Source organism: Phascolarctos cinereus, unplaced genomic scaffold (genome assembly GCF_003287225.1).
Source record: "Phascolarctos cinereus isolate Bilbo 61053 unplaced genomic scaffold, phaCin_HiC Scaffold_8;HRSCAF=390, whole genome shotgun sequence".
Classification (NCBI taxonomy): Eukaryota; Metazoa; Chordata; class Mammalia; order Diprotodontia; family Phascolarctidae; genus Phascolarctos; species Phascolarctos cinereus.
This window is the reverse complement of record NW_027556291.1, coordinates 74,334,493-74,404,753: the sequence shown is the minus strand read 5'-3', so window position 1 is coordinate 74,404,753 and position 70,261 is coordinate 74,334,493. Positions and strand designations below refer to the sequence as shown.

General features: G+C 43.2%; 3 protein-coding genes across 9 annotated transcripts; all 3 read left to right on the top strand.

Moving 5' to 3' along the window:
* Positions 1-24,075: 24,075 nt before the first annotated feature.
* On the top strand, positions 24,076-39,920 carry ATP6AP1 (ATPase H+ transporting accessory protein 1). The gene is made up of 10 exons (XM_020975633.2): positions 24,076-24,297; positions 24,657-24,783; positions 26,802-26,876; positions 27,309-27,502; positions 28,523-28,563; positions 29,163-29,248; positions 30,012-30,259; positions 37,450-37,497; positions 37,576-37,807; positions 39,125-39,920. Exons 1-10 carry the CDS (start codon positions 24,131-24,133, stop codon positions 39,332-39,334), a joined length of 1,428 nt encoding a protein of 475 aa, XP_020831292.1. The 5' UTR covers positions 24,076-24,130; the 3' UTR covers positions 39,335-39,920.
* Positions 39,921-42,183: 2,263 nt separating this feature from the next.
* GDI1 (GDP dissociation inhibitor 1) lies at positions 42,184-49,873 on the top strand. 2 transcript variants are annotated; one of them, XM_020975613.2, is made up of 12 exons: positions 42,184-42,329; positions 43,698-43,805; positions 43,956-44,055; positions 44,171-44,305; positions 45,498-45,696; positions 45,854-45,985; positions 46,693-46,792; positions 47,487-47,658; positions 48,129-48,273; positions 48,372-48,426; positions 48,582-48,743; positions 49,493-49,873. In XM_020975613.2, the coding sequence occupies exons 1-11, from the start codon at positions 42,285-42,287 to the stop codon at positions 48,732-48,734; spliced, it is 1,344 nt and encodes a 447-aa protein (XP_020831272.1). In that variant the 5' UTR covers positions 42,184-42,284; the 3' UTR covers positions 48,735-48,743; positions 49,493-49,873. The 2 variants fall into 2 exon arrangements, with proteins under 2 accessions (XP_020831272.1, XP_020831271.1); XM_020975612.2 differs by having other exon boundaries at positions 48,582-49,873.
* A 131-nt stretch (positions 49,874-50,004) lies between these two features.
* On the top strand, positions 50,005-69,479 carry FAM50A (family with sequence similarity 50 member A). Of its 6 annotated transcripts, XM_078147915.1 has the most exons (14): positions 50,005-50,225; positions 63,397-63,481; positions 63,569-63,668; positions 64,350-64,543; positions 65,084-65,152; positions 65,304-65,380; positions 65,725-65,791; positions 66,095-66,156; positions 66,623-66,699; positions 67,088-67,142; positions 68,030-68,078; positions 68,290-68,360; positions 68,523-68,633; positions 69,102-69,479. In XM_078147915.1, exons 1-14 carry the CDS (start codon positions 50,115-50,117, stop codon positions 69,108-69,110), a joined length of 1,137 nt encoding a protein of 378 aa, XP_078004041.1. In that variant the 5' UTR covers positions 50,005-50,114; the 3' UTR covers positions 69,111-69,479. The 6 variants fall into 6 exon arrangements, with proteins under 6 accessions (XP_078004041.1, XP_020831273.1, XP_078004040.1 ...); XM_020975614.2 differs by having other exon boundaries at positions 64,350-64,492; positions 68,523-69,479; XM_078147914.1 differs by having other exon boundaries at positions 68,523-69,479.
* Positions 69,480-70,261: the final 782 nt, after the last annotated feature.

Genomic DNA, 70,261 nt, shown 5'->3' with positions numbered 1-70,261 from the left:
AGCCATTTGAACCTATGCGCAAAGGGCTATAAAACTGTGCATACCCTTTGACCCAGCAATGGCACTTCTAGGGATATATCCCAAAGAGATCATAAAAATAGGAAAAGGACCCACATGCACAAAAATATTTATAGCAGCTCTTTCTATGGTGGCAAAGAATTGGAAATTGAGGGGATGCCCATCAATTGGAATGGCTGAACAAGTTGTGGTATATGAATGTAATGGAAATATTATTGGCTATAAGAAATGATGAGCAAGAGGACTTCAGAAAAACCTGGAAAGGCTTATATGGACTGATACTGAGTGAAGTGAGCAGAAACAGGGAAACGTTGTACATGGTAACAGCCACGTTGTTCGATGACTAGCTTTGATAGACTTAGCTCTTCTCAGCAATACAAGGATCTAAGACATCTCCAAAAGTCTTATGATGGAAAATGTTACCCACATCCAGAGAAAAAACTATGGAGTCTGAATGCAGATCAACACATACTATTTGCTATTTTTTTCATTCTGTTTTGTTTCTTCTTTCTTGTGGTTCCTCCTATTGGTTCTAATTCTTCTTTACAACGTGGCTAATGTGAAAATAGGTTTTTTTTAAAAGGAAAGAGGGTGAGTTCCTGAAACTATTCAAAATTCTGTGAATTTTTCCTTGCATACCTTTTGATCCAGCAATATCACTACTAGGTCTGTATCCCAAAGAGATTAAAAAAAAAAAAAAAGGACCTATGTGTACAAAAATATTTCTAGCAGCTTTTTTTTTTTGTGGTGGCAAGAATTGGAATTTGAAGAGATATTCTTCAATTGGAGATTGGCCGAACAAGTTGTGGTACATGGTTGTTCTGGAATACTATTATAACATAAGAAATGATGAGCAGGAAACTCTCAGAAAAACTTGATGCAAAGTCAAGTGAGCAGAACCAGGAGATCATTGTACACAGTAATAGCAATATTGTACGATGATCAACTATGACTTAGCTATTCTCAGCAATACAATGATCCAAGACAATTCCAAAGGGCTTATGTTGAAAAATGCTATCCATCACCAGAGAAAAAACTGATGAAATCTAAATGCAGATCAAAGCATACCTTTTTTACTTTATTTTTCTTGGGTTGCTTGTTTTGTTTTATTTTTGGTTTGTATTTTCTTTCACATGACTAATATGGAAATATGTTTTGCAAGACTACACATGTATAACCTATATCAAAATGCTTTCCTTCTCAAGGAGGGGGGAGGGAAAGGAGGTAGGGAGAGGATTTGGGGCTTAAATTTTTTTAAATGAATGTTAAAAATTGTTTTTACATGTAATTGGGAAAAATAAAATATTAAATTAAAAAAAGAAGGACTTGGGGGCGGGAAAGTCCTATGAATGTTCTATTTTAATTGTAAAATGCTTGGGAGAATGAGGCTGCTGAAGGAGACATTGAGTACATTCGGTGTCACAAATAAAAAGAAATGGGGCAGCTAGGTGGCGTAGTGGATAGAGCACCAGCCCTGGATTCAGGAGGACCTGAGTTCAAATCCAACCTCAGACACATAACACTTATGAGCTGTGTGACCCTGGGCAAGTCACTTAATCCCATTGCCTAATCAAAAAAAGAAAAAGAAAGAAATATGATAAGCAAATACAACACAAAACAGAGTAAATTAGTTTCTCCCCAAATTCACTTCCCCCCCCCCAAACAGGGTTAAGTGACTTGCCCAGGGTCACACAGCTCATAAGAATATCTGAACTCAGTATTGAATGCAGCTTGCTGTTTTGGTGGTGAGCAGTAAATCTGCTTGCAAACGCCTTTCAGCACCCTCCTTGTTACTGCTTTAGCATTGACTCCAGTAGGAAGGTAAATTTCAATTCCTCCTACACATGTATATTAGGACTAGAACTAAATGTTCATCATTACATTTAATCATTTGGATAGAATTGGTTTGTCTAACAAAAAACACATCCCTGTAGGCTGCTCTCTCTGATTGAATAGATTGCAAAACATTTGATTCTTATAAGAACCCTATGAAGTAAATGCTATTATTATCCCCATTTTATAGATGAGAAAAATAAGGCTGATAGCAGTTAAGTAACTTGACCAGGAACTTGACAGCTACTAAGTATCTGTGACAGAATTTGAATTCAAATCTATCCTGATTCCAAGTCCAATGTTCTATCCACTATGCCACCTAGCTGCCTCCTTGTCTCAGCCTGGTTTTGCAATATTATATGCCTATCAGATGAGCCAGGTAAAATAATAGTATAAGTACAATGACATTATTATCTGTAAAAGAAATTTTCAGCCAGTCTTTTTTAAAAGCAAAACGTTGTACCCCAGCAATTACCAACTAACTTCAACTCCCCACTTTGCTCTATTACAAATGGATTTGGGGAAGAACATAAATTTTGTCCCACATTTACTGCTATTACATTTCTTTCCCTTTCTGTGGTGAGGCCTCTTTGAGACATCATCTTGAGGACCTCCCTTCCGTCTTCTCTCTATTTGTTTTATAGCTTTAAGACTTAAAAAAAAAATCTCCTATGACTTTGAGTAGATCCAGAAACGTATCTCCTCTTTATCTCATTTAATAACGAATGTAGACTTAACAAATGTCGGTTAACTAACTCATAAAGAAGAAACCATTTTGTTTGTTACAGTATAAATTGCTCTCTAAAGAAGACAGTACTTCCTTACTGTAACAATGAAATATCCTAATAAATACCTTTTCCTGCTGCTATTCCGTACCTGATCTTACCTCAAACTGCTTTGGGACTACTCTATTACTCTCTCTGGGCCATGTAGCTCAGGAGAGAATATGTGTGTGTGTGTGTGTGTGTGTGTGTGTGTGTGTGTGTGCAGATGTATATGTATATACATTTATATATGTATGTCATCTGAGACACATATGTCCATCACTTCCTGATAGTGTGTGTCACACTCTTGAATGGATAAATAGCCTGCAGTTGACCTATCTGTCTGTATCCTATGCCAGCTTATTCATGTAGTGGCTAGCAAGGATCCTGAAAATTCTTGCAAAGGCTCAAGTGCATTATGCAAAGCACTGAGCTGGGTCAGAAGAATTACATTAGCTGCAAGTGAGCTGGTCTGAAGCTGAGAAAGAAAATAAATACTAGTTCTGCCAGATGGACAAAAGCGGCTACAGATCTCTTGCACAAATTCTCTTTGGGTCCTGACTAGCCATTGCCAATAAGCCAGTACAAAAGAGAAACACAGGGAAAACTGCAGTTTATTTATTAAGAGTGCAGCACACCACCAGTAGATGGTGCCTGTGTGTGTGTTACAATTCCACTAATATATTTATACCAGTCTATCAGTTGCTAATATGTGAGATAAGAGGAGACTCTAGGCAAAGGAGAGTAGTACTTATTCCTGAGCACAAGGGTCAGAAGTTGATTTCCTAGATAAGAAAGGTACTTATTACCACAAAAGAGGGTGCTTACCACTTGTTTCAAAGGAAGGAATGTGTTCTTGTTAACATGTCCATTCCCACTAGATCAAAAGGGAAGAATACCTTCTTTATCACATAAAATGAAGGAGAGCCAACTTTTCTTATACTATCAAAATGCCCGAAGTCCCCTTTTGCAGTAATAAAGCTATTAGAGGAGTTGCAAGTATTGAAGAGAACAGCATGTTTTTCTGTTTTGTTTTTTGGTGAGGCAATTGGGGTTAAGTGACTTGCACAGGGTCACACAGTATCAAGTGTCTGAGGCTGGATTTGAATTCAGGTCCTCCTGACTCTAAGGACAGAGCTCTATCCACTGTGCCACCTAGCTGCCCCAGAGACGGCATTTTTTAAAGCAGTCCCTACCATATGTGCTGAAGCATCACATAGTAAAAGTCAAAACAAAACAAAACAAAAAGAACAAATACTGGGCAATATAGAATTTGTTATGTCAGTTCTTAACAGGTCACTCTCAGCTCCTTCAACAAGCCAGCCTGGATCTCTTTGTTATAATTGCCTGGCAACTTCCCAATTTCCGGAACAGCTGTGGATCGTGCATTAAGCAGCCAACAAAACACAGGGGCAGGGAGGGAGGATTACATTCTTAAAATTCAATTTTATTTTCAGTTACAAATTCTTTCCTTCCCTCCCCCCACCCACCCATTGAAAAGGTAAGAAAAACAAAACTCATCACAAATATGTAGAGTCATGCATAATAAATTCCTGCAGTAGCCATGTCAGAAAGAAAGAGAAAGAAAGAAAGAAAGACAGGGGGAGGAAAGGAGGAAAAGAGGAGGGGAGGAAGGAGGGAAGGAAGGAAGGAAGGAAGGAAGGAAGGAAGGAAGGAAGGAAGGAAGGAAGGAAGGAAGAAGGAAGGAAGGAAGAAGAAGGAAGGAAAGAAGGAAGAAAGGAAAAATAAAAAGAAGAAAAGAAAAGATACCTCAATCTGCACCCTAAGCCCATCATTTCTCATGGGCAGCATGTTTCATCATGAGTCCTTTGGAACTGCAGTGGGTCACTTCGTTGATCAGAGTTCTTAAGTCATTCAAAGGTGTTTGTCTTTACAATATTGTTGTCATTGTATAAATTATGCCCCTGGATCTGCTCACTTCACTCTACCTCAGTTAATACAAAGTCTTACCAGATTTCCCTGAAACCATCCCCTTCATCATTTCTTATAGCACAATGGTGTTCCATCCCATTCATATACTATAACTTGTTCAGCCATTCCCCAAATTGATGAGCATCCTCTCAGTTTCCAATGCTTTGCCATCGCAAAAAGAGCTGCTAGAAATATTTTTGTGCGAACGAGTCTTTTTTATTTTTCTTTGATCTCTTTGGGGAATAGACCTAGTAGAAGAATTGCTGGGTCAAAGTGCATGCACAGTTTTAACAGCCTTTTGAGGCCTGGTTCCAAATTGCTTTCTAGAATGGTTGGACTTGTTCCCAATTCAACCTATGGTACATCAACGTCTATTTCCCCATGTCCTGGTCTTTTTCCTTTTTTGTGATCTTAGCGCTTCTGATGGTCATACCTCAGAATTGTTTTAATTTGCATTTCTCCCATTATTGGTGATTTAGAACTGTGGTATCAAACTGAAATAGAAAGGGGGTCACTAAAGCTTACATAAGGATCCCTGGAGCGGCATATTGACTTAGGAAACCAGATACTAACACATCTCTATTCTCCTCTATTTTTATTTATTTTGTTAAATATTTCCTAATTACATTTTAATCTGGTTTGGGCTCAGTCAGGAGGCTGCCCTTTTTACACCTCTGATTTAGAACATTTTTTTCATGACTTGATAGTTTGGACTTCTTCATGACCCGGATTTTTCATTTAACTTTATTTTTCTTTCTCTAGAACCAGTGTCCTGCAAACAGGTTGCTATTCACTTAGGAAGGGGCTTTTTCAGTACTTTTGATTTCTAGTAGTAGAAAGTTGTCTGAGATTCCTGAGAAAGGGTTTGTCTACAACCCCCCACCCATGGAAGCTATACTCAGGCCCAATCACAAACACCCTTTGCATTTGCAATTTCTGAAAGTATGCAAACTGATTCTTTGACAAATCTACCTTTTGGAATTCTTAAGATAGTCATTAACCAGAGGATTTAAATCTTTAAAGACAAATATCTCTAATAAGTAATGGTCCTAACTCATAAATCTATCACAAAATTCTGATCAAAGATGATCTAATCTCCTAATATTACAAAGGAATCACACTTTATATCATTCCGAAACTCAACAGTGCTCTACTATAATTTCTAAATCACTATAAATTTAGCACTACCATTGAACAATCTCAGACTCCAAACACAAACCCCAAACTCATTGCCAGTCAAATAACAGTAATGCAATTGAATTCATCTCTAAATCTTCTGCATAGGAAAAAGACATTCCATTCTTCTCCCAGTTTTTGCCTCCTATACTAGTTGCCTTCAAGAACTTGGATGAAGTTCTCCTTCTTGTTCTGGCAGCCACAAAAGTGTGAGCAGCACCAACAGATGCTATTCTGGGCACAAACCAACTTACTGGGCACATTGTCTCCAATTAATTTATGACCCAATAGAAATCCAAGTTTTAAATCACTCAATTTCAAAGCTTGCTATATGATTCCAGTTATTTTTCCATATTTACAAACATTTATTCTGTGAAATTGAGCTTGGAAATCATATCAACAAACTAACTCCAACTCCCAAAGGAAGAAGTAAAACATTTCTCCAAGTGGAGTTTCCAAGCTTTACAGGTAGATCTGGGAAGTTTATTCTTCTCTTCTTTCACTAAATTCTAAAACTTCTTTAAACTTGTACTATCACTTTCTGAAATACTGAACCTTGCTTTTTTCTCTGCTATTTTTAATAAGCTAGCCCTTGCTAGAGAGTCTCTAAGCTGACAAAAATGAGGGCTCTATATCAGTCCCTGTTTAAGTGAAAAACCATTCATTTCAGTTGAAGTCCCTTATCAGAGCTCTCAAAGAGAGTACCACTGTGTGCAGTCACAATTTTTTTGAATGTATCCCTTTAAAAGCACCTTATACACTTCTCATTGCCTTTTAATGAGCTTACAGTCTTCAGGATATCAGTGTAAACTTTTCTAATTTCCTTTTACATTCTCTTTTATTCCTGACTCATTAACCCAGAATGCATTTCTCTTTATAATATTGATTCATTTTCTTTCTGATAATTTTAATTTCTGAATCTGATTCTTTGCTTTCAAACCATTTTTCAAATCGTTTTCAGATTTAGTTTTCTTTTTACTCCACTGAATTTCTTTTATGAATTAGAACAATTTTCTTATGTATCTCAAATTCATTTTAAAACTTTGCTTTTACCCCATCAGAGTTGAAAGGTCCAGGTTTCCAGTTTCTCTTTTTGCCGTGTAAAACATTTCCAACCGATTTTCCTCCTAGGTGACTTGGCTTTTAATTCACTCAGGCAATTAAATTTGGCAAGGCATCCCGAAGCTAGCTCCCAGCAGTCCGGCAAATCAACCTCCTAAAATGAAATTTGGCCCTCTGCTCCAATTCCTCTACTCCTCCTTCCCACTTTCTTTCCAAGCTGGAAAGAAGTGAATAAAATCATGACCTGCTAGGAGGTTCCTAAGCACCGGAGAAGGCTCCAAACTGTGAAACTGTTTTTTTCTGAGTCATTGGAAGAAAACCCTTTAAATGGCATCCAGTTCAATTCATAGACTGAGCAACTAACTCAACAGATACACGCACGTGCACATGTGCGCGTGCACACACACACACACACACACACACACACACACAAGACAAGAACTAACATTTCTGTCACTAGCAATATTCATTCATTCATCCAACTAAAAAAAAGTCCATAAATGCATTCTTAATTTAGGTTACACAAGGACCCTTTAAAAAAAAACTTTAGCCAAATCATATTGTCCAAAAATATAAACATGTCATTTATCTTTCTTCATTTCTCTGGGGAAGCTGATGGTGCCACAGCTGTGCCTGGAGTCAGGAAGTTGTTGTTTTTGAGTCATTTCAGTTGTATCCGACTCTTTGTGATTCCCTTTGGGGTTTTCTTGGCAAGGATATAGAAGTGCTTTACCATTTCCTTCTCCACCCCATTTTACAGTTGAGGAACTGAGGCAAACCGGGTTAAGTGAATTGCCCAGGGTCACTTAGCTAGTAAGCATCTGAGGCCTGATTTGAACTCGTAAGATGAGTCTTCCTGATTCCAAGCCCAGTGCTCTATCCACTGTGCCACCTAGTTGGCCCTGGAGTCAGGAAGACTTGAGTTCAAATCTGGCCTCAGTCACTTCCTAGCTGTGTGACCCTGGGCAAATCACTTAACCTGTTTGCCTCAGTTTCTTCAGCTATAAAATGAAGATCATAATAGGACTTACCTCATAGGGCTGTTCTGAGGATCAAATGAGATACTGTTTGTAAAGAGCTTAGCACAGTACCTGGCACATAGTAGTGTTATAGGAGAAATATCTCCTCTCTGAGTTCATGTGGTGGATAACTGCTGTCAAATACATATTTACTACAACACAGAAATTATGGAGGTAAAAACCTAGATTTTATTATTATGTTCAACCATGTAGGTTCAGGCCTCACAGAAAACCTGAACAATCATTAGGAAGAATCCTAACAAAGTTTCTTAAAGGCAAAATTATATCAGAGTGACAGAAATAATTCAGTTACATATTGCAATTTGGTACATTCCTTTTAGGTTATAAAAGTTAAAGATAGAACTATAATCCCACACTTTTTTCAATGTCATAAAAGTTGGACAAACTTAATTAAACAGAATCTCATACGTCCCCTAAGGAAACAAACTGCATTAAACAAACTCTATAGGTAAACTAAGTCAGGTTCCAGATTAAATTACATTTAGAAGAGTCACAAATAGGCTGATTGAAGAAGGGAAAGGTGTAAAGAGTATAAACTTTAGCCTTACACTATCTGCTTGCAGACCAAAGGGGAGGTTGCACCCTCATCAACTCCTCTTGTTGAATGTGGATAGATTTCTCTTATAAGGTCCATGAACTCATGGACCAGATGAGGACTGGGCAAGGTGAGTGACCTCATAATTAATTTATTCCATCTCCCAAGACCTAGTGACTAACTTGTTCTCCTGAGCCCTCCCCAGAAATAGGGAATTGAAAGCTATTTGAGGAAGGCTTTATTTTGGTGTAATGGAAGTTTTCCCATGTGTAAGACACAAGGTAGGGTGACCATCAATACAAACATGAACTTGTCATTCAGTCATATTGGACTCTTCCTCACCCCATGAACTGTAGTCCTCTCAAAGTCTGTCCAAGCTCATGTTCATTGTTTCCATGACACTATCTATCCATCCCCTTTTCCTTTTGCCTTCAATCTTTCCCAACATCAGGGTTTTTTTTTCCAATGAGTCCCATCTTCTCATTATGTGGCCAAATTATTTAAGCTTCAGCTTCAGTATTTGGCCTTCCAGTGAACAGCCTGAATTAATTTCCTTAAGTATTGACTGATTTGACCTCCTTGCTGTCCAAGGGACTCTCAAAAGTCTTTCCCAGCACCACAACCTGAAAGCATCAATTCTATGGTTCTCAGCTTTCCTTATAGTGCAACTCTCATAGCCATACATTGCTACTGGAAAAACTATGTGTGTGTGTGTGTGTGTGTGTGTGTGTGTGTGTGTGTGTGTGTGTGTGTGTGTGTATACCTTTGACTATATGTATATATGTGTATATATGTATATATATATACATATATATCTATCTATCTATCTATATATGTATATATATATATATACTATATATATATATATCTTTGACTATATGGACCTTTGTCAGCAAGGTGATATCTTTGACTATATGGACCTTTGTCAGCAAGGTGATATCTCTGCTTTTTAGTATACTGTCCAGATTGGCCATAGTTTTCCTTCCAAGGAGCAAATGTCCTTTAATTTCATGGCTACAGTCGTCATCTGCACTGACCTTTGAGCCCAAGAATATAAAATCTGACACTGCTTCCATTTCTTTTCCTTCTGTTTGTCAGGAAGTGATGGAACCAGTGGTCAAGATCTTCAGGGTTTTTTTTTTATGTAAAGCTTTAGTCCAGTTTTGACACTCCTCTTTGACACTCCTCTTTCACCCTCATGAAGAGGCTTTTTAGTTCCTCTTCACTTTCTGCCATCAGAGTGGTATTATCTGCATATCTGAGATTGTTGATATTTCTCCTGCCAACCTTAATTCCAGCTTTTGATTTCTCCAGCCTGGCCTCTCACATGATGTACTCTGCATATAAGTTAAATAAATAAGGTGACAATATACAGCCTTGTCATATTCCTTTTCTAATCTTTTGGTAACAACCATTCAGTTGTTCTGTCAGGATCCCCACACCAATACTATCCCTTTCTTTTCACTCTTCTTTTTTTACTGTTAGGATATACCCTGTTTTCCAGAGCTAAGACCCAGGAAGCAAGTTGTGCCCTGAGCTTGGCTTAACAACAATCCTTTGTGCTCACCCTCTGGATGAACTCTGCTGCCACTAAATCACAGCCAGCCAGAGGTGGTCCCTAAGTTTGGACAACCACCTGCAGGAACCACATTCTGGTCATGAAGCCCTGCTATGAATCAAACTTGCCTCATTGTTGATGTTACCCCCTCATTGCCATTGCTGCAGCTCACTGAGTGTTTCTTTGTCTAGCCATTGCTATATGTATCAAGGTTTGGTCTTGCTGTGATGGGTCTCTTCAATATTAAAGCAGACCCTGGCAATCATGCCTAGTGTCCCTTCTCCAACAGAATAAAGAAAGCTTTTTGCCTACAACCACTGTTAGCTCTTGGTTTTATTTTATTTTTCAGAGTTAACAGTGGTTGCATAACCTCTCTGACTCTTTGGTCATTTATTTTCAGGGTTTGACAGTTCCATGTCTGGTTCTAACTGTTGCTTCTTGAGCTGCATACAGCTTCTTCAAGAGACAAGTAACATGATCTGGTTTTCTTATCTCTGAGTATTTGCCACATTTTGTTGTGATCCACACAATCAGAGGCTTTAGTGTAGTCAATGAAGCAGAAGTCGATGTTTTTCTGGAACTCCCTTGCTTTTTCTATAATCTGGTGAATGTTGGCAATTAGTACTCTAGTTCCTTTGCCTCTCTGAAAACCTGCCTGCTCTCCTGGGAATTCTCGGTTCACATATTGTTGAAGCCTTTCTTGCAGAATCTTAAGCATAATTTTGCTGGCGTGTGAAATGAACATAATTATTGGGTAATTTGAACATTCCTTGCCTGACCTTCTTTAGGATTGGGATATAAACTGATCTTTCCAATCCAGTGACCACTGTTGAGTTTTTCAAATTTGCTGGCATGTTGAGTGCAGCACTTTAACAGTACCATCTTTTAGGGTTTTAAAGAGCTCAGCTGGAATTCTATCACTTCCACTAACCTTATTGTTAGCAGTTCTTCTTAAGGCCCACTTGACTTCATTCTCCAGGATGTCTGGCTCTAGATCAGTAACCACATCATCCTGGTTATTGGTGATGTTAAGATCTTTCTCGTACAGTTCTTTTGTGTATTCTTGCCATCTCTTCTGCTTCTGTTAAGTGCCTACCATTTTTTGTCTTTTATCAGGCCCATTTTTGCATGAAACTTTTCCTTGATATCTCTAATTTTCTTGAAGAGATCTCTTATCTTTCCCTTTCTATTGTTTTCTTCTACTTCTTTGCATTGCTCATTTAAGAAAACCTTCTTATCTCTCCTTGTTATTCTCTGCAATTCTGCATTCAGTTGGATATATCTTTCCCTTTCTCCTTTTCTTTTCCCTTTCCTTCTTTCCTCAGCTATTTGTAAAGCCTCATCAGACAGCCATTTTGCTTTCTTGCTCTTCTTTTTCTTTGGAATGTTTTTGTTGCTGCCTCTGTACAATATTACAAACCATAGTTCTTCAGGCACTCTATCTACCAGATCTAATCCCTTAAATCTATTCATCACCTCCACTTCATATTCATAAGGGATGTTATTTAAGTCATACCCATGTGGTCTGATGGTTTTCCCTACTTTCTTCAATTTAAATATGAATTTTGCAATAAGAAGCTCTTGATCTGAGCCACAGTCAGCTCCAGGTCTTGTTTTAACTGACTGTATAGAGCTTTTCCACCATCTGATTTCTATATTGACTATCTGGTGATATCCATGTGTAGAGTCACCTTTTGGGTTGCTGAAAAAGAGTGTTTGCTATGACCAGTGAGTTATCTAGACAAAACTCTATTAGTCTCTGCCCTGCTTCATTTTGTACTCCAAGACCAAACTTGCCTGTTATTCCAATTATCTTTTGATTTCCTACTTTAGCATTCCAATCCCCTATGATTAATGTGAACAGATAGGTACAAATACTCCTTACTGTCTGATAAATTCAGTCTTCCTCTCGCATGATCAGGTTTCATGAGCCCAATCAGAAGTCTGCAAGACTAGGGCAATTCTCCACCAAAAAACTTCCTATGGGGGTTTTAAAAGTCCCTCCCCTCTATATTTAGTTGGCCATAGAATTCTTTCAAGTAGAAGAAGTCCTGTGTCCAAGGCTGGCTTTCTATTAAGTATTGGTAGCCAAATAAAATGGTACCATTAAACTATGAAAGAAAAAAATCAATATTAATATCATACTCTGTGATTCAAGTCTGCCAGAATTTTTTTTTTGAATTTAACATTAATCTATAGCTGAGCTCTGAGAGATAGACATTCAAACTGACATTACCCCCATTGCCCTCTGACATGACTCTGTCCCGAGATGATTTAAGGTAACATTTATATGAATCTTATAAGAAAAAGATCATAATACATTAAAATGTGTTAAAAGTTACAAGCAGATACAATAGGGCACTTCATTGTCTCTGTGCAACAGATAGTAATGGGTTGGAAAACTGGGTCCTCCATTGCAGAAGCCCTTCAGTGTATACTAGGTAAAGTTTACCTAGGGAAATTTCTGGGGAAGAAAACCTGGTGAACCATAAGGATTGCTGTCACTTCTAGTAAATCACAGAGAGGAAGTGGGTGTATATGTTCCATGTACTTCTGTGTATTGTTCTGTATTGTCTATGTGTCTCATGCTCTTGAATAATCAATTCAACATAAACTGTTGAATTCTGGAGTACTCAGTCTGGCAACCAACCAGATGTCCTGATGAGTGTGGCACTGTGATTCAGGAGTCTAAAGCAATGGTTTGACTGAGAAACTCTAGGGTCTTAATATGAGGGAATAGGGATTTTTCCTTTTACCTCACTTCCCCATAGGCAAATAAGCAAGAGACTTACCTGTTTGACAGTTATCACTGTATTATCTGGCCATTATCTCTGTGGCCCTGGTCTGATTCTGGTTAACATTTACTTGGTCCTTGTGTGGCCCTGATCTGGTTTTGATTAATGTGGTCCTGATCTGGCTAAAGAACTACTATGAAACTCTGATTTGAGTAGTCTGAGGCTAATTACAGGGACTCCCTTTTTCACTCTGGTCTAGTTTCATTACAAAAATGCGTACCTGGCACAAGGTTTTATCCTGTATCAGGGGGAGGTCAGACATAATTTTTCTTTGGAGATCTCTCAGATTATTATCTGACTGCTTGTACTTTTCAATTCAATTGAATTCAAAAAACATTTATTTAGTTCCTACTATGTTCCAGACAATTTGCTAAGCACTGAGGGTACAAAAAGAGGCAAAAGACAGTCATTGTGACCACCAACAATTTTTTTTCTGGTCTGGTTTAGGGACTGACATTAACATTTTCTGGTCAAAAATCTTTTTTTTTGAGGGATTTCTCAGGCTCCAGTGAGTCTGGCTGGTGAATTGAGTTCAGAAATCATTTTTGGATCCCTCAGGTTCTGGCCCGATAATTCCTGGTTAAATTTACTCCTTAGTAAGGGATCTGGTCAGTCTACTCCTGCTGAAGACAGCCTTTGGGTTGTCTTCTAGCTATCTGCTATTCTGGCATGTGGTAATTGTTTAGAGATTCAGAAATTAAAGCACTTTCCAGTCAATCTCCTCTTAGTATTGGAACTCCTGTTTGGTTAAATTAAAAGAAATAAATATCTTTGTTAAGCTGTGGAAAAGGCCAAAATAGAAATTTCTTGACACCAGGAAGGATCTCTCAAAATTGAAATCTTGAGTATGCTTATGTTCACTGTTAAAGCTTCATATTTAAATTAGCTGAGGTTTTGGTTACTATGAATCTACCTTACTTTTCCCTTGGTTAATATTTTTTTTTAAAGTGAGGTTTCAAGACCCTGCAGGAAAACCTGGGGAATTTTTGGAGAAGGGTGGAAATGAGGTAAGAGGAAGGGTTCCCTTCTGCAGAAAGTATCTGAAAGAAAACTGGTTCACCATGGCTTATTTATTCATGAAAATGTGGTTTGAGAGCTCTCAAATGTCCCAGAGGGTTTGCAGGGCAAAGGGGATCCCCTCTGTCACACTATTTATTACCTCAAATATTCTCCAAGGGGACTATCCTGAGAAAAGGAGGGAAAAATATTTATATCTGGTGAATGTTAAATTTGATTCTTGGAGGTGTATGGGGTGGGGGGGATTTACTGTAAGAGAAGAAGGTGATTTCACCAATTTGAAAATGTTCACTTCTAAAATGAACTGAAATTAGTCTAAAAATTTTGCCTCTAGTAATTCTAAAAGCCAAAGGAAAAAGCAGCTTTGCACTTTGAAGTTACAAAGCCTTATCCGGTGTTTGAGAATGGCCTAGCAAAGGTCTTAACAAATCTCTAACAGAGATTTAAGTCAAAGACAAATTCAGAAAAATGGGAAATATTTTGAAAGTGCACAATTGTGGTCTTCTGTGAATAATTTGGTGGAATTTAATTGCCTAGGTAAATTTGAAGCAAGGTCACTTTGAAATTAAAGAAATTAAAATAGACCATCCATTTGCAGGCTCTTACATAATAAACCAAATTGCAAGCATTTTACTTGGGAAAATGAGAAATTGTGAGAGCTAGAGAGAAGAGAGATCTGGGGTCTTCTGGCTTCCAGAGAGACAATATGCACGATTCCAATCTCTCTTCAGGTCTATGAAGGGAGAAAGACTCTAGGAAGAAGCTGACATATAGAGAAGTTAGCAGTCTCTATCCTTGGGTAAGATCTGGGACTTTCTTTCTCAGCTGAGCTATTTCACTCCTAAAAGAAGAGCTCATTCCCTCTGTGTATTGTCTGCTATATAGTCTCATACATACTTTCTCTGTTTTCTGTTTTGCTATTAACTTGGATAAATGGGTTTATTTGCTATTTGCTATGTATATTCATTACGGACCTGCATCTAAGTGAGAAGGGAGCCAAGCCTTGGATATATATCTTGAGGCTCTCCTTTCTCATTAAGGGATAGAAATCAGGAGTATAGCTTAAGCTAACAATGTGGGCACACATGGAGCAATTTCTAGAAAATGTGGGAGCTAAAATAATTAAGGTATACTGTTTTGCTTTGGCAGTTGAAAAGCATAGAGGTCTCCTAATATTAGGAGTAGACCCAGACCTTAAGAATGAGGACATTTGGGGCAGCTAGGTGTTGCAGTGGTAGAGCTCCAGCCTTGGAGTCAGAAGAACCTGAGTTTAAATCCAGTCTCAGACATTTGACACTGACTAGCTGTGTGACCCTGGGCAAGTCACTTAACCCTGATTGCCCAACAACAACAACAAAAAAAAGAATAAGGACATTTTATACTGAGCAAAAAAAAATTTTTTAAATGAAAGAGCACACAGATAAGGACACCAGTGTTAAGGCAGGTGAAACAACTCAGAAAGTTTTTTCTACTCCTGCCTGAAATTTTTGAAAATAATATTTCCCCCCAATTATATGTTAAAACAATTTTTTAACATTTGTGGTTTTTTAAAGCTTTTTGTTCCAAGTTCTATCTCTCTCTCCCTCACCTCACTCATCCCAGAGATGGTAATCAATCCGATATAGGTTATACGTGTGCAATCACGTAAAACATTTCCATATGAATCATTTTGTACAAGAAGACCAAAACAAAAAAAAAGAAAGAAAGAAAGGAAAGAAGGAGCAAAGAAATGAAGGAAGGAAAAAGAAAGAAAAAAGGAAAAAGTATGCTTCAGTCTGTATTCAGACAGTATCAGTTCTTTCTCTGGAAGCAGATAACATGCTTCATCATGAGTCTTTAGGCTTGTCTTGGATCATTATATTGCTGAGAAGAGTTAATTCATTCATAGTTGGTCATTGCACAGTGTTACTGTTACTGTGTACAATGTTCTCCTGGTTCTGCTCATTTCATTCAGCATCAGTTCATGTAATTCTTTCCAGGTTTTTCTCAAGTTCACTTGCTCATCATTTCTTATGGAACAACAGTATTCCATTACATTCATATACCACAACTTGTTCAGCTGTTCCCAATTGTTTGGCATTCCTTCAATTTCTAATTCTTTGCCAAAGAGCTGCTATAAACATTTTTGTACAAATAGGTCTTTTTCCTTTTGTTTTTTTTTTTAATCTCTTTGAGATATAGACCTAGAAATGGTATGCTGGATCAAAGGGTATGCACAGTTTTATAGCCCTTTGGGCATAGTTCCAAATTGCTCTCCAGAATGGTTGAATCAATTCACAATTACACCAACAATGCATTAGTGTTCCAGTTCTCCCACATCTTCTCCAACATCTATCATTTTCCTTTTTTGTCATATTTGTCAATCTGATAGGTATGAGGTGGTACTTCAGAGTTGTTTTAATTTACATTTCTATAATCAATAGTGATTTAGAGCATTTTTTCATATGACTACAGACAGCTTTGATTTCTTCATCTGAAAACTGCCTGTTCATATCCTTTGACCATTTATCAATTGAGGAATGACTGTATTCTTATAAATTTAATATATTTCTCTATATGTTTGAGAAATGACGGCTTTATCAGAAACACTGGCTATAAAAGTTATTTCCTAGCTTTCTTCTTTCCTTCTAATCTTGGTTGCATTGGCCTTGTTTGTGTAAAAACTTTTTAACTTAATGTAATCAAAATTATCTATTTTACGTTTGTAATGCTCTCTATATCTTGTTTGGTCCTAAATTCTTTCCTTAGCCATAAATCTGACAGGTAAACTATCCCATGTTTTCCTAATTTGCTCATGGTATCACCCTTTATGTGTAAATCATGCACCTATTTCAACCTTATCTTGGTATATGGTATGAGGTGTTGATCTATGTCTAGTTTCCACCATACTGTTTTCCAGTTTTACCAGAAGTTTTTGCCAAATACTGTTTTTGTTCCAAAAGCTTGGATTTGGGGGTTTATCATATACTAGATCACTATGGTCACTTACTCCAATGTACTGTGCACCTAATCTATTCCACTGATCCATGACTCTATTTCTTAACCAGTACCAGATTGTTTTGATAATTACCTCTTTATAGTACAGTTTGAGATCTGGTACCACTACCAGGGATGGGGAAACTTTCTTTTACATTTTAAAAAATCAATTAATTCTTTCAATATTCTTGTATGTGTGGCAATCAAGGTTAAGTGACTTGCCCAGGGTCACACAGCTAGTAAGTGTCAAATGTCTTTGGCTGGATTTGAACTCAGGTCCTCCTGACTCTAGAGCTGGTCCTCTATCCACTGTGCCACCTAGCTGCCCCTTCTTTTTATATTCTTGACCTTTTGCTCTTCCAGATGAATTTTGTTATTATTTTTTCTAGCTCTATAGAATAATTTTTGGTAGTTTGATTGGTATGGCACTGAATAAACAGATTAATTTAGGCAAAATTGTAATTTTTATTATATTGCCTCAGCCTACCCATGAGCAATTGGTATTTTTCCAATTGTTTAGATATGACTTTGTTGGTATGAAAAGTGTTTAGTAATTGTGTTCATATAGTTCTTGGGTTTCTCTTAGCAAGTAGATTCCCCAATATTTTATATTGTCTGCAGTTATTTTAAATGAATTTTTTCTTTCTATCTCTTGTTGCTGGTCTTTGTTGGTAATATATAGAAATATTGATGATTTATGTGGGTTTATTTTCTATCTGGCAACTTTGCTAAAGTTGTTAATTATTTCAACTAGTTTTTTAGCTGATTCTCTAAATATACCATCATATCATCTGCAAAGAGTTATAGTTTTGTTTCTTCATTGCCTATTCTAATTCCTTCAATTTCTTTTTCTTCTCATATTGCTATGAACTAGCATTTCCAGTACAATATTGAATAATAGTGCTGATAATGTGCATCCTTGCTTCACCCCAATCTTATTGAGAAGGCTTCTAGCTTGTCCCTATTATAAATAATGCTTGCTGATGGTTTTAGATAAATATTATTTATCATTTTAAGGTAAGCTCCATTCCTGTGCTCTCTAGTTTTTTTTTTAATAGGAATAGGTGTTGCATTTTGTCAAAGGCTTTTTCTGCATCTGTTGAGATAATCATATGATTTCTGTTGGTTTTGTTACTATATGGTTAATTATGCTGATAGTTTTCCTCATATTGAATCAGCCCTGCATTCCTAGTATAAATCCCTCCTGGTCATAGTATATAATCCTTGTGATATGTTGCTGCAATCTCCTTGCTAGTATTTTATTGAAAATTTTTGCATCAATATTCATTAGGGAAATTGATCTATGATTTTCTTTCTCTGTTTTGGCTCTTCCTGGTTTAGGTATCAACACCATATTTGTGTAGTAAAAGGAATTTGATAGGACTCTTTCTTCACCTATTTTTCCAAATAGTTTATATAGTATTGGAATTAACTGCTCATTAAATGTTTGATAGAATTTGCTTGTAAATCTATCTGCCTCTCTGAAAATTTTGACCACAGAGATATGTAGATACGTCTGAGAAATTGACAGTAAGAAGTTACTCCTGGGAATTTCAGACTTGTCCATCCTCTGAAGATGAGGAATTGCTTAAAGAGGTAGGAGCCCTTCTAATCAGAGGAGGCATTCCTACAGAGATACAGAATGTCACAATGAAATCCAGGAATTCCACTCTGCCTGGGACACAGGAAGGCCCCTGAGCCCAAGTGATGAGACTGACAATCTAAAGGGGACAGCAGGATACCCTCATAGAGTTAAGGACAGATGTTAGCTGGTAGGAATGTATACAGACTTTAGTTGCAATGTCTGAGGGGAGCTGATCAGCAGACCCCTGCGCTCATTTTGTCTGTAATACTGTGCATGCAGCAGAATGAAGAAAAAAGCCCATTAAGGTCTTCCTCCGGGTGGAGCAACATGTGCAGAGACTGATACAAACAGATTCTGTGGCCCTCGAGAATGCAGGAAAGATTACAGTTACAGAGACTCTTCTGGGGCTTGGCACATGAGCCTCATGCAGCTGACGTCATCAGGTCTATGCAGACCCAGGAACCACTGCCAACAATGGCTGAGGGGAGACAGGCATTCCTGATATAATGCACAGGGCTCAGCCTTAGCGGGTTCCAGGCTTCTAAGGTGTGGGCTCCAGGGGTACAGCAGGACAAGAGCACCACCAGTGCCAAGCTGCTGTCAGAGAACCAGAGACGATCAGGTAAGAGACGCAGCAGTGCACAATCCTATTCTCCTTGGAGAGGAGGCAGAGGACCAAGGAAGTGGAGGGCAGGAAAGCCTGATATAAGACCACCTCCATCATGTAACCATAGGAGTAACAGATCCACCTTGGTTATCATTGTGGATTAGAGGGCCATACTCACAAAGAGAATGTAGCCTTAGTGGCGAAGAAACTAAAATCTGATCCAGCTTCAGGAAATGAGAGTGGGGCCAGGGAAGGAGGTCACCCTGGGCCCCAAGGACAGTCACATTAACCTCATCATCAATTGCTTGTGGGTCTATTCCACCAGGACTCATAGGACCTTGTGCAGAGGTAATGGTAAAAACTGAGATTGTGGACTGCAATGTTGTCCTGTCCAGGATTTCAAGTCACCATCATTTCCCAATCTTTTTCTAACAGATATTTGGGTAAAATACCTTTGAAATCTATGACAGCTATCCCCCTTTGTAGATGACATGATGGTATACTTACAGAATCAACTAGAAAAGTAGTTGAAATAATTAACAACTTTAACAAGTTGCAGGATAGAAAATAAAACCATGTAAATCATCAGCATTTCTATATATTACCAACAAAGTCCAGCAACAAGAGATAGAAAGAAAAATTCCACTTGAAATAACTGCAGATAATATAAGATATTAGGGAGTCTACTTGCCAAGACAAACCCCGGAACTATATGAACACAATTACAAAACACTTTTCACACAAATAAAGTCAGATCTAAACAACTGGGAAAATATCAGTTGCTCATGGGTAGGCCAAGCTAATGTAATAGAAATGACAATTCTGCCTAAATTAATTTACTTATTCAGTGTCATACCAATCAAACTACCAAAAAATAATATCAAAATACATCTGAAAGAACAAAAGGTCAAGAATATCAAGGAAGTTAATGAAAAAAATGCAAAGGAAGGTGGCATAGCCGTACCAGATCTAAAACTATATTGTAATGCGGCAATCATCAAAACTTTTTGTACTAAGAAATAGAATGGTAGATCAGTGGAATACATTAGGTACACAAAACACAGTAGTAAATGACACCTTGTTTGACAAAAAACTGCTGGGAAAACTGGAAAATAGTATGGCAGAAACTAGACATAGACCAACACCTCACACCATATACCAAAATAAGGTCAAAATGGGTACATAATTTATACATAAAGGGTAACACCATGAACAAATTAGGAGAGCAAGGAATAGTTTGCCAGTCAGATCTATGGAAAGGGGAAGAATTTATGACCAAACAAGAAATAGAGAACATTATAAAATACAAAATGAATAATTTTGATTACATTAAGTTAAAAAGTTTTTTCACAAATGACCAATGCAACCAAGATACAAGGAAAGCAGAAAGCTAGGAAACAAATTTTACATCCAGTGTGTCTGATAAATGCCTCACTTCTCAAATATATAGAGAAATGTGTCAAATTTATAAGAATACAGTCATTCCCCAATTGATAAATGGTCAAAGGATATGAACAGGCAGTTTTCAGATGAAGAAATCAAAGCTATCTCTAATCATATGAAAAAATGCTCTAAATCAATATTGATTAGAGAAATACAAATTAAAACAATTCTGAGGTACCACCTCATACCTAACAGATTGGCTAATATGACAGAAAAGGAAAATGATAAATGTTGAAGGGGATATGGGAAAACTGGGACACTAATGCACTGTTGGTTGAATTGTGAACTAATCTAGTCATTCTGGAGAGCAATTTGGAACTATGCCCAAAGGGCTATAAAACTGTGTGTATACCCTTTGATCCAGCATATCACTCCTAGGTTTATATCACAAAGAGATTTTAAAAAACAAAAAGGAAAAGGACCTATTTGTGCAAAAATATTTATAGCAGCTCTTTGGCAAAGAATTAGAAATTGAGGGAATACCCATCAATTGGGGAATGGCTGAACAAGTCTTGGTATATGCATGTAATGGAATACTATTGTGCTGTACAAAATGATGAGCAGACTGATTTCAGAAAATCCTGGGAAGATTTACATGAACTGATACTGAGTGAAGTGAGCAGAACCAGGAGAACATTGTGCACAGTAACAGTAACACTGTGCAATGATCAACTGAATTAGCTCTTCTCAGTAATACAATGATACAAGACAATCCCAAAGGACTCATGATGGAAAATGCTATCCACATCCAGAGAAAGAACTATAGAATCTGAATGCAGATTGAAGCATACTATTTTCACCTTTTTTTCTTTTTGTTTTTCTTTCTCATGGTTTTCCCCTTTGTTCTGATTCCTCTTTCACAACATGACTAATGTAGAAATATGTTTAACATAATTGCACATGTATAACCTAGATCAGATTGTTTGCCATCTTGGGGAGGGGGGAGGGGAGGGAGAAAAATTTGGAACTCAAAATCTTATAAAAAATGAATGTTGAAAACTATCTTTACATGTAATTAGAAAAAAATATAATTTATCCAAAAAGGGGGGGGGGAGTTAAAAAAAATCTATGACAGGGCTTGGACTGGATGATCACTTGAGTGATAAAGACTATCCATACCTGGGATACATCCAGGTGAGCTTGAAATTTCCCAAAGGAAGTTGTCAGTGTCAACAGCATAGTGGAAACTGTGGCCCTCATCTGTTCAGACTCTCCAACACTCACTGGAATGTTGGCACTGATTGAAACTGATTCTAGTCTTCCATATTTGAAAAGGATAGTGCAAGAAAAAAGGAGACAGTTCTATTGAGAAACCTTGGCATTCAAGGGACTCACAAGTCAGGTGACCAATGGAAACTAATACAAAGTTATTTAGAGTCTGGCCAAATTGCCTGTTTACAAAACAGCCCCAGAGAATGGAGGAGGTCCAGTCATAATTATTCATGACCACATATTGCCCATAGGACAGTTAGTTTAACTAACAATGAGCAGGTAGAGAGAACTGATAGACTTTTAGCTAGACAAAGGATGAGAAAGAGATTGTCCTCCAGCTGTTTAAAGACTTTCTGACTGAAAATGTTGTATCCAGTGAAGGAGACAGTATAATATTACATGGCAGGAGAACTGAACCCTTTCAACTCCTTTCCTTCCCATAACTATTACTGAGACTCCTAGGGTACAGATTTAACCCACAAAGCTCGAACATACCAATAACCAACCTGACCTAGCTGCCCGCCCAGGTGTAGACACATAAATCTATAATGACCCTGATGGTCAGCCCATACCAACTAATATTTCGGAACCTGAGAGATCATTCAGTGACAAGAGAACTAGGCCTCTTAGACCACTCACTAGGCTAAGTTATGCTATCGTAAGCAGTAAACCTGAAGATATGTGACAGTGCTAGAAATTGCATGTGAAACAAGCTTTGCTTGTAATTGCATGTTCACTGTTATACACATGAATTACTACATATTTGAGTATGTTTGTTTCTTACCCTGCTGTTATGTTCATTTGACTATGTTTTGTGTTATGTTCATGTTATAAAAATGTCTATTGTTTTGGCTATATGTTACTTCTTTTAGTTAAATTGTCTTCTCTATATAGGCCTGTTGATAGTGTCATTATTGCAGCTAGCTAGCTTTACTTTGTTAGTCACACTTGCTACTTTTGATTTATTGCTGTGTACTACGGATATGCATGTGACTCTCAAAATGTGCATGTTATATCTTGTATATAGGTTAGACATGTTGTCACTGTCATATCCTCCCAGATGATGTTCCACCTAGTGCCACACCTACAGCATGTATTGTTAATGTGCATTTATTTTATTTCAAATCCAGTGGTACCAAAGGTTGGTTACCTGGAACACCAGGAAAATCACCTTTGCTGTTTCAAGGCACTCACGTTTGTATTTATATTGTACCATTACAGGTTGTGGACTTGCCCAGCTGATTTTTGCAAAGACTTCAAAGAGTTTTGGCCCAAGAGAACAACATTACCTGAGCTCCAAAGTCCATTGGTATGGGATTTTTCCTCATTAGTGGGTATTTATTACGCAGTGCCCCTTGGCCCTGAGAGGAGAGCAGAGCTGATGAGAGCTAGAGAGATCTAGGGTCTTCTGGCTTCCCTTTTCAAGAAAGAAGTGATTCCAACTTCTCTTCAGGTTCATAATGGGAGAAACTCTGAGAAGCTGATGTGGAGGAGCTGGTAGTCTCTATCATGTCACTATCTCTAGCCTGTTACACTGGAAGCTTTGGGGAATTTCCCCTTGGGTGAGATTTGGGACTCTCTCAGTTGAGCTGAGTTATCTCACACCCAAAGGGAGAGATCATTCACTGTGTATTGTCTCGTATATATTCTCACAAGCATACTTTCTCTTATTTCTGGTTTGCTATCTACTTAGATAAATGAGATTATCTGCTATGTATATATGTATTCATTGTGGAATTGCATCTGAAGCACTGCTTCGCCATTAGGGGATAGTGATTAGGAGTGCAGTTTGAACTTAAAAATTATTTCCTTTAGAATAACAATATTTAAAGGAGCAGGTAGATACGATGCTAAAGGAAGAGTCTCTGTCTCTGTCTCTCCTTCCACCCTCCCCTGCCCAAACCTACTTCCCTTCGGAGCAACAAAGTTTCCCTTGGAAAAAGGAGAAGGGGAGAGAGGAGAGGCTAGACATATATCTATTCCTGTTTTCCTGGGAGCCACAGCCAGGCAGCACCATGTGCACACACATAACCCACATGAGCCAAACTGCACACCACGATAACACACCTCTTATAATTGTATTGATAGAGAAAAGAAGACGTTTCCGAGTAGACCTGTGTGGGACACCCACAGTTAGTACGCGTAACCCGGAAGATGATCCAGCAAAAGACACTGGGAAAGCGCAGCAGGAGCACGTGATTCATTGAAATTCCGTCTTCATTTCATGTTTCCCTTTCTCAGACCTCTGCTAAAGAGCTCCCCCTGCTGGTCTAGACCCGATAAGAGTTGTTGGTAAGGGGGATTCTGGGAGAGGCGGGTACTTCCTCGTCAGCTGCTGCACAGTGGCCCTAAGCGGGGCGGGGCCACGGAGTGGGACTGAACCAATAGGAGCAGCTTGACGGGAAGCGCTGGGTCATTGAGAGGGGAGGTCAGGAAAGGTCTGCGTCCATAGGAGGAGAGGAGGAGGAGGGCGGAACCGACCAATGGGAGAGCATGGCAGGGGCGGGGTTGGCCTAGAGTGGCAGGCGGCAGAAAAGTCACCTGAGCGGTTCTGACCTGCGAAGGTTCTGTGCAGTCATGGCGACGGTAACTCTGGCTGTTATGCCTGAAGGAATGTCCGGCAAGTCGGCGGCCTGGACTCTGACGTCCCCGTCGCTTCTGCTGGTGCTACTGGCGCTGCTAGTAGACGCCGTGCCGGCGGCTGCGGAACATCAAGTGCCACTGGTGCTCTGGTCGAGCTCTCGGTGAGCGGGGCCGGGAAAGAGGAAGGAAGCCGGGGCCTGGCGGGGTCGGGGGAGCCAAGGTTAAGGGGCTGGGGCCTGGGGGAGCCTGGAAAGCAGAAGGAAGCCCGGGCCCGGGGCCTAACCCTCCCTTGATTCCTAGACCAGCCCCCGGAGCCGAGGGGGGCTTTGGATAGGGTTCGAGGTTCTTGTTTGTTGTCCAGATCTCTTCCCAAGGCAGGAACACACTTTGCAGGGAAAGGGACTCTCGATTCTATTTAAATTGGGGTCTCTTATCAACTCCTAATTACTGCCATGGGGCACGAAGCCTCTGCCCTCTCCCCAACCTCTGATGACAGTTTGTCCTCTTTTACTTGTGGCAGTGATTTGTGGGCTCCACTTGAAAATGCCAACGAAGGTCACATCACTACGGATATCCAACTTTCCTCCTACCTAGACCCTGCCCTGGAGAAGGGACCCCGAAACGTGTTGCTGTTCCTGCAGGAAAAAGTAAGCAAGACCCTTTATCCTATTATTGCCCCACTCCCAAGAGTAGAGAGAAAGAAGGCTAGACAGGTGATTGCAGCAGTTTTGAGGAGGCAGAAACTTTGAATTTCAGGCATTTTGTGTTCAAATGCTGCCCTGCCCCTTCCACAGCAACCTCCTTGTGTCACACAGTAGCCTCCAAACTCATCCTTATGACTGGGGGAGGATTCTTTGTTCTGACTTATTCCCTAACCACTGATGTGAGGCAGAAAGAGAAGGGGTCCTATCACCCACCTGAGAAGTTAGCCAGTGAGGGAGAGAGTGTGGAAGAACAGGATGACAAAGGACAAAAAGAACTCTTGTAAAAGTAGTATATGAGAAGTATATAAAAGCTATCTAGAGGTAGCAGGAGAGATCTGTTGTTAATGTTCTTATCTAGATTGGGGAAGGGGGAAAATGGGTGGGTTCGTATATCAAACACAAACCAGGCAAGCTGATGAAAGTCACCTCTGGTCACTGTGGGGTTAATGTTCTCAGCTACATTGTGGGAATGGAGAAGATGGGTGGGTATGTATACCAAACACAGGTGAAAGTCACCTCTGGGCTCGACTGGAAAAACTGGAGTAGGCTGGACTGGATGGGTTTGATGCCTGGAACCCTTATCCTGCCTGCTGACTCTCCCTTCTCTAGGCCATCCTTCACACAGCTGCCAAATTGAATGGATGTTCATAAAACACAGGTCTGATCGTGTACCTTTGTTGCCTCTAAAAATGCCTTGGCTTTTAAAGGCATTCTCTGCCTGGTTCCAGCCTGCCTTTGCAGGCTTATTAAACATTATTCCCCTTCTTGTATTCTCTGTTTCAGTCTAGCTGGTTTACTGTTTCCCTCATGTGATATTCCATCTCCTGATTCCACACCTTCCTTTGCACAAGTTGTCTACCAAGGCTGGAATGTTCTCCAGCCTCACCTTTGCCTGTTGGAAACTCCTAGCTCCCTTCCAGTAATTGGGGGTGGAATGGGATGATGTTTGATGGGAAGAGTAAATGTGTGATGAACCTGGAAGAGTAGGCTAGAGGTAGGTCATGAAAAGCTGTGAGGAGTGTTAAGATGGGCACATCTTGGGGCGGCTAGGTGGTGCAATGGATAGAGCACTGACCCTGGATTTGGGAGGACCTGAGTTCAAATCCGGCCTCAGACGCATAACACTTACTAGCTGTGTGACCTTGGGCAAGTCACCTAGCCAAAAAAAAAAAAAGATGGGCACATCTAGAGGCAACTGCAAACACCATCCAGTTACCCTGTATTTGCTTCTATGGAGCAGGTTGTCTTTCCCTAGTAAATAGAATGTGAATTCCTTGCGGGTGAGACTTGATTGACATATAATTGTGTTCCTGGTACAGTACCTAGCATTAGGTGAATGTGACACTGTCCCCCTCTCCTGTTTGACCTTTTTACTGGGAGGGCTTTTTACCCTACTCTCAAAGGAAGCATTTCTTTATAGTCTGCATTTGTCTCCAAGTGCTAGATAATTGGAATAGGGCCCTAGCATGTTTAGACCTCTAGAGCAGAGCTCCCAGGGAGCAGAGATAGGTAGGCTTCAGATCATTTTTCCATTCCAGGTCAAGCTCGGGGCCATTTAGATGCCTCCCCAAAAGTGGGGAATTCCAGAATAGTTCAGGCCCCATTCTTCTGTTTTCTTCCTCTTTCCCCTACCCCGAGCTTCCTCTTTCCTGGTCACATGCTCTGCTAGATGATGCTTTATGGTTGCCACAGCTTAACTAGCTGCTAATTTCTTCCTGGTCTAATGACTAGATCACTGTCTGAACTTCCCAGGGATCTTTCGCTTGATCCTGTCTTGAGGAAGGAATGAAAACTAGAAGGAAGGACTACCAAGAACAGTGAATGGTGCTGTCATCTTTCCCCCATGGGAAGATGGCAGACTGGATAGGTTCTCCCTTCAGGTTCCCTTCCCCATTGCACTCTGGGAGAATGTCACCTTGTCTTCAAGTCTGAAGGTGCTTCTTTTTCTGCCTCTATTTTAGCTAAGCATTGAGGATTTCACTGCATATGGTGGTGTATTTGGCAACAAGCAAGATAGTGCTTTCTCTAACCTGGAGGTAAGGCACCTCCCCTTCCCCCTGCTTAGGTTCCCTTGTTCACATAATATCAAGGGCTTATTCTTTATCTTCCAGCCCCCAGGGACACTCCCCAGAACCATGGCTTCCTAGTTGACTGGGATTTGGGGGAAAGGGAAGGCTGCAGGATTTGGGAATGTTGAGTCTGTTGTTGGGGATGGGGGTGGGGCCTTTTGACCTGGATTACAGGGCTCTAGGAGCTGGGCAGGAAATGGTCCAAGCTAGAAAGTCCTGGAAGAGATTATAGAATGCTTTGAAATCCACAGAGAGCTGCTGGAGAAGTCAAGTGGTAAGGAGAGAGTGGGAGAAGGAGGAAAAGATAGGGTTTTAAAGAGATATTGAGGAAGTATGTGACTGACCTAGGAGGGAAAGGGAGTTGTATGTCCCTTTCTTTCCTGACTTTTCAATCCTCAGAGTGCTCTGGAATTGGCTCCTTCTTCCTTGATCCTGCCTTCAGTGGACTGGTATGCGGCCAGTACTTTGACCTCTTACCTGAAGGAGAAGCTGGGAGCTAGTCCCCTCCATGTAGACCAGGCCACCTTGAGGGAGCTGAAGCTCAATGACACCCTGCCTGCTCTGCTTCTCCTGAGACTGCCATATACTACCAGGTACTGGCCAGCCTGGCCTTTCTGGGGACACGAGGGACTATCCACAGGGCCCAGGCCAGTCTTTATAAGCAAGGCCTTTGCTGAAAACTCTGCCAGGAAAGTGGAAGACAGGCTCCTGTTCTCTGGGGTCAAGACAACTGCTCTTGACAGTCTGGGCCCAGTGACAAGTGGGCTGTTTGGAGCCCATTCAGTGCTTGGGAGGGAGTTGTTCTCCCCTGGGTCATGAGCAGGTCTTCACCGAAGAATTGAGTTTCACCTTGAAGTAGATTTAAGAAAAAATTCTCTGACTTGTATCAATCTTTCTTATGAATATCCTTATCCTTTTATGAATATATGTCCCTTTGCCTTCTCTTCCCAGTCATCCCTCAGAATAAAGTATGTTTCAAAAGATGGTTGAAATTTATATTTTCACTCACATTTTTATAGGTAGGGCTTTAGGGATCATAGAATTTTTCTCAAAGAAACCTTGTGAGGTGGATAGGGATTTCTAGGGATAGAAATGGGGTCTTCCATATGGGAAGAACAAGAGGCAAAGATATGATTGAGCCTGGCATAGAACCAGTGAAGGCCTTGCCACTGTTGGAGTAGTGGATGATGAAGGTGGAAAGGGAGACTGTGCCAGCTTGTGGAAAAGAGGGCCTTGAATTCCAGGCTAGTGGGCTTTAAGGAAGACTGAAGCACACAAAGTGTCTGGGTTTATCCATGTTCTTGTCTCTGGTTGCTGAGAGCTAAAGGCTCTCTTGCCCCAGGAACCTTCAGCTTTCTCACTTCTTCTTTTTTTTTTTTTAGCTGGGCAATGGGGGTTAAGTAACTTGCCCAGGGTCACACAGCTAGTAAGTGTTATGTGTCTAAGCCCGGATTTGAACTCAGGTCCTCCTGAATCCAGGGCCAGTGCTCTATCCACTGTGCCACCTAGCTGCCCCTCAGCTTTCTCACTCTCTCCAGACTTCATTTCAGTTCAGATTCTTCCTCTGGGTGGGGACAGGCAAGTAAGGAGGTCTCATTTTTTGTCTCTGACAGTTCTGGCTTGATGGCTCCCAAAGAAGTACTCACAGGCAACGGTGAGTTGAAATAGAAGAGTCCTTCCAGCCCTCCACACAGCCCCTGGTAGAGCTCTTCCAACTTCCCCAAGCAGTCTGAACCACCCACTATCTTCCTGCAGGCTACCTGCCAGTGGCAGAGTACTGGCATTTGGAAATGGAAAATGTGGGCTGGTAGAAAGAGGGCTGGGTTGGTAATCTTGAAGGCTTGGCTTTGAACCCCTGCTCTGCTCACCTTTGTGGCTTTAGGCAAATGACTCCTCTTATCTAGGCCTAGGTTTGCTCTGAAGAATGAGGGAGCTGGACTAAATGTCCTCTTAAGCCCCTTCAGTTCAAAATCTAGGGGCCTGTGAGATGCCCATCCAAGTGTTCCAACATAATTCCAATGGCTTAAATCATGGCGAAGCTGTCCCAGCAGTCCAAAGGTCTCTCTGACATGGGTATCTGGTCAGTGTGGGAGAAGGCTCTTGGCAAATGATCCACTCCCTTAAGCAAGCAGCAAGTGCCTCAGAACCCTGAACTAAAGATCCTGGGAGGTCTGAGGGGATAGAGAGTGTAAGGAGGACAGCCACTGTCATGATGTAACCATCTTTTTCTCTCTCCCCCTCCCCCCCAAAAAGATGAGATTATTGGGCAAGTGATGAGCACACTCAAGTCAGAAGGTGTACCCTACACAGCCATACTGACTGCCGTTCGGCCTTCCCGGGTAAGCTGCCATACCAGCTTTGGTAGAGATGGGAAAAGGGTTAGGCTGGGCCAGAAGTCTAAGTAAGCTGGAATGATGTATTGGCTACCTCACCCAGTGTGTGGAGAAGTGTAGGCCTTTAGGAGAGGTCTAACACTAGAGCACCTGCACTGCAGGATTTCATTTTGTCAGGAGCATGTAAGAATAAGTCCAGTTTGGTTATAGCTTCAAGTATAAAGAGAGGAGCAGTGGAAAATCAGGCAGGTTGGAACTAGATTGTAGAGGGCTTTATCCTATAAGCAGTAGGGAGCCATTGGAAGGTTTTATTTTTATTTTGGCTAGGCATTGGGGTTAAGTGACTTGCCCAGGGTCACACAGCTAGTAAGTGGTATGTGTCTGAGGTCAGATTTGAACTCAGGTCCTCCTGACTCCAGGGCCAGTACTCTATCCACTGTGCCACCTACCTGTCCCCAGTGAGGAAGCTTTTGCAGTGGGAGGCGATTTGCAGGCATTGTAGAGGGCCTAGACCCAATCTCAAGGTGTAGAAAAATGGGGACAGATGACAGATGGGAGAAGGGTTTAGGAAGAGTAGAGTCAGCTGCATTTGATGGGGGCCAGAGAGGAGGGATCAGAGATGCTAGCCACAAAAATGGACCAGTTAGGAGGAGGCACTTGGTATGGGCATTGCAATAGTAAAGTGAGCTTCTGGGGTGGAATGAGTGGATCATCAGGTGCCTGCTGTTGGCTTTTGTTGGCTTTCCCAGATAAGGCCTATCTTTTGCAGGTGGTTCGGGACTTGTCACTGGTGTCTGCGAGTCTGGGGCGGCACCTCCTTGCGGAGGATGAGCCTCTGTCACCCTTACTGCCTTTCCTGCCTCCAGTCAGCTACAATGATACAGAGCCTCGAATCCTCTTCTGGGCCCAGAACTTCACAGTGGCCCATGACAAGGAGTCACGTGACCTGACTGCACTCACTTTTGGAGCCCCAACACTCAACCTGACTGGCTCCAGCTGGAACAGCTCCTTTGCCCAGTAAGTGGGCTAGTCAGGGTAAAGAGCTCTGGGGGAAGCTGGTGTGGGGACAGTGTCATAGGCAAGTGAGAAGAGGCCTGTGATGTGACTGAACATGGGTAAAGCAGCCCCGGCAAGTGGAAGTTAATATATGTACCAGAATGGTGAGGGCAGCTGTAGAAGGCAGGGGTAAAGAAGGTTGAGTTGGAAGTTAGAGACCCAGGTTCTAGGCCAGGCTCTGGTGTTAATTCACCTGTCCCTTCTGGGACATTGAACCAACTGAACAGATATTTAATACAAGCTCACTGACAGTAGAAATTGATCCAGGGGCGGGGGTGAGGGGAGTAGCGGCCCAGTCAGTGGGAACTTTCCTGTCTCTTGGGGCACTGTTTCTATGTCTATAGCTATTACACCTAGATAGCTCTGGGACAGGTGAGGAGAAAGCCCTGCCTCTGGGGTAATGTGCTGCTGCCTCCCTGGGCTTGTTACCTGTGAGGTAAGGAAGTGGCCAGTCTCTCTTTGTGGAGACACCTAGTTGTAAGCTGGGAATATCTGTCTCCCAGACAAGATAATGAAGAGGGAATAAATCCCAGGATCTGAGAGTTGGAAGGGATGGCTACTGTATGCAGGAAGGAGTCTGTGTTGCAATGTGCATTTAGGCCCTTGAAGACCTCTAAGTAGGAGAAGGTAGCACTTCTCAAGGCAAGCCATTCTACTTTTTAGTAGCTGTTGGGAAATTTTTCCTGAAACCAAGCCTAAATTGACCTCTTAGAAACTTCTCTTCCTCTCTTCCCTCCCCTCTACCCCCATTGGGCCTGCTTCTGCCTTCTAGGGCCTAGCAGAAAAATCTAGTCCTTCCTTCACAGAACAACCCTTCAGGTACTTGAGTGCTGCTTATATCTCCCCTGAGTCCTCTCTACTCCAGGCTTACCATGTTTGGGGCCCTTCAACCCACCCTCAGATGTCATCAACTCAAGTGATATACTGGTAGCCCTCCTGGCCTCTTTCCAGCCAATCTGGGTTAAGAAAGAACACTGGTGCCTGGAATTGACCGCTGCATTCCAGATGAGGCCCAATAAGGACCCCACATGGTGGGATTATCTCTTCCCTGTTCCTGGTAGCCTAGGCTCAATGCAGCCATCCAAGGATCTCATTTGCTTTTGGGGCTGCCACAGCATGTGCTGCTGGCTTGTTATGTATGACCTTGCTGTGTGCTAAAGCCCCCAGGTCTTTTTCAGAACAACTGCTGTCGGGGACCGCTAGGTGGTGCAGTGGAGAGAGCACCAGCCCTGAAGTCAGGAGGACCTGACTTCAAATCCAGCCTCAGACCAAACACTTGACACTTACTAGCTGTGTGACCTTGGGCGAGTCACTTAACCCCAATTGCCCGGCCCCCCCCAAAAAAGATTCAGAACAACTGCTGTCTCTCCAGGCTTCTTCTGTCTTATGTTTGGAATTTATCTATGAGACTTATTTCTTTTAAGACTTATAGAGGGGCAGCTAGGTGGTGCAGTGGAGAGAGCACTGGCCCTGGAGTCAAGAGGACCTGAATTCAAATCCGGCATCACACCAAACACTTGATAGTTACTAGTTGTGTGACCCTGGGCAAGTCACTTAACCCCAATTGCCTAAAAATTAAAAAAAAATAAAAAAATTTTTTAAAAGACCTATGGAGCAAGTGACTTGAATTCATTAGGGGCCATTAAATGCTCTCTTCCCTTGGGCGCCAGCTCTATGAGCCATTTTTGTTCTGTTTACTCCTCCAGAGTAAAGTCATTCTCCTTTACAGCGAAAACAAAAAAGAATTCAGCACCCCATCCATGCCATGCAAAGGTTCTATCCCTTCTTCAGTCTTCCCTTTTCTCCCAATGTAACTAAAACAAGTCCTTTTTTTTTCTACCAGCTTCCATTCATCTTGAGCTTTAGCATTCCTGACACTGTTTTTACAGGACCATGACAGACTTTTCTATTCTTCTCCTGCGACCTGAAGACTAAGTTCTAACTTAATCCAACTAAGTTGGGTTCTCTGTTCATCCATATCGGTTTCTTCAGACAAATGCCATTTTTCCTTTTCATTGGGAATTGTTTCCCTTTTTTGTCTTCAAAATTTTTTTCCTGAGCCTCTCCCATTCCTACTGGGCTGACACCCACATTGAAATAAGCTTTCCTGAAGTTTAGGTTACATGGCAGACCATACACAGTTGCCTTTTCCATGTCCATCATAAACTGTAGAGTGGAAGGCCCCCTCCTCTGTTCCCCCAGGTTCTTATCACTTTTCCCACAGCAAATAGAATTAGATCCCTTGTTTTCCCTTGTTGGTTTCTCTGCCTTTTGAAGGATGAAATTTCTGCTAAGGAAAATCTTGGACTGCTCTGCCTTTGACAGAGATCGTGCTCCAGCAGATGACTGGATAACTGGGAGCCCTCCATCCCCGTTCTGTTGGGCCTCTGGGCTCGGCTTGTGATCTCTTTTCCAAACTGCTTGTCTCTCTCTCTTTCTTTCTCTTGTTCTAGGAGTTAGTACTATATTCCAACCAGAAAAATCACTCTTTCTCCCTCCTTTGAACTTTAACCAAACATTCTTCCTCTCCTCTGATTCCTGGATTTCCTTCTTAATATCCTCCCTCCAACCCCAACCCCTCTTTTCCCTCTTCTGTTTCTTTTGAATAAGGTATTCAGAGCAATGGTCAAGACATGGGTTTCATCCCACCAAATTTCCATCATACCTATGGGGTCAAATTTGTCTCCTTGTGGTAGGATCTCTAATTCTTAGTGTCTGTTACCTAAACTTTAGGCATTTGACCTTTGAGGCCATGGGTTTACTACTGTCTCCTTTCTTGGTCAACCTTTTCATGTGGAAACAGTTCTCCAAATTGAGGTCAAGCTGGCCAGGCCCATAGTGATTGCTAGTCATTTTTTAATGCTATTTTTTTCACTTAACAAAAATCCACTTTCTTAGCCTCCCACTTCAACCTCCTCTACCTCCCCCACTCCCCATCCCCAACTTGACAGCTAAAGAAAAACAAAACTGGTTACAAACATGGAAACAAATTTCCTGCATTGGCAATTTGTCCAACAAAACCCTTGTCTCATTCTGTACCCTGAGTCCTTCACCTTTATCAGGAGGTGACTCATGTTTCATCAGGAGCCCTCTGGAATCAGGGTTGATTGGGCTTTACACTGATTAGAATTCCTAATTCTTTCAAAGGTATTTGTCTTTACCATATTATTTACCAAAGTCCATACAGTTTGTTTTGTTTGGGACTAATCCCTCCCTTAAACTGTCCCCTCTCTAATTCTCTCATCCCCTTCTTCCCCTGCCCCTCCTCTTTTCCGTGTTAGTAAAACGTCTTTCTGTACCCAATTCTGTCTCTAACCAGTTCAGAGGAGTGAGATTAAACTGTCAGCCTCTCCCCATAACCTCTGCCTTGCATGCCCTGATTATGTGAGATCTTTTCCCCTAACCTTCCTTTCCTTTTCTCTCTTCTTCAGTGTATTCTTCTTCCCCTCCATTCAGTTCATCAAGGCCTAACAGAATGTTTCCCAGGCTTTGTCTAATTAGACTCCTCCTCTAACCCCTGATGATGATAGATAGGGTTCAGAGGAGACACATGTATCATCTCCTCATATTTGAATGTAATAACAATAATAAGTAACATTTCTATAGTGTTTACTACATGTCAGGGGCCATACCAAATACTTTACAAATATCTTCACAACAGCCCTGGGAGGGAGGTGCTATTATTATCCCTATTTCTACAGATGGGGAAACTAAGGCAGACAGCAGTGAAGTGACTTGCCCACAGTCACACGTCTAGTCAGTGTCTGAGGATGTATTTGAACTCAGGTCTTGTATTTAGGTCTGGCACTCTGTCCACTGTGGTGCCCCCAGCTGCCTTGTTCATTCATATATTTATTTAACCTTTTGAGTTTTCTTTTAATTCCTGGCTTTGAACATCAACATTTCTCTGCAGCACTGTTCTTTTCATCAGGAATACTTGGTTTCCTTAATTTCATTAATCTTCTAGTTCATTTCCTTTTTCCTCCTGAGGCTTCTAACCATTTCACAGCACACAAATACAGAGTGTTGGTAAAGAAACCATGTTGGCTATGAGCCATTGTAGGTCATTATTTTGTTTTGGTTTTCACTGGGACATTGGGAGGGAGGCCTTTGTGGTGGGTTTAACAGCTCTCAGTGGACTGCAGCAGCAAGGAAAGCTGTTACAATCGTAAACTGCATTCAGAGAAGCAGGGCATTGCTGTTTGGTGACCATCCCGGCCCACCCTCATATGCCCAAAGAAGACAGCAGTGAAAGGACTTGGGAGGCTAGGACCAGTGTCTTAGAATATGTGAAGACTAACATTGAGGAGGATGGTTTGACCTCTACTGCTTGGTCTCAGAGGAGCAGCAGCGATGGGGAGATGGGAGGCAAATTTAGGTTTCTTTCAATGATGTAAAGACAGCCAGTTACTAACCATCCAAGAGTGACTTGGGCTGCACAGAGGAGGCTGGTTGGCTCTAAGAAGAGCTTAAAGGGGTCTGGAAGCAGAGGCCTTGTGCCCATTTCTCACCTGTGTTGTAGTGTGGCTTCTTGCTCAGATATGGATGGTTGGCCCCGGGGGCCACAAAGAGCCCTTTTAATGCAGAGATTCAAACAAACAACCCAGTGAGGTCATTGTGCCTGGGTTGTTATCTTCATGGGATGGATGAGAAAGGGTTAGACTTAAGACACTACTACGTGCATGACTTGCCCTTAGGACAACATTGTCAAGACCAACAGCCTTGAAAGCCTTAGGAACTCTGATCAGTGCAGTGACCACCAGCATTCTAGGGAACTAATGATGATGCATGTTACCTCCTGAAGATGGAGACTTCAGGGATATGAACAGTATATGAATTTTTTTGGTGAACTGTGCATATTTGTTACAAGGGTTGGGCTTTTTTTTTTTCTGGGGGAGAGGGAATTAGAATAAATAAACTCTTGTTCATTGAAAAAAATGTTTGAAGAAAATTGTTCATATTATCTATCAGAGAGTGGCTTTTATTCTTGCAAATTTGAATTTGGATGTGAAAACGATCAGAGAAGAGCTGTAAAGACTTTTTCCCTAGTTAACTTTGCCTTTTAATTTTTGCTGCATTAATTTTGCACAGAAAAATCTTTTTTGTGTAATCAGGGTTGTCCAGTTTAACTCTGTGGTTAAACTCCTCCTGTTAAACTCTCCTGGTTTGGTCATAAAAGCAGATGCCTTGCCCTGTCAATATCTACAAAAGGTAGCTTTCTTGTCCCTCCAAGTTTTATGTTATAACCTTCTATGTCTCTTGTGTATCCATTTGAAGCTTATCTTCATGTGAATTGAGGCATTGTTCTAACCCTAATTTCTACCAGATTGCTGACTAGTTTTCCCAGCAGGTCTTATCGAATCATGAGTCCTTGGAGCCTTTGGGTACATCCAAAACTGTTAATATGTTCATTTGCTTCTATACACTGTGTATTATACTTGACCTTAGAGTTCAAGTTAATTTGATAATTGATGATTTGTAGCATAGTTTAAGATATGATGCTTCCTTCCCCCTTTTCTCCATTGTTTCTCTAGAGATTAATTTTTGTTGTTTTTCTAGCTCTTTTAAAGTAATCTTTTTGATGGTATACATGGCACTGAATTTTTCTTCAATTGTTGGGTCTGTTGTTATTTCTGTAAATATTTGTATTCATATAATTCCTATGTGGATCTTGGTAGACAGATTCAAATATTTTCTGTATTCCATAGTTATTTTGAATAGAATTTCTCTCTTTCTTTCTTCCTGCAGGATTTTGTTGGTAATTGACAGAAATGCTGATGATTTATTTTCTATTCTTAAACTTTGCTGAAGTTACTATTTTAGCTTCTTTTTAGTTGACTTTTGGGTGTTCTATCATATCATCTGCAGAAAGTGATCATTTTGTTTTCTCTTTGCCTGTGCTTAATCCCTCAGCTTCCTTTTTTTGTCTCATGGTTCTAGATAATTTTCCTGTTATTATATTAGATAATAGTAGTGTTAATGGACATCTGTGGCTTAGCCTTGGTCTCATTGGAAAGGCTTCTACCAGCCTTTCTCCTTCAAGTAGAGTTTTAGATAAGTACTACTTAGGCAGCCAGGTTTGGACTGAAAGTCAAGAAGACCCGAGTTCAAAAATGCCCATCCTATTAGCTGTGTGGCCCAGGGCAAGTCACTTCCATCTGCCTCCATTTACTCATCTGTAAAGTGGGGATAATTATAACACCCAATGAGATATTTGTAAAGCACTTTGCAACCTTAAAGTACTATATAAATGTGTGCTCTTATTATTGTGACCAGGACATTTTTTTCTGAGGCTCTACTTGGACTTTAGAAGTTAACTCTTGTAGGTTTACTTCTTGGCAAACCTCTCAGTATGTACTTCTTCAGTGTTTTTGGGATATTCTTCTACCTCAGTTTCTGGGTTGGGCTTTTGTGGTTCGGTCAGACTCTGTCCCCTTCAGTTCTCTTAGATATTGTGAGCAGGCCCTACTTTGTCCTAGGTAGGACAGCTAAGATGGGGCCCACCTTCTGAAATTCTTGGCTTTTTTCAGTCTCTTGGTGGTACAGCTTAGGTTTGGGCCTTGGCTCCTTCTCTGAACCCAGAGTAGTCTTTGTTCCTTTGCTATGAACTGGACAGGCCCAACCTGGATGATGTTTATACTGGTAGCAGGACTTCTGCTTGATCAACCCTGATGCTTTGCTTCCCAGATGGTGCCCTGGCTCTGTCTCCTCCTCTTGGTCCATGCTGCTTACGTGCTTTGCTTTCAATCTACCCTGGATGGAGGGAGCTTATAGCTTTTTGTTTGTTTGTTTTCTTTTTCATTATTCCCTTTTTTAGAACTTTGTTGGGGTGTCTCTAGGGCATGTGGGCTCCTCCTCTAGGCCCTAACTCACCACTATCTTCACATAGTTTTCTTTGAACAAGATGGTAGGGCTAGTGGGAGTTAGAACTATGACTTACTTGGGAGTTTTGAAGCCTGGGTCCAAGCCCCAGCTCCATTCTCAACTTGCTGTATGAGTGAGCTTGACTGAATTCCTGCCTAGAAGTTGAGAACCATACAAAACCTTCAGTCTCAGTGGCATCACTTTGGGAATAGTCTGTGTGCTAGAGATGTTCTCTGACACCCAAGGATGGTAAAGTTGACCAGCCCTTCCTTTCCTCTGTTTCCCAGGCTTGTGCTGACATATGACAACCTCTTTGGCCCATTCCTGACTATCAAGTAAGTGCTCAGGGCGGAGGTGGTGGGGGAAAGAAAGCTGTGGACAGTCTCCACTGATCATCTGACTTTCTCTCCCAGGTTTATCCTGAGCAGTCATTTCTACCCTGTTTCTGCCCGAAGCTGGTTCACCATGGATCGACTAGAGATTCACACCAACAACTCAGTTGTTGTCTTCAATTCTTCACATGTTACAGCACCTAGTATCTATTCCTTCCACTGCCAGTATGTTAGCACTGAACGTTCAAAGGAAGGTCTCCTAGTGTCTTCGCCTGGTTCCTCTACCTGGCACGTGACTTTCCAGAATTTCCAGGTAGGGTGAAAGGAGCACAGATAGTGCAGCCCAACCAGGGGACTGGGAGTATGCTACATTCTGGTGAAGGAGGAATTGCAAACACTCCCAGTTAAAGAGGAAAGTCCCCAAAGGGGAAGGGATCAGGGGCCCAAGGTGAGAATGGCCACCTTTTCATCACACACTGGGGCAAGGGGAGGGAAGTTGGGGAGGATGATGAGGGGATTTGAGTGTAGAATTAAGGAGTGTAAGGAAGCTAGCAATGGATGGCATCAGTTTTCTCTTTAAAATGATGCACAAGGTCCTATGTTAAGGGATGGAAGGTGGGAAGAGTGGTGGAAGTGAGTCAGTTGAGGAAGAATAAAAGGATTGCTCTTTGGTAGTGAAAGCTCAGTTGAAATTTGAGAACATCAAACTGAAGTAAGCTCTGCACTGTTAGGATTAGAGAGAACAGATGGGGGGTGGGGTGGAAGGGTGGGATTAATCTAAGGTTGGAATTTGGAAAGCCATGAATAGGACAAGGAAGGGGCAAGAGATTTGAGTGCAGAGAGGAACCCAAAGTTAAACTGAATAAATGAGGGAGGAAAAGTGAGACCAGAGCAGAGGTAGGTGGTGATGCAGTGAGAAAGCAGGGAGGAGTGGAATGACTGGAAATTGAGTTGAAGATGAAGCACAGATAAAGGGAAGGGGTGTAAGGTACAAGAAGAGGAAGGCCAAGAGGAATTTGAGTCCTAAATCATATAAGTAGAATGTTTAAGAATGATATCAAGGGTGAGAGAGAGATAAGAGAGTGTGTGTGTGGGTGGATGGGTGTGGGGGTGTTTGGGTGTGTGGGTGTATGGAGTACGAGTATTATCATGGGAGATGGAAGTTGTGTGAAGACCATAAGCTGTATAAGGTCAGAGGTTGGGGTGGAGAGGAAGGCTGAACTCCTTGGGAAAGAAAAGGGAGGTATGGAGTAGGGTGGCTTATCTTCATGGAGAACCTCAAAGGAGAGAGATTGGTAAATGATGGCCACAGTGGCACAGAATTTGGATGTGAGAGCAAGGAGTATTCATACCCTTCTTCCTGACTGCACATCATCTTTTACATAAACTGGAAACAATCATAAATAGCCTGGTTAAGATACTCAGGGATAAAAAAACCTCTCCAGTCCTCGGGTCCATCCACTTTCCTCCCATCCCCACCATGTTGGTGACAAATGTAAAGGCTAGAGCTCTGGTGGGTGGGAGGGGAGAGGGGGAATTCCCCCCCCCCCCAGTTCTTTTTAGATTCCATGGACCTGGGCCATGCCCAATGGTTTGGTTTCTTGTTTTAATTTTCTTTCTTCTCTTCAAGATTCAGGCCTTTAACTTGTCTGGTGGAAACTTCTCCTATGCCAGTGACTGTGCCAGCTTCTTCTCCCCTGGCATCTGGATGGGCCTGGTCTCCTCTCTCTTCATGCTTTTCATCTTCACCTATGGGCTACACATGATCCTCAACCTCAAGACCATGGATCGCTTTGATGACCACAAGGGGAGCACTCTCTCTGTGCCCCTCATGGAGTGACCCCCTCAGTCATGTGGGGAGGCCAGAAGGGTTGGAGGTGGAGTCATATATTGACTTTGCCTCCTCCCCGTGGAAGGGCTGCCAAGCTACTACTCATTTGTGCTTCCTCGGCAGCTAAGCCTCCCTATACCTATTTCCTCTTGCTCCTACCCCCAGTGATTCCAGAGTCTGTTGTTACCCTTCCCCTACCCTTTCCACCATGACAAAAAGCAGTGTCTGCCTCTGATAAATACCTGCAGTGAAAACGTTGGAGGCTAGCTTTTAGCTCAGCCTCTGAGATACCTTGAGGCAGCACACTAAGAGTGAAGGATTATCTGAGGCCACTTGTTTTCCTGGCTGCTTGCTGCCTACCCTTATTTATTCTCCCTAAATCCCTGCCCTCAGGTCTAGCTGCTTCATTGTGTGAGATGTATTCTGGGGATTAGTCAAAATGTCCTGTGGTTGGAAGGGAACTCTAGGTGGGGAGGGAGTGTGGACTTGAAACTTGCTTGTTGGTCTTGTTTGCTTATTGTTTTGTCTTTTAGTTTTTTGGTGATGCTGAAGTTGGATGTGATAAGAAATTGAAATAAAATTTTAACTAAACCTCCATGGCAGTGCTGTCTATTTGTATTAAGTGTGGTTTTGCTTCAAGAGGACAGAGATCATTTGGGCCTAGGCATTGGTGGGGAGTTCACCAGTGGGTTATGGGTTGTTCTCCCTCCTTTCCCTCTATCCACATAGGGTATCATACCCTTATCTGCAGATACTCTACCCAAAGGAATATAAATTTTAATTACTGAGAACTAGCAAGATATCTTTAGGTTTGTGGGCTAGATTTTTTTATGGACCATGCCTTAAACCCAAATCACTTTTGATTGGCCAGTGATAGATCCCAGCCCAAGCCTCACTTGGTCATTGTTTGGGGCTCTAATGGCTCAGTGAGTATGGCAGTTGTTTCTGTTTTGGCCAGAAACCCTGAGGGCCTTCCCCTCCCAAGATTGATTTTGTTTTTGTTCCGACTAGGTAAAACAGGCCACTTTTTGCCTCATTTATTACCTAGTCTTAATCACTGAATGGGCGTTGCCTCAGTCAAACTTCAAGCCGGGATAGACCTTTGCTTACAAAGGCCAAGGTTTTCCTCTGCATCTGGGGCCATCCCCAGTCCTCCTGATCTTTATCTTGCCTCTGGACCCAGACGGCTCTGAAGAAGAGTTTGAGGCTGTTGATTTTGCACAGCCCTCCCTTACTTAAATCCAATTCACTTGCAAGTCATGGCATCACCTTCCTGATGTCATGGTCCTCTTTGAGAATGAAGGACAAATGAAAACAAAGTACTGAGGTTGGAAAAGGAACTCAAGGTGGGGAGGGGGTGTGGACTTGAAACTTGCTTATTGTCTTGTTTGCTTATTGTTTTGTCTTTTAGTTTTTTGGTGATGCTGAAGTTGGATGTGATAAGAAATTGAAATGACGTTTTAACTAAGCCTCCATGACCATGCTGTCTATTTGTATTAAATGTGGCTTTGCTTCTAGAGGACGGAGATCATTTGATCTAAGCATTGGTGGGGAGTTCACTAGTGGTTGTTCAGTCCTGTCTGACTCTTCATGGCCCCATTTGGGGTTTTCTTGGCAAAGATATTGAAGTGGTTTGCCATTTCCTTCTCCAGCTTATGTTATAGATGAGGAACTGAAGCAAACAGTGACTTGCCCAGGGCTGGATTTTAACTCTGGAAGATTTCCTGTTTCCAAGCCCAGTGCTCTATCCACTGCACCACCTAGTTGCCCAGGGGTTATGGGAGTGAAGCCAAAACAAGAGTTCTTAACCTGGGGTCGTTGATACAATTCAGGGAATCCTTTAAAATTGCCTGGGACAAAAAAAAAAGTCATTTATTAGCTATAATTGGTTTCCTTTGTAATATTTTGTGCATTAAAAAACATGATTCTGAGGAGGGGTCTGTGACACAAAGATGGAAAACCTGTGGGCTGAAAGAATTATTGGAATAGAATGAGTGGATAGCTGTAGCTTCCCAGTCCTGGAAAGAGAGGCAGAGCAAATAGTTCATTGGTGGGGTAAATTGGGCATGATGGTTGGGGTTGTTAGGGAAGCTGGAAGGAGGAAACCTAGGCACAGGGGAGGGAAGGGTCTTTCTTGGCCCACCAAAGCTACCTTTGGCTGGTTGGTCTGCAGCCCAGGCCTAGACTAGATTTGCCCCTTAGGGATTTGGGGAGACGGGATGGGAAAAGACAAAGCTGAGTCATGGGAGGGTGCGGAGTGCTGAACATAGCGGCTGTAACCTCTCTTATGCAGAGGGCTGAGGATTCTGTGAACATGCCCCACCCAGGCTTGGAGCATCCTCCCTCCCCCTCCCTAGCACCTGCGCCCCCCAGGGAAAGAGGGAACCCCCCCCCCACCATTTGCTAGCGGTGATGGGGACAAGGGCGTTTTCGTTGACCCTACTCTTGACAGCCTTCTGGGGGGGAGATCTCTTCTCCCGAAGCGCCCCCCCCCAATCCTCACTCCCCTCAGGGCAGTTCCTCCCCTTAGGTTCTCCCTCCTGAGAACAGCCCCACCCCCAGCATCTCCGTGGGTAGGAAGATGCGGGAAAAAGATGCGGGAAGAGGCGCGGATGGATCCCTCTCTTGGTCTCTTCACGGGCCTCCGAGCCTCTCCTTCCTCCCCTCCCCCTCCCCAGAAATGAAAGAATTCCCATAGTGAGACCAGGCCCCTCGTAGCCCCTGGCCCAAGCATTCTGGAAGCCGGCCGGCCGTGTCGTAGTCAGGCGTGGTCCGCGGGGTGACAGGGCGGCGTCGGGAGAGCGGAAGAGTCGGGACTCTTTGGTACAGCGGAGGGAGCTAGTGGAAAGGTGGTGCTCAGCCCGCCATCTTTGGTCCATTTCAGCGGCAGAGGTAGCAGCGGTGGGATCGTCGGCGAAGCCGGAAAGCAAAAACCAGCCAAGCCCAGCCCAGTGCAGCCATGGATGAGGAGTACGATGTGATCGTGCTGGGCACTGGCCTTACGGTGAGTCGGGGATGGGGGTAAGACACTGGGATCTCGGAAGCAGGACTGGGACTGGGACGCGGCGCCGCAGCTGAAGAGGAGCCCCGATGGGAATGCAGCACCCGCCCCCGCCTCCCCTCAAGCTCAAAGACCCCTCCTTTCTTCCCCCCAAAAAAAGAGAGCCTTCCCCTCCTCTCCCCCTCCCCCACCCAAAGCCTAGGTTCCCTTCCCCCCCCCCCGGCGCAAAGGCTGACCTCCCCCCAAAAGATTAGGCTCTTTCTCTCCCCACCACAAGGCCAGCCCCCCGAAAGTGCAGCCTCCTCTCCCACACCCTTCCAACCCATCCCCATGATGACCTTTCTTCCCCTATATGTGTAGTCTCAGTGTCCTGTGATCCCTGTATGCCTTCCTCTCATTCTCTCTCGAGTCTTCTTTCTGTATCCCCCAAATCAGGGCTACCTTATTTCACTCCAACCCTGAGGTTTACAGATAGTCCCTACCTCAGCCCTCTCCCCTCCCCCCATTTTCTTGGAGTGTTGGCTACCCACAGGACCACAGCGTATCTGTATGTATCCGATCACCACAACTCTGTTCCCCAAGATGATAAGGATATCAAACCCTCTGACCGTAGAGGTTGGAGGCTTCTACCCCCAAGTATCCTACTGCAGAGTAGGGGACAGAAATAATCCTACCCACTTTCCCTTCCTCGGGAGGGGGGGGAGGCGGGGTATGAGACAGGACCAGCACAGTGTTCATTACCCCTGTAATGGTTAAATGCTAGACGTAGGTTCAGAGCATCAGACATGTAATAGCTGTGCGACCCCAGTTAGTCCTTTTACTCTCTATTGGATTCATTAGTTTCCTCATCTGTAAAATTAGTACCTCCCAGCTCTAGAGCTAGTCACCTACAAGATGGTGGCCTGAGGACATGGGCAGGGTTGCGATGCCCCTACCACATAAATATTCACTGATCTTAAGACTAGGAAAAGGAGGCCCAGGGTAGGGCCATTGTAATATGGTCTTTCTCTGCTTCCAATTGCACCTGTGATCTGTGTAGCTGTGTTTGTCGACATTCTTACTGCTTCCTGGAATGGGATGTCAGGGTCAGGAAAGGGGGGAGTTGTTTCTGCACTGCTTGCCTTCATCTTGGAACCGAAATGGCTTTCCCCTAAAAACTGCGCCATGAAGAGATTAACGGAGGGATGGAAACCTACCTCTCCAACCTTTTGTGTGTCTGGTTGGGGGAAGGGGAGGGGCTCTCTTCTGCCCCTCCCCCCCTTCGGTATTAAGGTAAAGGAATAGACGTGCTGAGATTTCCATGCTGATCTTGGAAGAGGGTAAGTTCACATTCTTTTTCAAAACCCTTTCCTTGCTGGTCTCTCCCTCCAGGAATGTATTCTCTCTGGCATCATGTCTGTGAATGGGAAGAAGGTGTTGCACATGGATCGGAATCCTTACTATGGGGGTGAAAGTTCCTCTATCACACCCCTGGAAGAGGTGAGATGACCTGCTCCATTTTACCCAGACTCCATTGTCCTTTATAGTCTGACTTCCATGACCTGATCAGCTCTACGGAGGGTTCTGGAGGTGAGGCTGACATTGAATGAATCCTCCCTTTTCCTCTTCTCTGTCTCTCTTTGCTTATAGTTGTTCAAACGGTTTGACCTGCCTGAAGGACCTCCCGAAAGCTTGGGAAGGGGCCGAGACTGGAACGTTGACTTGATCCCCAAATTCCTCATGGCCAATGGTGAGTGGCAGGATATAGCTGGTGGTAGGCAATATAGGTAGGAGGAGGTGGGTGAATTTGGGGAAAGGGCTATACATATGGAGATGTCTCTCTTCCTCTCCCCATACTATCACAGGCCAGTTGGTGAAGATGTTGCTGTACACAGAAGTGACTCGATACCTAGACTTTAAAGTGGTGGAAGGCAGCTTTGTCTACAAGGGGGGCAAGATCTACAAGGTGCCATCTACTGAGACTGAGGCCTTGGCCTCCAGTGAGTGTCTCCAGCGTTTTTCATCCCAGTTATCAGGGGAGATCCTGTCATACCCCCTGAGAGCTCTAAGGTTGACTGGTTTCATGATAAAGATGGAGGAAGTGACTTGTCCAGGACACTGGGGAAAAGCCTGGGGTATATTAGGGAGTCATAGGTGGAGTAGGCAGAGCTTACCCATTGACAGAACCCAGGTTTAGATGTGGATGCTTTCCAGAGGGGTTAAGCCAGCAATATCAGAAGCATGAAATGTATGCAGAATACATACAAGGAAATTTAGGGAGGAAGGCTGGCCGCTAATTTAGGGGAACATCAGGAAAGGTTTCACGCATGTGTAAAGTCACAGGGATAGAAGATATGCCAGTGAGGAGACTAGTTTGGAGTTCTCAGCATTGTTAGTTGATTGATAAGGTAAGCTGGGGCTAGGCCAAGTAGGACTTGAAAACCAAACTTTTATTCTAGAGGCAATGGGCAGCCATTGTAGTTTGAGTAGGGGAATAATATGGTCAGACCTTGCTTAATTGAGATAATTTTGGCCGAGAAACTGATTAGGAGGTGATGAGGGCCTGTACATGAGAAATGTTGTAGAGCTAGAAACAGCAAGATTAGGCCTGTGATTGGCTTTGTGGGGTGATGGGGGGAGTGAAGAGTTGGGAATAATAGTGTCTTTGAAGACTGAAAGGATAGTGATGCCCTAGACAGAAACAGAAATGACAAAGTAATTTATGACAGGAGGACACAAGTCTAATGTGAAGGGTAATTTGTTAACATCAGGATGAAGGTTCCAGAGGTTATGAAGAAAGGGTAGGGTGTAAGGGTTAGGGTTAGAGTTGATTTGATTATCAATACAGGTCCCTAACCCTGCACATAAGGGTCAAGGCAGGAACTCAGTAGAGTCCTGGGAGCCAGTTTGTCATAGAAATTCGAGGTGTGTTTAAAGTACCCTCTAATCCTCAGCCAGGTCTCCAGTGTTAAGTAGACTATCTCCCATGGTAGTGGGGAAGGGTAGGATTTATAAATTAGGAAACTAAGGCCTGGCTGGAAATCACATATTGACTAGCAGAACAAGGATAGATCTGGAGTCTCCTGCTTTCTAGTAGTGTTCTTTTTTATCTCTAGTTCTTTCATAGTTTCTGCCCCCTTCTCACTGTGGGGGAGGGGGGTGGGTTGGTAAAGAAACTCCTTTCTCCCTTAGACCTGATGGGCATGTTCGAGAAACGCCGATTTAGAAAGTTCCTGGTGTTTGTGGCAAACTTTGACGAGAATGACCCCAAGAGCTTTGAGGGTGTTGACCCTCAGACCACAACCATGCGAGATGTGTATAAGAAGTTTGACTTGGGCCAAGATGTTATTGACTTCACTGGCCATGCTCTGGCACTCTACCGAACTGATGAGTAAGAAGACATTCCTCCATTTCCCCTTCTGGCCCCTTGCTTAACCTTGAACTGTACTAGCTTAAGGGCCCCCTTCTTTAACTGGCTGTGTTCTAGCACAGTCCCACAATGTTTTTGTTTTTTGAACTAACTTCCTCTTTCTCTTCTTTCCTTTTAGCTACTTGGACCAGCCCTGCCTTGAGACCATTAACCGCATCAAACTCTACAGCGAGTCTCTGGCCCGGTATGGGAAGAGCCCATACCTGTACCCTCTCTATGGCCTGGGAGAGCTACCCCAGGGATTTGCAAGGTGAGGGGTGAGGGGAATGCAAGCAGAGGTGGGAGCACAATAAGTATGTGAAGGAAATTATTCTCCAGTTTTGCTTTTGCTCTTTTTATTGTTAGCATTTTCCAGCTGGGGAAAACTGAGGCTTAGCAAGGTTTGGCAGTATAGTGATTACCCAGCCAAGGAGGTTACCAGCCCTGAGCCTAGGGTGATCTTTCATTGCTACCTCTTGGCTCTGTTCTCAATACCCAAAGCCTTGCTTTAGTACTGCTGTGCAGGCTGTCCACATTCCAAGGTTTCCAGTTTGGAATTTTGTTCATATGGATGAGTGAGAGAGAAGTTAACATAGCCTCATGAAAATATAGCCCTGAGGAGCAGCTAGGTGGCGCTGCAGTGGATAGAGCACCAGCCCCAAAGTCAGGAGGACTTGAGTTCAAATCGGCCTCAGACCAAACACTTGACACTTACTAGCTGTGTGAACGTGGGCAAGTCACTTAACCCCAATTGCCTTAAAAAAAAATGCAAAAAATATATATATAAAGCCCTGTAAAAAAAAAAACTAAACTGAACAGAATGAGTATTATTGATTTTCCCTGTTAGTTGGGGAAACTAAGCACTAGAGTGGGGGTGTGATTAAGCCAAAGTCACACTCTTAGTCTGACAGTCTGACAACTCAGTCCTGGGGACAGAGGGGCTCTCGCTCTCACAATTGTACTTCCTCCCTACCCCAGATTGAGTGCTATCTATGGTGGGACATACATGCTGAACAAACCTGTGGATGACATCATTATGGAGAATGGAAAGGTGGTAGGGGTGAAGTCAGAGGGGGAGGTAAGCTGCACCATTCTTCTGGAGATCTCTTTTTCCTCCCATTCTTTCCCTTCTCTTCCCCCTCCTGCCCCTCCCCCATCACTGTCAAAGGGCCACAGGTGGTTTTGACAAGTTTGAAATGATGGCTGGTACATTTAGCTTCATTTAGTCTTCAGTCCAAAGCTGGTTCCATTTTTTTCCCCTTGGGATAGCAGGGTTCTAGGTACTTTGGTTTTCATGACAGTACCAGTTCTAGGTTCTAAGTGTTGGGGAGAGAGATAAGGTAGAGCCACGTTGGGAGCCTGGGCTTTGAATCGAAGCAGCCAATAAGAATAAGCCAGGATGCCAAGCTACCTACCCACATGGAGTTTCTAATCCTCCAGCTGCAAAAATGTTGAGAATTGGTTACTGAGACTAGAGAACGGATGATGTCCGCCTTCGTGTGAATTTCAGTCCAAGGGGTTCATTGTTTCTCTTGTCAACAATTAGTTTTCTTAATTGGTTGAGGTTAGAGTTGGCTATTGAGGCCAAAAGCATAGGTTTGCTTCTTCTAGGGTTTAATGAGGTTACTTAGCCCCTTATATCTGGCCATTCTCAAGTCCTTGTCCAATGGGAGAGACCTATTTGAGTATGGGAAAAACTTAGTGAAGATCCCTACCTATTTGTGGAGGCCTAGCTCAGTAGGTCAGGGTGCTGCTGTCTCCCTCTCCCCCAGGTGGCCCGTTGCAAGCAGCTGATCTGTGACCCCAGTTACATCCCTGATCGGGTTCGAAAGGCTGGCCAAGTCATCCGAGTCATCTGTATCCTCAGCCACCCCATCAAGAACACCAACGATGCCAACTCCTGCCAAATCATCATTCCTCAAAATCAGGTCAACAGGAAATCAGGTGGGCAGTGCTGGTGTAAGTGAGTGGGCATTTGCGGCTGTTTCCTTGTAGCTGGATCACTTGTAGTTTCTTTGTATCTGATCCCCCCCCCCAATCATCTGATTTTCTTCACCTGCCTCATGGGGGAGATACTGTGGCTTACCAGATTCATGGGAGGTAACACACATCCAATAGACAGGGACAATGAACTCTTGGTTATCTATTGAATACAAATGGACTGGTTGGATTCCAACACCTGTAACTATGGCTGCCAGGGAACATGTTTCAATATGCACTGATTATTCCAGGCCAAGATGCTTTACAGAATCTTGTTGTTTTCTGGGTTATCCATGACTTAGCCCCCTCTTAGCCAATTTTCTACCCTATCATATCCATACGGAAATTTATATGGAACAGAGCTGTAAAATTAGCAGTAGCTATAGATGGAGAGTGAGAGGTCAATTCCCATTAACTCACTTTTCTTCTCTAAGACATCTATGTGTGCATGATCTCCTATGCCCATAATGTGGCTGCCCAGGGAAAGTACATTGCTATTGTCAGCACCACAGTGGAAACAGCAGAACCTGAGAAGGAGATTGAGCCAGCGCTGGAGCTGTTGGAGCCCATTGACCAAAAGTGAGAGGCTGGGAGGATGTGAAGAGTTCTAGGAGGGAATGTATTGGTGGCTGGGGAGTAGAGGGCAACTTGGGTGAACTCCCTCCTCTGCTTCTTAGGTTTGTGGCCATCAGTGACTTGTATGAACCAACTGACAATGGACTGGAGAGCCAGGTAACCACCTACCATTGTTGCATGCCACTTGTCCAGGTTGATTTTCCCCCTTAGGGAGGCTGGGATTAGTCCTGACCCAGACCAGAGGCAAGGTGGGAGGGTGTGGTGTGGCAGTGATAGGGCTCCTCTTATCTTCTGAGTATGGCTACCTCTAGGTATTCTGTTCCTGTTCTTATGATGCCACCACTCACTTTGAGACAACCTGCAATGACATCAAAGATATTTACAAGCGCATGGCTGGGACAGACTTTGACTTTGAAAACATGAAGCGCAAACAGAATGACGTCTTTGGAGAAGATGAGCAGTGATGGCAGGAAGTAATCCCCTTCCCGTTAGGCCCTCACCACCTTCTCCTGCCTCCCTTAGCACCAAGTTTTCTTCTCTCCCTTCCTATTTTTATTTCTACTTGGGGCTCAAGGGGAAGGTTTGGATGGGACACCTAAGTCAGTGATGTGCCCCTGCCTGCCCTCTTATTCCCTCCTCTGCACCTTCCTGTTAGGAACCCTTTTCATTCATTCCATGGGGTACCTTTCTTCTCCCTGCCCCCTACCCTAGGGAGTCTAGACTTCATGGAGGGTGGGAGTTCTCCCATTTTCTCCAATATTTGTTACCAATCTCCCTCCCCCTTGCCCTCCAACACATATAACATTATCATTTCTGTGCCCTGCTCGTCCTTACAGTCCTTTTTTTCCCTTTCCCAAACTCCTTGCCTCTATGGTGCTTTATTTTGGGGGGGGGGGGAGGAAGGGGAGCCTGAAAATGAAAAATGGAAGCAGACTTTTCCCTCCCATGTCTCAGGTGTCGACTACCCTGTCTGTCCCTGTGCTTCAGTTCTCATGAACATGCATATACTCGCTGCCTCTAACAGCCTAATCACTTATCCTTTGTCTTGACTCTCTGCTGGGCTGGAATTCGAGGGGGGTGGGGGTGGGGGTACGGGTATGGGACACAAAGCTGCTGCTGCTGCATTGAATTGTATTACCAGCCCTTTTTCCCTTAATTTATTTTAACTTATTAATGTATCTTTACATAGTGAATGCCTCCCTTCCCATTCCCCTTTCCCTAGGGTGCAGGAGAAGGAAGAAGAAAACTAATTTCATGCCCCCACCCCTGCCCCGGTACTGTCGATGCTGTATTAATCTTCCCCTTATTTGTGGGGAGAGGGAGCCCCTTCCTTTCCTAGTCCCTTTCCCCAGTGCAATGGCCACATGACGGGGGAGCAGACAGACCAGACTTCGGAGAAATTTCAGAGGGAAAGTTTACACAAGGAGGTGGGGAAAGGGACCAAACCCCTGCAATGGCCTGCCCTCCACCCCTAACCCTCTTCCCACCCCCCCCACGGAAAGTGGGGGGCGGGACCAAATGTCGACAAGTGACTGTGTGTGACTCCCGCTTTCTGTGTATCGGACAGGAGAAACAAGTCCCCAATAAAGCCTGTTTAAAAGTCCCTTGGTCTCTGGTCATTACTGGAGGGGCGGGGAGGAGGGGCCTCCGTGCTCCCGCCCACGTTACGTCACATGCTCCCCCAAGGACGGGGGAGGGGAGGGAGAGCCGAAAATGCGCTGAGGCTGCTGCTCACGTGGTGCTGACGTGGTAACGCGGCGGCGTCATCACGGGCTTGTGGGCCGCAGGCGGTGGAGACTTCTTCCTCAGCCCTCTGGTTCAGGCTACCGCCGTCCGCCACTGCCATGGCTCAATACAAGGGTGCCGTCAGTGAGGTGCGCCGCGCCATTCATCTCATGAAGAAGCGGAAGAAGCAGCGGGAGCAAATGGAGCAGATGAAGCAGAAGATCACTGAGGTGAGAGGGAAGGGAGGCCTCGGGAAAGGCGCTGGGCAGCACGGGGCGTCTCCCGAGCATGCGCGCTGGCAGCTGGCCGCTCACGGAGGCCTTGGCTCTCGAGAGCCTGGGCGCTCAGGCCTCTGCATCTAAGTCTGAGCTTGCACGCGCGAAGCCCGCGGGCCCTCTTCTACCTGGGGAGGCCCACCCGGTGCACCTGCCCCTTCGCTACGGCCTTCTTCCGTCTCACCGGGCTTAGGGGCGATACCGAAGATCTGGCTGAGCGTCCGTCCCGGCTGCCACCTTTGCCTGCCTCCCTAGGGAGAGGACGGAACTTGAGGTCTGTCCAAGCGATGGCGAGTACCCTCGGGGCCCAGTCTAAAGATGCGTTACGAACCGACCCAAAGCCAAATCCAAAGCAGCCCTCCCTTCTCTGGCGGGACACCTGTTTTGCCTGCAACGGCAAGTGCCGAGCACCAAGCAAAGTTGGAGCCTTCCGTGAGTCTGCAGGATCTGAATAACTCCCGCTACTTCGAGTGGAGCCGAACCAAATGAGAGGGTTATTGGGAAGTATGTCACTAAATAAAAAAGAATACAGTAGAATAGAGATCGTGTTAGCATGTGGTTTTCTAAGTCAGTAGAGGGCCAGCAGGGATCCCCACCTCCGGCAGCCCTCAGCCCCTAGCCCCCGGGTTCTATGGAGTTTGACGGCCTTGACGCCAGGCTGCACGTCGTGCCCGCGAGGTGGCAGCAGAGAGCCCTTCCCCTGGAGGCAGGAGGCAAGAGCTGAGTAACCAGGCAGACACCTAGTAGCCGCAGTGATGTTGGACGGGTCGTTAACTTCTGCCTGCCATAGTTTCCTCCTCTGGAATAGCAGCTACTCCCAGGGTGGTTACCAGGTTGTAAACCTTAAAGTGCAGTATAATTGCCAGCTCTTTTTATTATCTGTCTCCCTTGGCTCATGAAATTCTTCCTCCTGTATCCAAGACACCTGGTCCCATAATTCCTCTGCTTGATTGTCCAAGAACTTCTCCATTGGCCCGGGATTTCATCACTACAATCTCCAGGGCCGTATGGTGTCTTCCTCTCCTGATAGCCAGGAGAGGCCTCACAGATGTTCAGGCTTCTCCTCCAGGGAACTGAAGTCCATGTATCCCTGTGGAAGTAGCCCTTCCCTCTTTGGGCCTGGGCTCTGGCTCTCATTCTCTCTGCATTCCCTTTGTGATGTGGCTCAGGTGTTTAGCTAATAGAGAGTCTATTTCCACTGTATTTGGAGATACCCTTAATACCAGAACTAGGAAAACTTTTATACAGTATTTATCTACTACACTGTATTGAAGTAACCAAGTCCTCAGTGCTGGCAGTGAGGTCCAAGAACAATGCCTATGCATAACCCTCCCCACTCCCATCTCTCTAGTCCAGTCTATTTCACAAAATTGTTTAAAATATCTACTATGGGCAAAGCCTTGTGCTGGTCTAGGGATGTGAGGACAAAAAGAAACAATTCCTGCCTTTAAGGAATTTATGTTGGGGGGAGGGGGCAGGAAGGTAAAGAGTGAGACAATCTCCACCCTTAAGGAGTTTACATTCTAATGGGGGAGACTACTCTATGGAACAATTGCAGCCAAACAGGATGGTTCTGACTTGGGAATCATAAGCTGATTGGAATACTAGGGGAGGTGATTTATATTCCCTTTCTCATAGCAATGACAATATTGATTTGATTCCAGCTCCCAGAGAAGGAGGTGGGAAGAAGGAAGGGTGCAGAATACCCCAGGTTTGGAAGCATTGTATTTGGCAAAAAAAAAATGGCCAGGGTGCACTGTTGAGCCTGACTGGTGCTGGCTAGATGAGATGGGCTGTGGAAATTGGCATTCACTCCCCTGTCTGTTTAGTGGACTCCCAGAGTGGCTTTCCAAAGTCACTTAAAAGGTTAAGTACTGCACCATTCCCTATGGCCATGGCCTCTTTCAAGGCAGGGCTGATGGCTAAGAAACTGTCCAGAGGAAGGCAACCAGGACCGTGAGAGGCCTCAAGTACGTGCTGTTGAAAAAACTGAGCCTGTTTAACTTGGAGAAGACTTGGGGACTGGTAGGATGGAATGGATATGATAGTTATCTTCAAGTACAAAGCAAGAAGGATTTCACTTGTACTGGGAGCAATAGGTGGGAGTTGTGAAGAGATACATTTAGGCTTGATGTAAGGAACACCTTCCTATGCGTTAGAGCAGGAGCATCAGACTCAAATGAGCCTGGCTGCAGATTGACTTAGAAAACCACATCTTACTGGTATTTCTATTCTAGTACATTATGTTTCCCAATTCCACAGCTATGCCTCTGGCTTCAGCATTAAAGTGATCTCAAAGCAAAGGCAGGATAACCACTTACTAGGGCTGTCATAGAGGGGATTCTTCAGGTCGGGCTTGGGTCAGGTGGCCTTAGGCTGCTGCTGCCCATCGATGAAATTCTACAACAGATATTTTTACTTTATTCGACGAATGTGAAATCAAACAGACTTACAGGCACTTTGGATCACATATTCCATTTCACAGGGATAAATGATTACATACTTGGCAATATTAGAAGTAAGGTATAAAATTTAAAGAAGTAAACATTACATTGTACAATTCCAATTGAAATGGATTACAAAGAAACATACATTATATATGAATTAATAAAGAATCAGTTGCTTCTCGCTATATTCTTCTCAAGAGCTCATTCTGAGTATTGCCTAATTCTGTTATATGTTCAGTGTACATGTCCCTGCTCCATCTGATCCCATCCCATAAGGCTAGCCTTGGACTGATTTTTAATTTAAATAACACAATGTTATTAGAGGGATCCCATTCTCCTAGGGTCCTCACTGTCAGGTCATCTTACTAAACCAGAGGCTGACAGACTATCAAATATTTCTCAGTTTTGCCAGCCCCTGGCTATTTGGAAGACAAAGAATCTATTTTCAAAGGGTATGGTAGTAATGATAGTGATGGTACAGTTCTTACTGTCTAATTCTTTTCTTAAGGCCTCTCCCAATCGTGGAACTGTTGAATTTACCCAAATCTCAATGTTTCCTGGCACTTTGATAGCTTGAGCAAGTCTGTTTGAAGTAGCATTGTACCATCAGGTAATAGCCCCACTCAGTTGAGGGCCACAGTGGTAGAGGGCATGTGTAGGAGTGTTTCATTTGGTGCCCCACATCAACAACAATTTTTGTCTCCAAAACCAAAATTTCCATTCAGTTGGGCAGGTTCCTTATTACCTTTTTTGTAAATTAAAATAGAGATGACTGCCACTCCTTTGGGACATAACTGTGTTTGTGTGATGCATTAAAAACAGTGGTTAAAATGTGCCCCTCTGTCAGGGGTGAAGCAAGGATGCCCATTATCACCACTGTTATTCATTATTGTACTAGAAATGTTAGCTTTAGCAATAAGAGAAGAAAAAGAAACTGAAGGAATTAGAATAGGCAGTGAGGAAACAAAACTATCCCTCTTTGCAGATGACATGATGGTATACTTAGAGAATCCCAGAGAATCAACTAAAAAACTAGTTGAAAAAATTAACAACTTCAACAGAGTTGCAAGATATGAAATAAACCCACATAAATTATTAGCATTTCTATATTACCAACAAAGTCCAGCGGCAAGAGATAGATAAATTCCATTTAAAGTAACTATAGACAGTATAAAATACTTGGGAGTCTACCTGCTGAGACAAACCTAGGAACTATATGAACATAATTATAAAACACACAAATAAAGTCAGCTCTAAATAATTGGGAAAATAGTAATTACTCATGAGTAATCTGAGCTAATATGATAAAAATGATAATTCTGCCTAAATTAATCTATTCAATGCCATAGTAATCAAACTACCAAAAAATTATTTTATAAAGCTAGAAAAAATAACAATTCATCTGGAAGAAAAAAGTTCAAGAATATCAATGGGAAACAAAATGTGAAAGAAGGTGGCCTAGTCATACCAGATCCCAAATCGTTTTACAAAGCAATAATCATCAAAACAATCTGGTACTGGCCAAGAAATTGAGTGCTGGATCAGTGGAATAGATTAGGTGCATAATATATAGTAGTGGATGACTTTGGGGACAGGAACTCACTATTTGACAAAAACTTCTGGGAAAAATGGAAAGCACTATGGTAGAAACTAGGTATAGACCAATATCTTACATCATATACCAAGATAAGGTCAAAATGGGTACGTGATTTAGACATACAGGGTGGTACCATAAACAAATTAGGGGAGCATGGAGTAGTTTACTTGTCAGATCTGTGGCTAAGGGAAGAATCTATGACCAAATGAGAGCGCATTACAGGATATAAAATGAATAATTTTGTTTACATTAAATTAAAAGATTTTTGCACAAGCAAAACCAGTTAAGCCAAGTTAAGCCAAGATTAGAAGGAAAGCAGAAACCTGCAGGGGGGGGGCAGAGTTTTATAGCAAGTTTCTGATAAAGGCCTTTTTTCTCAAATAAATGGAGAACTGAGTCAAATTGATAAGAATAAGTCATTCCCGAATTGATAAATGGTCAAAGGATATGAGCAGGCAGTTTTCAGTGGAAGAAATCAAAGTCATATGAAAAAAGATGCTGTTAAGTCACTATTAATTAGAGAAAAACACATTACAGCAGCTCTGAGGTACCACCTCATACCTATCAGATTGGCTAATAGGAAAATGACAAATGTTGGAGGGGATGTGGGAAAATTGGGACACTGATGCACTGTACTGGTCCAACCATTCTGGAGAGTGATTTGGAATTATGCCCAAAGAACTATCAAACTGTACATATCCTTTGAAGCAGCAATACCACTACTAGGTCTGTATTCCAAAGAGATTTAAAAAAAGGGAAAAGGACCTATTTGTACAAAAATATTTATAGCAGCTTGTTTTATGGTAGCAAAGAATTGGAAACTGAGAGGATGTCCATCAGTTGGGGGAATGGCTGAACAAGTTGTGGTGTGTGATTGTGATAGAATACTATTGGGCCTTAAGAAGTGATTGATGAGCAGGATGCTTTCAGAAAAACTTGGAGACTTAAATGAACTGATGCAAAGTGAAGTGAGCAAAACCAGAACATTGTACACAGTAACAGCAATATTGTACAGTGGACTTAGCTATTCTCTCAGCAATACAGTGATCCAAAACAATTCCAAAGTATTTGTAATGAAAAATGCTCTCCACCTCCAGAGAAATAACTGTTGGAGTCTGAATGCAGATTGAAACATACTTTTTTTTTTTACTTTATTTTTCTTGGGGTGTTTTTTTTTTGGTCTGTATTTTCTTTTACATTACTAATATTGAAATATGTTTTGCATGACTGCACATGCATAACTTATATCAAATTGCTTACCCTCTCAGGAGTGGATGGAGGAAGGAAGACAATTTGGAACTCAAAATTAAAAAAAAAAAGTTAAAATTTGCTTTTATATGTAATTAGAAAAAAATAAAATATTTTTTTTAAAAAAATTCTTTAAAAAAAAATCTGCCCCTTTGGGTGTTTTTTTTTTTAGATACAATATTTCCCCCCCTTTCTTTAAAAAAAAATTATTTGTTTATTTTTAAGCATTCTTTTTTTTAATTTCAAGCTCCAGATTCTCTCTCTCCCTCCAGCCCCTTCCCTACCCCTTGAGAAAGCCAGCACTTTGATATTGATTACACATGTGAAATCCTGCAAAACATATTTCCATATTAGCCATGTTGCAAAAAAATAAAAATAAAAAATAAAGTGGAAAAAATTATACTTCAATATGTACTCAGAGTTCATCAGTTGTCTCTCTGGAGGTAGATAGCATTTTATTTGGAATTGTCTTAGATCATTGTATTGATCAGAGTAGCTAGTTCATTCACAGTTGATCATTCTACAGTATTGCTGTTACTGTGTAAATTGTTCTCCTGGTTCTGCTCATTTCACTGTATCAGTTCATGTAAATCTTCCCAGGCTTTTCTGAAAGCATCTTGCTCATCATTTCTTTTTTTTTTCCCCCTTTCTTTTTTAGGCAATTGGGGTTAAGTGACTTGCCCAGGGTCACACAGCTAGTAAGTTTGCTCATCATTTCTTAGAACACAATAGTATTCCATCACAATCATATACCACAACTTGTTCAGCCATTCTCCATTTGACGGGCAATTTCCTCAATTTCCAACTCTACAAAAAGAGCTGCTTTAAATATTTTGTACGTATAGGTCCTTTTCCTTTGATCTCTTTGGGGTACAAAACTAGTAGTGGCGTTTCTGGGTCAAAGGGTATTATGCAGAGTTTGATAGCCCTTGGGACAAAGTTCTAAATTGCTCATCATTTCTTGTAGCACAATAGTATTCCATTACATTCATGTACCACAACTTGTTCAGCCATTCCCCAATTGCTGGCCATCCCCTCAATTTCCAATTCTTTGCCACCATAGAAAGAGCTGCTATAAATGTTTTTGTATATGTGGGTCCTTTTCCCTTTTTTATGATCTCTTTGGGATACAGATCTAGAAGTGGTATTGCTGGTTGCCCTTTGGGAATAGTTCCAAATTGCTCTCCAGAATGGTTAGAAACATTCACAACTCCACCAACAATGTATTAGTGTTCCAATTTTCCCACATCTTCTCTAACATTTATCCTTTTTTTTTGTTTGTTTTTGTTTTTAGGCAATTGGGTTAAGTGACTTGCACGGGGTTACACAGCTAGTAAGTGCCAAGTGTTTGGTCTGAGTCCAGATTTGAACTCAGGTCCTCCTGACTTCAGAGCTGGTGCTCTATCCACTGCGCCACCTGGCTTGGGTACCCCCCCTTCTTTTTTTTTTTTTTTTGGTGAGGCAATCAGGTTTAAGTGACTTGCCCATGGTTACACAGCTAGTGAGTGTTATGTGTCTGAGGCTGGATTTGAACTGAGGTCCTCCTAACTCCAAGGCTGGTGCTCTATCCACTGCACCACCTAGCTGCCCCAACATTTATCATTTTCTTTTTTGTCATGGTAGCCAATCTGATAGATGTGATGTGGTACCCCAGAGTTGTTTTGGTTTGCATTTCTCTAATCAATAGTGATTTAGAGCATTTTTTTCTGTGACTATAGATAGCTTTAATTTCTTCCTCTGAAAAGTGCCTGTTCATATCCTCTGACCATTTATCAGTTGGAGAATGACTTGTATTATAAATGTGACTCAGTTCTCTATATATTTTAGAAATTAGACCTTTATCAGAGACACTAGCTGTAAAAATTATTTCCCAGCATTCTGCTTCCCTTCTAATCTTGGTTGTATTGGCTTTGTGCAAAAACTTTTCAATTTAATGTAATCAGAATCATCCATTTTGCATTTCATAATGTTCTCTGTCTCTTATTTGATCATACATTCTTCCCTTCTCCATAGATCTGACAGGCAAACTATTCCTTGCTCTCCTAGTTTGCTTATAGTATCAGCCTTTATATCTAAGTCATGTGCCCAATTTGGCTTTATCTTGGTATAGAGTGTAAGAGGTTGATCTATGCCTAGTTTCTGCCATTACTATTTTTGTTTTCCCAGCAGTTTTTGTTAAATAGTGACTTCTTATCCCAGAAGCTGAAGTGTTTGGGTTTATCAAATAGTAGGTTGCTATGGTCATTGACTATTGTGTCTTGCATACCTAACCTATTCCACTGTTTCACCACTTTATTTCTTAGACAGTACCAAGTAGTTTTGATGATCACTTCTTTATAAAACAATTTAAGGTCTGGTAGGGCTAGGCTGCCTTCCTTTGCATTTCTCTTCATTAATTAGAGGGCTGTATTCTTACAACATTTTAATCGATCCTTTATTGAGACTGGAGTAAATGGGGCACAAGATGGGTTCCCCTGAGTCAGCAGGAATATCATGATTCAGTATTAAAAGTATTCTTGATTGTAGGAAGGGTATCACTGGGTCTAGATGCTTTAAAAATATTCATGATTTTGGGGGGCAGAGCCAAGATGGCAGAATGAAAGCAGTGACTTGTTGAGCTCTCCTCCAAACCACTCCAAATACTCATAAAAAATGGCTCTAAACAAATTCTGAAGCAGCAGAACCCACAAAAAGACAGAGTGAAACAAATTTCCAGCCCAAGAAAACCTGGATGATTGATCAGAAGGGTGTATCGCGCCGGGCTGGGAGCGCAGAGCAGCGCAGTGTGGGCACGCAGGCCGCAGCAAACCTGGAGCAGGACTCAGAGGACTGAATCGTGGGCAGCTGTGGAGGTTTCCAGACTCCTCAATCCACGAATGCCAAAGACAACTTAGAAGGTCAATGGGAAAAGTCTGTTTCTGTCAGTGCTGAGACAGGAAGGTGGGGTTTCAGTTCCATTCCCCAAGAGCGTGGCCCTGGAGCTGCTTCCGAGCTTCCGGCCCACAGACTGAGGGGAATCCAGTGGCTGATCAGAGAGGGACTGCAGGGATCTCTTTGCCAGTGCTGAGGCAGGAATCTCTTGCTTTGCCCTGTGTGGATCTGGGTCACAGTTCTGGGCGGCAGTGCTGGGGTGAGGAGGAGCTAGCTGGTGGAGCTTGGAGTGGCTGTGGAGAGGTACCCTTCCTCACAGTTACAGGACAGAAAGAAATACTTGTGGTCACAGGCCAGGAAAGGAGTAAACACCTCGCCCCTTATCATACCACCTTGGAAGAACTGAAAATTTACAGATCCCTACAAGTATCTCTGAAAACAGCTATACAAACCCCTGAAGCTTGGGACAGTACATTCTCCACATTGGAAGCAGACTCTTACCTTAACAAAGAGTTTAAAACTCAAGTAATTGGCTGGGATCACGAGCAAGCAGCACAAAAAGAGTCAGACTATAATCTTACTTTGGTGAAAAAGAAGATCAAAATATACAACCAGAAGAAGACAACAAAGTCAAAGCTCCTACATCCAAAGCCTCCAAGAAAAATATGAATCAGTCCCAGGCCTTGGAAGAGCTCAAAAGGGATTTTGAGAAGCAAGTAAGGGAAGTAGAGGAAAAACTGAGAGTGATGCAAGAAAATCAAAAAACAAGTCAACAGCTTGCTAAAGGAGACCCAAAAAAATACTGAAGAAAATAACACCTTAAAAAATAGCCTAACCCAAATGGCAAAAGAGGTCCAAAAAGCCAATGAGGAGAAAAATGCCCTAAAAAGAAAAATTGGCCAAATGGAAAAGGAAGTCCAAAAGATTACTGAAGAAAATACTTCCTTAAAAATTAGAATAGAGAAATTGGAAGATAGTGGCTTTATGAGAAATCAGACACAGTAAACAAATCCAAAAGAATGAAAAATTAGAAAACAATGTGAAATATCTCATTGGAAAAACAACTGACCTGGAAAATAGATCCAGGAGAGAGAATTTAAAAATTATTGGACTATCTGAAAGCCATGATCAAAAAAAGAGCCTAGACATCATCTTTCAAGAAATTATCAAGAAAAACTGCCCTGATATTAGAACCAGAGGGCAAAATAGAAATTGAAAGAATCCACAGATCTCCTCCTGAAGAGATCCCCAAAGGAAAACTCCTAGGAATATTATAGCCAAATTCCAGAGTTCCCAGGTCAAGGAGAAAATATTACAAGCTGCCAGAAGGAAACAATTCAAGTACTGTGGAAACACAATCAGGATAACACAAGATTTAGCAGCTTCTACATTAAAGGACCACAGGGCATGGAATATAATATTCCGGAGGGCAAAGGAGATAGGATTACAACCAAGAATCACCTACCCAGCAAAACTGAGTATAATCCTTCAGGGGAAAAAATGGTCATTCAGTGAAATAGAGGACTTTCAAGCATTTGATGAAAAGACCAGAGCTGAATAGAAAATTTGACTTTCAAATACAGGACTCAGTGGAACATGAAGAGGTAAACAGGAAAGAGAAATCATAAGAGACTTATTAAGATTGAACTGTTTACATTCCTGCATGGAAAGATGATATTTATAACTCATGAGACCTTTGTCAGTATTAGGGTAGTTGAAGGAAAAAAATTATATGTATGTATATGTAGATAGATAGATAGAGGGCACAGGGTGAGTTGAAGATTAAGGGGTCATATCTGGAGAATAAAATTAAGGGATGAGAGAGGATTATACTCAGAGAAGAAGAAAGGGAGAGGTAGAATGGGGTAAATTATCTCACAAAAAAAAACAGAAAAGAAAAGTCTCTTACAGTGGAGGGGAAACAGGGGAAGGTGAGAGGGAATGAGTGAATCTTATTCTCATAGGATTTGGCTTAAGGAGGGAATAACATACACATTCAATTGGGTATGGAAATCTGTCTTACCCTACAGGAAAATAGGGGGAGAAGGGGACAAGAGAGCAGGGGGATGATAGAGAGGAGGGCAGATTGGGAAAGGGAATAAGCAATCAGAAGCAAATACTTCTGAGGAGGGACAGGGTCAAAAGAAAGAATAGAATAAATGGGAGGGCAGGATAGGATTAAGGGAAATAGAGTTAGTTTTTCACAACATGTGTACTATGGACGTGTTTTGCATAACTGCACATGTACAACCTATATTGAGTTGCTTGCCTTTTCAATGAGGGTGGGTGGGGAGGGAGGAAGAGAGAAAATTTGAAACCTAAAGTTTTAAAAACATGTTTAAAAAAATGTTTTCACATGCTACTGGGAAATAAGAAATACAGGAAATGGGGTACAGAAGTCTATCCTGCCCTACAGGAAAATAGAAGGGGAAGGAGATAAGAGAAGGGGAGAGAGTTAGAAGAGAGGACAGACTAGGGGAAGGGATATTCAGAATGCATGCCATCTTGGGGTGGGGGAGGGGGAGATGGGGTGAAAATTTGGAATTCAAAAATTTGTGGGAGTGAATGTTGAAAACTAAAAATAAATAAATTTATATTAAAAAAATATTCATGATTTCCACTTGAGGTATTTAGTCTACTATACATTTCATGTCAGTTTCTAGTATATGTTTCTATTAAGGTTCATTAATTCTGAAAATTGTATTCAACACTTAATTTATCTCTACTTGTCAGCAAGATTAACAGAAAAAATCAACCCATGAAATCGAGTTTTGCCAGTATGGTCACTCCTTCCAATGACACAGGTCATAGGCCATCATCTAATAGATAATGTTTGTGGGATATGTCACTCAATCACCCCATGGCCAAGTCTCTCTCAGATCACAGACAGACATTGCTGGACACAAACAAAGCCTTGTAACTTAATAATCCTAATGGACAAAGCTCTTTACATGAATCTGCTCATTCAAGCCAACACAACAATCTAGTGAGGCCCAAGGACTCCAGGGATCATTATTGTTATCTTACACATTAGAAAACTGAGGCTTAGAGAGCTTAACTGACTAGTCCGTACTCACATAGCTAGTAAGTATGAAAAGCAAGATTCGAAGCCCGATCTTCCTAATTCCAAGTCCAGCACTCTGTCAGCACTACACTGCTACCTCTCTGGAACATACACAGATAAGTAAATATAAGATAACTTGCAGAAGGAGAAATAAGGGTGGGGGGGGGGAGATTAGAAAAGGCTTCCCAGTGCAGGTAGAGCTTGGAAGGAAACTGAGGAGTCTAAGAAGCAGGAATGAGAAGAGAGTCTGTTCCAGCTATGTCAAAGGCACAGAGCTGGGACAGGGAGTTCTAGGAACAACTAGTTCAGTTTGTCTGGACTGGGGGTGGGGGATGATGGGAAATAAGTTTGGGTAGGGGTTAAGTGATAGACCAAGGAATTCCCATTTTATTCTAGAGGGAATAGGGAGCCATTGGAGATTTTTGAGCATGAAAGTGCACGTGATCAGAACTAGGCTTTCGACGTAGTCATTGGGCAGGTGTGTGGAAGATGAAGGCAAGGAAAATAGTTAGGAAGCAAGTTCAGTAATCCAGGTAAGAACTGATCAGTCAGTCAACAAGCATTTCTTCAGCACCTGCTGTGTTCCAGGCCCTGTGCTCAGTGCTGGAGATACCTAGCCAAAATAAGAGTTACATTCTATGGAGGGGGATGAGGGCCTCAAGTCTGGGGGTGCTTCCTGGCTTAGAGGGGAGAAGATGGATTTTGCAGGTGTTTTGGAGATAGAATCACCAGAACCAGGCAACTGGACAAGGGCTAGTTGCCTTTGGTCTCTGCCCCCCTTTCCTCCTCCCTGACCCCACTTCGCTGGAGTGTGTGTATAGGACACACAAGGGGACCAAAAGGCCTCAAGAAGTAGCATTTGGTGGAGATTGGGCAGGCCAGAGGCTCCAGAGTTAGGCTTAAAGTCTTCGCACATCCTACCCTCTTCCCTCACAGCAATTTCCAGGAGGAAAGAGGGCTATTGTTCCCTGGGATGATCTAGTGTACATTCTTCTGAGGCAGAAACAAGGACAGTCAGGGGTTAGAATCAGGGGGGCGGGAAGGCAATAATAGAGTCTGGGGCCATCATTTTGGTGCGCTCTGAGAGGTTTAGACCCCTCAAAGACTGGAGTATAGGACAGGGTCATCTGGAATGAATTCACAGACTGGAGCATTCTTTGAGTCAGGGGAGCAAAGATTTATTGTTAGGCTATAACGCAGGCAAGGATTCTTAAGGAACCTGCCATGGTGGGCAGAGCTCCTTAGGGAACTTGCAACCTAGCAGGAATGATGATAAAGGTTATATAGGAAAAGTAGTGAATTATGTGCCAAGTATGCTAATTAGGTGATAACATACAACTACATCATTCACTACTGGAAACCTTGGGGAGGGGGTAGAAGAGAGAGTTCCTAAAGGGTATATTTTTAGTCTGTTATGGCTGAAACGATAGCTTCAGGAGTTGACGTCTACAGCTTGACCTCTGGATTCTATACGGTAACTATGGGCATCAGTACGTGATAGTTCTGCTGGTACAAGATAGTCCTGTTCATATGAGGGAAATTCTACAGAGGTCAGCTTGCTCTTGTAACAGGGAGAGATAGTTTGCCTCACTGGGCCCACTCGTGAGTTATTGCCAGAGATAGGGTCCTTGGGCTGGAGGGAAACTGCCAGGGATAGTGTTTCTGAGGCCAGGGAGAAATTAGGGTCCAAGCATGGCACCCAAGCACCCCATCAAATTTGCAGAGAAAGAAATTGAGCTCCCTAGAAGGAAAAGGACTTGTCCAGAGTTCCCAAACAGGTCAGTGGCAGAGTTGAAATGAGAACTTCCTTCACTGTCTTGATTCCATTAATCCCTCTGCCACCTTCCCAGAGTTCTCTCTGGTATTCTTGACTGCCTCTGCTTCCCTCCACTCTTGCAGGAGAACATCACGAAGTCAAACATTGACAAGAAGTTCTCAGCTTATTATGACGCAGTAGAGGCTGAGCTCAAGTCCAGCACTGTGGGTAAGTAGGGAATGTTCTGTTGCTCTATCTAGCCTGTCATTCCCCATCACCTCAGCCCTGTCCTTACCAGCCTCCCTCATCTACCAGGTCTTGTAACCCTGAATGACATGAAGGCCAAGCAGGAAGCACTGGTGAAGGAGCGGGAAAAGCAGCTGGCTAAAAAGGAACAGTCCAAACAACTTCATCTGTAGGTGTCCTGGCCTTCCTCACATAGGCTACTGTGGGTGGGGGAGGGAGAGAGGAAGACAGACCTCAGCTGCCCACCAGGGGCAGGATAGGGGACTCTACCTTAGCACAGGAGCAATGTGCTACCACCAAGTGTTAGGGTTGCCCAGAATTCAGAGCTCTCTCTTAAGGGGACAATTTTCCTTCCTGTGGGACAGGTTTATACAGCTTTAGTTAATACACCTTAGGCCTTGAAAAATTAACTTTTGGGGGCAGCTAGGTGGCGCAGTGAATAGAGCACGGCCTGGAAGTCAGGAGGACCTGAGTTCAAATCTGGCCTCAGACCAAACACTTGACACTTCCTAGCTGTATGACCTTGAGCAAGTCACTTAACCCCAATTGCCTAAAAGAAAAAAAAAGAAAAAGAAAAATTAACTTTTGGCATTCAATCTCTTATATTTAGAGTATACCTGTTGGCCAATCTTTCTCCTTTCCTCTTATGAGTAAATTCTACTTTGAAAGATCAATAGCTCCCAATTCTAGCTCCCCACATCATCCCTTATCACAGTTTTGATGCAAATAGCTGCCCAAGAATTCTCTGCTGGAGTTCTGCAAGAGAAGGTTCTGTCAGGCCTGAGAGAGGTGGGCAAAGGGAGGGGTAACATGGAGGCCACTGGCTGAGGCTTGGCACACACCCCTCTAGAAAGTTAGAGAAACTTCCAGAAAAGGAGCACAAGAAGGAAGAGAAGTGGAAGATGTCTAACCTATCCTTCACCTTGGATGAGGAAGAGGAGCCTGAGGAAGAAAAAGAGGAAGATATGGAAGAGGAAGATCGAGAACGGGAAGGTGAGGAAGAAGAAGAGGAAGATATGGAGGAGGAAGATCTAGAACGGGAAGGTGAGAGCAGGAGAGATGGGAGGTTGGAACAGGCAGATGCCCAGAGAGGGAGAGCTGAGCAAGTCCTTACTGAGAGAGAGAAGAGAAGCAGGCTCTAAAGTCAAGAAGTAAATCGAATCAAAGCACATATCTGAACTTAGGCCCTGCCCTCTTGGAGCAATCAGTCTGAGTGGACAGGACTCATCCCTTTGAGAAATGAGCTAGCATTACAAAAGTTGGAATAATAGTTTAAGATAAAGCAGTGTGATTGATTGCCAAACAAATGGTGTGGGTTGGGTTCCAGCTGGGGTAGTCAAGGGAAGACTTCATAGTTGAATTGGATCTTAAAAGACTGCTAGAATTTAGTTAGGCAGAAAAGACAGGGAGGACTCTCCTGGGGCTGTGAGCAAAAACAGCAAAAACAAAAAATATGCCTAAGATGTGAACCATTTGACCAGACTATAGGAGAGTGCTAAGAAGGTCAGGCCAGAAGGGCATATTGGGGACAGGTAGTGGAGGGTCATCATTGTGTGGCTAAGGAGGTTGGGCTGTATCCCATAGGCAATGTAGACATGAACAAGAACAAACATGGTTCCTACCTTCAGAGAGTTAACAGTCTAAATGGAGAAGGTAAGGAAGACATATAAATAGCATATAGTCTTTGTCAACATGTATTGTGGAACTTGGGTCATCAAGGATTGTGCTGGAGGGTTGGAGAATCAGGGGTAGACTGAATCAGATTGGCACCTGGCATTGGTGACATATATCGGTTTGCCTACAGAGATCCCTTCAAAGAAGAGAAAATTAGGGAAAAACCCAGATGTAGACACAAGCTTTCTTCCTGACCGTGACCGAGAGGTAAAGACAACCCAGCTATTCCCAAGTTCCCCTTGAGTAGGGAAGCTTGTGTATGAAGTGTGTCCCACAGAACAAATTGTCTAACTTCAGGGTATTGATGATAGGAGAGCCTTGGTATGTTGAGGAAGGAGAATTGTCACTCAATGGGCCAGGCTCCCTTTTTTTCTTTTTAAAGTACATTTTATCAATCGCTTCTGTCTTTACACACACACACGTACACATACACACACACTCGCACTCACTCCCCAAATTAAACCCTTCCTCTTGAAAAAAACAAGCAAAAGCAAACATATAGTGACCACATCTGATAATACACTATTCCCTTTTCCCATTTTCTCCCATAGGAAGAAGAAAATAGGCTCCGAGAGGAACTTCGGCAGGAATGGGAGGCCAAGCAGGAGAAGATCAAGAGTGAGGCATCAGGACGTCCAGACAAACATTATATATATATCCCTGCCTCCATGGGACTAAGCTTGAGGAGGGCGGGGGATGTAGGGGGTAGGGGTGAGTCACCCCCCAGTCTTCATGGAGAGCACAACGTGGTAGAGATGGCTGGCTGGTCTGGGTTCCCTAAAAGAACCCTGAGGACTTTGCTCACATGGGGAAGTTGCCTTTCTCCAGTCCTGAGTGGGGGAGGTGAGAAACATCTAGGCCGAGATATTTCAGGGTACTTCTAAGTCTGGAGCTAAGAGGAAAAAATTTTGCCATTTCTAGGTGAGGAAATTGGAATCACATTTAGTTACTGGGACGGCTCTGGGCACCAAAGGACCGTAAAGGTAGGAAATGGTGCTGTCTGGGAGAACTGAGGGCAAGGTCAGATTTAATCCTATCTTAGCTGTTCCATTGCTCAGGCAAGGCCCTGGTTTTAGACTGATTGCTTAGTGGTCAGCAAGGAGCAGGGGGAGGGTTATGAAAATCATTCTGGACTAGGAAAGACCGTAACTGTCTGTGAGTGACTGCCCTGCAGGATGCCCAGGATACAGGTGCAACCCTTGCCTGGGCTGCTAGCTAGGGCAAAGGGCAGAAGGGGGAATCCTTTCTTGCTCCTTTGCTCTTTCACCCTCTGAGACGAGATCTGACTTCTTGCATCCCTTTCCTCGTCCTTCTGATCAAGGCCTGTCAGGGCACCTGAGGGCCTGAGTGAAGATCTCCAGCCCACTGGAAAGTTAACCCTCAGTGTTTTATCCCTTTCTCTCTCCCCAATTGTTTTGACTCCTGGGGCTTCCGTGCTGTCTCCATTAGATGAAGAAGGGGAACACAATGCAACAGTTCCTGCAGAAGGCCCTGGAGATCCTGCGGAAAGACTTCAGTGAGCTGAGGTCTGTTGGGCCCTGGGCCAGGAGAAGGTGCCTCCAATTGTGTCTCCCCACCTGCTAAGTGATGCTAATGCATTTCTGGGAGAGAGCTGGAGCCCAGCTATCCTTTCTGTCCTGGGTAACGTGTGCATTTTAACAGGGGCCTCTGGAACCAATTCCCCTGCCTTGCTTTGTTGTCTAACCCAAAGACATGCTTAGCTTTTGGCATGTCTAGCTGGGTAGGCTAGGAGGCTAGTACTCTGGAAGACTGGTGGGAAATTGATTTGGGAGCATGGTAGTACTGCCTCTACCTTCCAGCCAGCCTGCTGTCTGACTTCTCTAACCTGAGGGGATAGGAGGCTGGGGAAGCCTTGGACACGTTTCTGACTGTCTTCCTCTACCTCACCCCCAGGTCAGCAGGAGTGGAGCAGCTCATGTACATCAAGGAGGATCTGATTATACCTCATGTGAGTGCCTCCTTTTGGCTCCAGGGGACTTTGGGCAAAAGATGGGAAATAGCCCGAGGTGGGGTAGGGGAGTAGCAGGAGCCAATGGGGGAACCATGTGGGCCAGGGAAACCCAAGGATGGTAACATAGCCGCTCTAGAACAGGGGACAGTTGCTAAAATAGTCCGCTGCTTGCTTCTTTGATAACATTTCCCTTTCTCGTGCTGTTGGGCCTAAATGTATGTTAAAATAACACCTCACATTGTCTAGCCCCGGCCTGTACAACCTGCAGCTTACCAAAAGATTTCCGGCAGCCCACAAAAAATCTGGAAAGCCTTTTGCATGCCACAAGTAGCCCTTGGGCTGCAAGTTGTGCAGGCCTGGTCTAGCCTTTTATGGTTGAAAGTGCACATTCGTGAACTTTCTCTATATTCAGTAAAATGTCATTGGATCTTTACAGTCAAGGTAGGAATTCTTTGCAATTTACAGATTAGAAACAGAAAGCTTGTGATTTGTCCAAGGTCTTATAGCTAGTTAAGTAGCAGAACCAGAACTGAGATCCAGGTCTCAGCCAGTCAGTAAACATTGATTGAGCCCCTGCTGTTTGCCAGGCACTGTGCAAGGTCTAGGCATAGAAAAGAAGCAAAAGACAGTCCCTGCCCTCAAAGAGTTTTCAAAAGCTAGTCCAGTGCCCTTTCAGTGGTACCATATGGCCCCTTAACAGATCTCCCTTCCTTGAGAACATGCCAGGGGATGTTGGGTAGGGAATGCTGGCTGGGCTTAGCAGGTGACTGGTTCGTGTATGTGAGGAGGAACTACCTGCCGTTCTATCCTGTGGGCCCTGCTTCCCACCCTCACCTCTGCCAGATGGTTCAATGACCCCTTGCTCCCTTCTTGTTGGCTTCCAGCATCACAGCTTCTATTACTTCATCATCACCAAAGCCAGAGGAAAAAGTGGTGAGTGAGCCCACAGAGGTGGCAACTCTGGGTCCTTTGGGTGCTCTGAGCCCCTGGGCTGCTGAAGATGGGGCTCAGTTTTGCATCCTAAGCCATGGCTTCTGCCGCTGGGTACTGGCCAAAGGAAACAAATTCCCCTCCCAGCCCTGCTTTGAGGCCTGTGCCTTATAGGCAAAGGAAGAACCTGACTTCAGCTGCTGTTTCCCACCAGGCCCACTCTTTAACTTTGATGTCCATGATGATGTTCGACTGCTCAGTGATGCCACAGTAGAGAAGGATGAGGTGGGTGGGCAGTGCCAGGGAAGAGCTTTGGGGGTTGATGGGTAGCTAGGACTTGGGAGGGGGATGTCTCTTGAAAGCTATGGATGAAGCATCCAGAGAGTGGGGCTTAAGTGGGGAGTTGGGGAATCAGAGTAAGATCTCAATGGGACCTTTTCCTCTTAGTCACATGCAGGAAAGGTGGTGCTAAGGAGATGGTATGAAAAGAACAAGCATATTTTCCCAGCCAGCCGCTGGGAGCCCTATGACCCAGAGAAAAAGTGGGACAAGTACACGGTGAGGGGCTAGAAGTTTAGGGCAAGGATGGAAGGGTGGGGGGAGATTCGGGACCTTCTGAGGGCAAGTGGGAGCTGCTAAGCAATGCCCTGTTGTGAGCCACTCATCGTTGCTTAGGCTGGCATTGCCACCCTGAAGGGCAGTTTAGGGGCTTGGAGGAGGTATTGGGCAAGGCCCAGGTGGCAGCTACTAGGCACAAGACCCTTTCAACCCCAACCACAGCCATTTCTAGCCCTCCTGGTTGCTTTTCCCATCTCTGGACATATGCCTATACATTGCTCCCCACCCCCAGCCTACACTCAATCCTCCACAGCCCCATAAGAAAACAAGGTGCAATTCTGAGGTCTGAACTATATTAATGATTTGTTTTTTCTCCCCCCCCATTCTTTAACTTGCCTCATTCCTCCTCTACCTGGCTGTTTCTCCCATGCCTCTATTTCACCACCCTCCTCCCTAAACCTCACAAAGATCCGATGAGCACCTGTAAGAGACAGCATGTGATCTTTTTCATTTCACCTCACCTCTTCTCCATCCCCACCCACCCACCCACCCACCACTCTTTCTCGTTTGTTAAGCCTGACAGAGAAAGTTAGCAGCTGCCTCCAGACATCCTTCCTTTCCCCCTCACTCCTCCTTCCCTCCCCTATTGTGGGGCTTCACCCTTCCGACTGGTTTTCTAGGTGTATCTAGGTTCCCTAGGTCCACATATCCAACTGGGAAGCAGATTCTGGGACCGGCACAGACTGGGTGGGACTGTGGCAGAAACGGTCCCTGGATTTCTACTTCCTAATTCAACTGTTATTTACATGTTTCTCATTTTTGAATAAATAAACTTTTACGTGAGAACTGGAGCCCCTATGTTCTGAGCCCTGGGCTGAGTAAAGTTGGGGGAAAGAGAGGGGCACTGAGCTAAGTAAGCTCTAGGGATATAAAGAAAGGTAGGGGCAGCTAGGTGGCACAGTGGATAGAGCACCTGCCCTGGAGTCAGGAGGACCTGAGTTCAAATCCAGCCTCAGACACATACCACTTACCAGCTATGTGACCCTGGGCAAGTCGCTTAACCCCATTGCCTAAACAAAAAACAAAAAAAAAGAAAGGTAAAAGCCTGTCTCTGCCCTTGAGGAGCCCACAGTCTGATGGGGGAGACAACATGCAAATAACTAGGTTGTTAGCCATAGGTGGATTACATGGGAGATCACCAGCAGAGGGAAGGTATTAGCATTAAGGGGGAATGGGAAAGGCTTCCTGGAGAAGGTGGGATTTTAGATGAAAATTGAAGAAAGCCAGGAGGTGAGGGTGAGGAGGGAGAGCCTTCCAGGCAGGAGAGATGGACTGCCAAAGAAAAGGCCCAGACATGAATAGCCAGAAGGCCAGTGTCCTGGATCCCAAAGTACATGGAGAGAGAAACAGTTAAGGAAAAATAAACAGTCCAGTGGCCACATCTAACAGTGTGTGTAACAGTCTGTTCCCATGGCCCCCTACCTCTCTACCAAAAGGAGCATGGAGGAAATATGTTCTGTCATCTGTTCTGGACTAAAATTAGTCATTGAAGTTAGTCTGAGTGGGCTCCTTTGAAAAAAATTATTTGTTCTCTTTTTGTATTTCTATCACCTTCATTTCTAACTATA

Coding starts and splice junctions, on each gene's coding strand:
- ATP6AP1 (XM_020975633.2), top strand. CDS start 24,131: ATGGCGACGGTAACTCTGGCTGTTATGCCTGAAGGAATGTCCGGCAAG. Junction 27,503..28,522: donor AGACTGCCATATACTACCAG/GTACTGGCCAGC, acceptor TGTCTCTGACAG/TTCTGGCTTGATGGCTCCCA. Junction 29,249..30,011: donor CTGCCGTTCGGCCTTCCCGG/GTAAGCTGCCAT, acceptor TATCTTTTGCAG/GTGGTTCGGGACTTGTCACT.
- GDI1 (XM_020975613.2), top strand. CDS start 42,285: ATGGATGAGGAGTACGATGTGATCGTGCTGGGCACTGGCCTTACG. Junction 42,330..43,697: donor TGCTGGGCACTGGCCTTACG/GTGAGTCGGGGA, acceptor CTCTCCCTCCAG/GAATGTATTCTCTCTGGCAT. Junction 45,986..46,692: donor CTACCCCAGGGATTTGCAAG/GTGAGGGGTGAG, acceptor TCCCTACCCCAG/ATTGAGTGCTATCTATGGTG.
- FAM50A (XM_078147914.1), top strand. CDS start 50,115: ATGGCTCAATACAAGGGTGCCGTCAGTGAGGTGCGCCGCGCCATTCAT. Junction 63,669..64,349: donor CAGTCCAAACAACTTCATCT/GTAGGTGTCCTG, acceptor ACACCCCTCTAG/AAAGTTAGAGAAACTTCCAG. Junction 66,157..66,622: donor GGCACCAAAGGACCGTAAAG/GTAGGAAATGGT, acceptor TGTCTCCATTAG/ATGAAGAAGGGGAACACAAT.